At 37.9% G+C, this 66,545-nt stretch overlaps 2 protein-coding genes across 2 annotated transcripts in view; one reads left to right on the top strand and one right to left on the bottom strand.

Annotated features, from left to right (window-relative positions):
• The window catches only part of ANKRD33B (ankyrin repeat domain 33B), a 29,779-nt gene extending 27,841 nt beyond the window's left edge, over positions 1-1,938 (top strand). The window contains exon 3 of the mRNA XM_015823907.2: positions 1,094-1,938. Within this exon, the coding sequence (XP_015679393.2) occupies positions 1,094-1,938 (845 nt within the window). The remainder of the gene's footprint in view (positions 1-1,093) is intronic.
• A 23,597-nt stretch (positions 1,939-25,535) lies between these two features.
• On the bottom strand, positions 25,536-62,287 carry DAP (death associated protein). Its single transcript, XM_015823909.2, has 4 exons — positions 62,086-62,287; positions 53,992-54,085; positions 29,534-29,576; positions 25,536-27,178 (listed from the first exon to the last, which is right to left on the bottom strand). Exons 1-4 carry the CDS (start codon positions 62,138-62,140, stop codon positions 27,059-27,061), a joined length of 312 nt encoding a protein of 103 aa, XP_015679395.1. The 5' UTR covers positions 62,141-62,287; the 3' UTR covers positions 25,536-27,058.
• Positions 62,288-66,545: the final 4,258 nt, after the last annotated feature.

The following is a 66,545-nucleotide window of genomic DNA, read 5'->3' as shown; positions in this document are numbered from 1 at the left end:
AATATGTAAGCTTAAATGTTGAAGGTGGATAGATTATATTAGATGTATGGAGTGATTAAATGATATATAGTTTTTGAGTAGATGTATTGGTTTTTAATTAATTTTAATTAATTTAATTGCCTTATTAGAGTTAAAGTAGGTATATACTGTTAGTATTATATTTGTTTAGCTAAATTGTAAGTTAGATTTGGAATGATTTATTTTAGTCCTGTATTTGATTCCGGGAAGCTCAGGGGGGGAAGGGGGTTAGGAGTATTAAAATAAAAATTGATGTATTCATATGTTATAATTGTATTGATAAGAGGAAGCGCTCGGTTGGTATCCCGGCTTGCACTCGATGAGGTGGTCAGGAAGAGGGGGGATGTAGAAAGGGGAAGGAGGAAGGAGGAGAGGTTGTGGGTTAGAGGTAGGAAGGAAAGGCAAGTGGATGAGGGCGGAGGCAGGTCGGGAACTGCTGAGTGTTTCTGATAATGTATTGAATTGGATTGTTTTTTTTTGTGTATGTGTTATAAATGCATCATATTACTTATTGTTTAATTATAAAAATTAATAAAATTTTCTTAAAAAAAAAAAAAAAAAAAGTGAGCAACGACTGCAGGAACTGCTAGTGGAAAGCATGAATCCCTTTTCAGGTCAGCCTGGAATTATCCATTGATTAGGAGATGTTGTTTTCTTGATAGATTTAACTTTTTTTAATGCACAGAATTTCTATTTCTGTATTAGTGCATGTATGGACTTGTATGTTTTTGTGTGTAAGAGAATGGTTGGTATATGCAGATGAGGTAGTCAATGTAATTTGAATTCCTTATTTAAGGAAATTAATTTTAATCAGTGATTGTTTCATTCTACTTTGATTATACTGATTCTTGGAGGACTACAGTATTAATGCAATATTATGCAGAACATTAGGTACCATTGTACTTCAAACCTCTGAACAATTTAGCATAGCTCAGAACCTTACTACTGGACTGTCAACCATGATAGCTAAGAATAGCAATCAAGAACTACAACTTTTACAACTTCTCAGTTCAGAACACATACAGCATGACCTTAATTTCTTTCTCTTTCCCCCCCCCCTCTCATTTCTTTAAAGGAGCAAATATTAATGCAACAGATCCAGGTCGTGGATTCACACCTCTAGAATGGGCATGTTTCACAGGAAGAATAGAATCTGCATATCTAATACAGAGACTTATGGATAAGCCATGCGCTGAGCAATTTTGTGATCAATATTTGCTTGAATGGCCAAAGTTGAAGGAACTTCTTGCCAAGGCTACAGATTCAAAAACTTGCTTGCAGAAGATCTCAGCAACTTTGAGATCCATTGTCAATTTCAGAACTGTCCATGGTCCTGAAGAAGATGGGGTCCTGGATCACATGGTTAGAACAACAACAAGTTTAAGAAGCTCCTTTGTTGCCATAGCTTGTAGGACTGTGTGCCCTGAAAGTCCTCCTGCTGTAGGAAAACGTAGGCCAGCTGTGCAAGAAATTCTTAGGAAACAAAGAGCTAAAGAACTTCAAATTTTGGAGAACAGGGAACATTTTAACAGCTATAGGAAGTTGTTTCAGAATTCCAGAATTACTCTACTGTCCAAAAAGAAGGAAAGGAGAGCCAGCCTGCAGCATTTTAACGTGCCCCAGGTCAAGGTTGTGGTTCCAAGGAAAGCCAGTCTCTTACCACTGCACTTGTTAAGAAGAAGCAGTGTTCGACCTGGGCTTGTCATCCCCAGAGTCCGTATAAGTAAGGCACCTCGGCCTACATTCCAGCCAGAGAAAGTGCGACGGAAAAGTAATGCCAGTGATGGGACCTACTTGGAGATTCCCAAATGGAGATATAAGGAGCTGAAGGAACAAAGGAAGAAGGCTGAAGAAGAAAAGAAAAGAGCTGAAGCTTTACAGAAAACCACATCACCATCTCTGCAGAGAAAAAGGACTTAAGCCAAATTGCTGTTGGTATCAATAAATAGGTTGACGTGGTATATTATATAAATTTAAGAAAAGGGAAGATCAAACTGAAGATCACATTTGTTTTAAGAGACTTAAGAAATGCAAGGCATCTGTATGAACAATGTTAATATATGGGAAAGATTATTCTTCTACAATTTTAACAATTACCCTCCCAAAAGTAAAAAGTAATAGGATTAAACTTGAAATAGAGGGGCCATGTCCTCAAATTTACAGTTTACAGCAGCACTGCAGTAGCATGTCCTAAATACCAGTCTTCTCCCTGGGGTGCAGGAGCGAATCCTCATCTTGCCCCAGCCCACGGGTGAAGAAGCAGTCTTAAGTTGTCACAAAGTGTATTCATACAAAAGTAGTTTTCCCCTTTAAGCCAATACTATCTCCCTTTGTTTCAAGGTATATAAAACCTGTGCTACTTTCTTATTTTGAGAGGTGAAGTCAAATAACCTGTTGTGGGGGTGATCAGGGGCCCTTTTTCAGAGCATTAAGAATTACGAGTGGGGCCTCTCTAGTCACTTGCTAGCCTCTGATGCAGCAAATGCTCTCTGAGGATTTGCACTTCCTATCAGCAGTTCTGTTTAGAATTCTTTTCATATTGTTTTTCCCCTCTCTGTTTTTTGAAAACAACTTCTTTCCAAGCTTCCAACAAGGTAGAGAGAGAACAGATCTCTGCTATTTTATCTGGGGAAAGTAAGGGGCTTTGCACAATGTCATATTATTGTATTCTGAAGTAGCATTAAAGAGAATCTGATTTTTTTAGATGTAGGAGCTCTGCAGAGTTTACAAAATGAGAGATGCTAAATTAGCCTTTGTCCTTTTCCCCCCATGGATATCATATTGTCACTCCCTCCCCACTTTCATACCACAAATAAGAAAAGTGGTTGCCCAGCAGCTACTCATTTCCTGTTCTCTTCCACACAACCTGGATGGTTGTACATTCATGGTAAGGTTTATCTACCTCCTACCTCTTGGGCTATTTCTGTCCTGGTTTCTTTCCTTATTTCAGTTTTACCTTTGAACATGGCCAAATGGGAAGTGAGAGAAAGGGCAGACATATCAGTCTAGACCTCAAGCAGAATCGTTCAAACAGATCCACCCTGTTCATGCTGCTGTGCTCTAATGGAAATAATCCTGCATGATTAGTATAATACTAAAGGGGGAGCAAAGCCAGAAGAGGAAAACCAAAATTCTCCAGCACAGGAGATGGAGAATTCACCAATGGGTTTTTTCTGCCTGCTTGCTCTTGAGACCAAATTAGCCAAACTTGACACGCCCCCTGTTGCTAGGGGAACCCAGTCTTGACTTGGTCTCAAGCTCTTGCAGATGTGTCAGGTTTGGCTCTCAAGTTTCAGAGTAGATTTAGCAGGTTAGAGATCCATTGGTGAATTCTCCTTTCCTCACTTTCCTCAAAATTCAGGTCAGTAAATTCAGCTTGGAATTTCTCCTAGCTGCTCCCCTGGAGCGCTGGACTCAGCGCTGCCTCAAATCGGACGATTTGAGGCTTGAGAGGTGGGGGTGTGGAATAGCTGCATCCTCCCCGTTCTCCTTCCCCAGGGCTCTGGGGAAATTCCCCCCCCAACATCCTTCCCTCTTCAGGACCCTTGAGCAGCTTCCAACCTTACCTTTGCGGTTAGCAAATTGCTCTCCGAGGCTCCAGAGACTGTTTTTTGACGGGAGAAAGTTGCGGGTGCCATTTTGGTTGCCGCCAAAGGCAACAAACCTCAAATTTTAAACAGAACGTTTTTTCCTGCTGACAGGAGGCATCCATAGTCAGCCTTCCCCGCGCAGCGCTTGACGCTTTTGAGGCGATCCTTCTGATCGTTTAAAACTTGCCCTCGAGGTCTCCGGAGTAGGCTGAGGGCCACAGCCGCCATTTTGGTTGCCTCCGAAGGCAACGAAGTTTAAATGATCTCCTCTCTTCACTCCTGGTGGATCCCTCTCAGTTAAACTAGTTCCATTCTTCACCCTTTTAGGGCAAGGGCTCCTGGCTCTTCGGCACAGCCCCAGACATCCAAAAGAATTTTTCACGGAGTTTTGCTGCGGCCGCCATTTTAGAGGTGACACACTGTTCTCCCTTCAGGCCTCGCATTAGGCCTGTGCCTCCAGCTACAGATATCAAACTCCTACAAGGCCTTTTTTCCTTGATCTCTGGCTTCAATACCTACACTTTGGCAGTACTGCCTACCAGGCCCTCTGAGCCCATAACTGAGCATTCTGGTGCAACTTGCCTGACCACCTAAGGCCGCCGGGCGGAGCCTCACGGTGAGCCCCAACCGTCACAAGGTTGCCTTCCTGGTAGCTATCACGTCAGCCAGACGTATTTCTGAGCTGGCTGCTCTCTTGATTAGGAGCGATCTTTGTATCTTCCACCGGGACCGGGTGGTGATCCCACCTTCGTGCCCAAGGTCAACTCACTCTTCCATAGGGCAGAGGAAGTCATTTTGTCTAACTTTTGTCCCAATCCTTCCCATGACTTGGAGCGGCAGTGGCACACACGGGCTCTGCGGCGTTACATCAAGCGCATGGCGCCTTTTTGCAGGTCTGAGGCCCTCTTTGTTTCCTTCCTTCCGGCTTCCCTGGGGCAGAAGGTTTCAGCTTCCACCATAGGCAGGTGGATCAGGTCTTGTATTGCGGAGGCGTACCAGTCTTCTTCCCTCTCAGCTCCAAGTCATATCACAGCCCACTCCACTCGTAGCGCTGCGACCTCTGCGGCATGGACCACTCAGGCGTCCATAGAGGAGATTTGCAGGGCTGTGACATGGTCTCCGCCCTCCCCATTCGTACGGCATTATGGGATTGACCACTTTGCTTCCGTGGACGCCTCCTTTGGTCGGAGGGTCCTCCAGCAGGTGGTTTCCGGGGACGTCGAGCCGGCCTTATCTGTTTCCCACCCATTGGGACAATGAGGCTTTGGTATGTCCCATTGGTGGATTCTCCATCTCCTGTGCTGGAGAACGGGCGTTGTCTTACCTGAACGCCTTTTCTCAGCACGGAGATGGAGAATCCACACCCACCCTTAAGGTCTGTTAGGCCGGAATTAGGGGTGTGAGAGCCACAACCTCGCCTTATCATCAAAAACTTTCGCTCTTGTCAAGACTGGGTTCCCCTAGCAACAGGGGGTGTGTCAAGTTTGGCTAACTTGGTCTCAAGAGCAAGCAGGCAGAGAAAACCCATTGGTGGATTCTCCATCTCCGTGCTGAGAAAAGGTGTTCAGGTAAGACAACGCCCCATCTTGCCCACAATGAATGGTGCAGTTTCAGATCAGAACAAGACTATTTGGTAGCAGTGGGAGATGCAATAGAAAGATTGGCAATAGAACCAGCATGTTTTATGCCTAGAAGGATAGTTAATTCAGTAGTAGGGAAAGGCCCAAAGAGTTTAAGAAATATCCCTGATAAATAACCACAAAGCAATAATTAAGAAAAAGAGTAGGCTTTTTCAAGGGAGTATCTAGAGAATTAGAAAAGAAGGAATAGATGACATAAATTTCTTATTCAGGATATGTGAGCGATTTAAATATGCTTTAAGGTTTTTTTTCCTCCTACATACAGAGCTTCAGTTTATTGCTTACCTATAGAAAATATGCCAGCCCGAAACATTTTTAAAGTAAATAAAATCTCAGGGGAAATTGGCAAAACAAAAACTACCATATATAATTTATGTTTTAATTTTGAGAACTAGAAATAAGGTAAGCAGATGACACCTGATGTGTTGCCTACTGGTGAAAGATGTTTTATTGCTTTGTTGCTAATCTGAAAAACAAATCTTTTTTTAAAAGTTAATATAAATTCAGCTTATTTTACAGTAACTTGTTCCATTTCTACAAAACCCTCCCCAATTACTTTTCATTATGATGTTCAATTTAAAATTTGATCAACTTCTATTATAAAACTGAGTCCCAAAATAATTGTGACAATTGCATTTATTACGAAAGAGATGGAATAAAATGTATATTTTTCAGACTTTTTTTAAACATGTATATTTAACACATAACCACCTGTTCTGGTTACATTGCTAAGCATTTAAAATCTCCGATTATTCTTCAAATTGACTGTGGGTGACTTCACTTGCATACGCTTATGGCTTTTCTGGCTGATAGGAGTGGTTTGATCTTGCCTGTAGGATTTTATTTTCTAAGGATTTCTTGGTAGTTTCCATCAAAATATTAACCAGGCCTGCTTAGCCTTTTTAAATCACACAGTCCGGTGCTGTGTCACCTAGCTAGGTGAAACTATTACAGTAATTGCACTGCACTTACGTACATTTCCTAGGGTGTTACTCCTCAAAAGTAAAGAATTAGCTTTAAGAACTAGAATGATAAATACCTCATTCCTCAAACTGCACAAGCTGTACCAATCCTTTTTCCCAGTTAAAAAATTCACTTTTCAGGTAAATACCCCTTAGGGTTAACAACAAAAAATTAAGGGTAATATCTCTCAGAAGGGAGTTTTCATTGTGCATTGAACTGAAAATACTTCACATTGCAATCCAATTCGTCCTAGCTCAGAAATAAAATCTACTGGCTTCAGAGGGGATTATTTCTGACAGGATTACAGCCATAGTTAATACATGGTTGTTCCATGTATGCAAGGCTATCACAAAGTGCCTGCTTGCACTCCTTTGTCAATTCTGTGCCAGCTGAAACTACGACTCATATAACAAGCAAGCAACATATATTAATTTTTAATGGCATGCTATAATATAAGGAGATGGATAAAATTTTGAAATGGGGATTATTTTGTAATTGGTAGATGAAATTTTAGATGCCGGTAGCAAAGTGGTTCTCAGATGAGAAAGTGTATTTTCTTCAGAGCCAATATAACATACTTCTATATACAGTAACACCACAAAGTCATCTTCCTCCAAATTAATCTACTCCAATAAGCAGGTACATGAATTTTCAATTTAATTATTTTATAAAGGACAAATGTGCTTAAAATGTACCATTATATTCACTCAGGGATGAAGTTCAGTAGTAATATTGAAGGGTATTACCCATTTATGTCAGCATATTATATATTGATAATAAATTATGCTTTCATTATGCAGTATCTTAGTTCTTGACTTTTGTTTGGGACTGTTGTGTTAATTTGTCCTGATCTCTCAATTTCAGTTTAGCCCTAATCTCGGTTCTAATTTCCACGTCAAATGCACCTGTTGCATTTAGTGGAGCTGCTAAAGGTAAGAGAGAACAGCTCAAAACTTGGAACACATGGAAGGAACTCATAGCAGCTGTTTGGGACTCCCATTGAAGAATGTGGATTTGTTTGTATTTCTGATTAGGCAGTAAATGGCATGCTGGGTCTTCTGGTATAAAGTATTAACACCTGTTTGGCTGATGACTAGATATTTCTCTATTTCTGAATTATTCTACCAATCTGAATTTCATTTTCTTACTTACTAAGACATATAGGATGTTCCAGTTCCATTCATCCCTGAGCAGCTTACCCTCTATACCCAATAACAAGATTAAAACAAAAACAAAATAAGGCAAGGGCATAATCTCTGACAGCATCAAAGCACAGAACATTAATCACAGTCCTTCTCATGGCAGAGAGATCAGAGACAAATCACTCCTACTATAGCTAGAGACCTTAATAGCTTTCCAAAAAACCTTGCAGAATTGGGATCAAGCTAATCTCAAGAGGAGAACCTTTCCAGAAAAGAGGGATATTAAAAGAGAAAACCAGTCACCGTGGTCCTGGCTCTGACAATTTTTTAAAAAAATTTGGTTGCATATTTTATTCAGATGTTTCTAAAATGCAAGTTGATCAGAATTATAGTTACACATTTTTATTATTTAACAGTTGTAATGACATCATCTTCTCAAATACAATCATCTTTATTGATCAGAATTTATAGCAGTATTCTACATCTATTATTAATATGGGTAGTTCTTGACTTACGACCACAATTGAGTCCAAAATTTCTGATGCTAAGCAAAGACAGTTGTTAAGTGAATTTTGCCCCATTTTACAACCTTGCCCCAGTTGTTGAGTGAATCACTGCAGTTAATAACATGGCTGTTAAGTGAATCTGGCTTCCCCATTGATTTTGTGTCAACATTGCTAACATCGTATGTTTTTGCATTGACAACAAATGGAAATGTAGCCATCTTTTACCTTTTGCTTTTAGAGTTAGATGATGCTGGGAGGGGAGATGTGAACGAGAGTTCAGCTAGACATAACAACACCAAACCTAGTGTGAGAAACAGGGTTATTGTAACCAGAGCTGATAAGGAATTGGCGGGCTGGAGAACTGGAGAGGAAGCCCGCTCTTCAAGCTAATTGGGGAATGTGATTTATGATATTAATTGGAGGAGGGAATTGTGTTTTGATACTATGAGCTCAAGGGAGGGGAATTCAGTTTTTGGCTTCGATTTTGCAGTGCCAATGTTATGCTACTCAAATAAAAGATTCTTTGAGGTAAACAATGCCTTGAAGTTCTTTTGAAGAGTTTCATCTGTCGGAACCATGACACTTTGCTTGTCAGAAGGTCACAAAAGGTGATCACGTGATCCCAGGACACTGCAGCCATCAGTGCCAAGTATCTGAATTTTGATCACATGAGCATAGGGGATGCTGCAGTGGTTGTGTGAAAAATGGTCATGTCACTTTTTTCACACAACCATTGCGGCATCCCTATGCTCGTGTGATTTTTTTCAGTGCCATTGTAACTTTGAATGTTCACTAAATGAACTTCTGTAAGTTGAGGACTACCTGTACAGCATGTATCTCTAAGCAAGCAACCAAATTTTGTTTTATTGGGCCAATTTCATTGCACGTAGAAATCTGACATTTCCACTCATTAAACTAAATGGGTATGCCAGTGGTAAATGACCCAAAAGATTAATAAAATGCCTTCTTATAATTTAAAATTGAGGGTTTTTTTTCCAATTACAAAGGTAAACCTTGTAGAGTAGGAAAGGCGAGTTGTATGACATGTGTGAGTTCCGGCATCTTTTTTTTTTTTTTTTTACAAAAAAAGCACTGCTCCACAGCAATTCTTAACTGGCAAAGCAGCCTATTAAATATTATTTGGAAGTTTAGGTAATTTTCACGCCGTTAAACAAAAGATGATTTCTATAGTTTGATGCTGTATAATGTTTGAACGTTTGCAAATCGCTGCTATGCATATTTTATATATCTGCAATATTTGAAAAAAATCTGTCACAATGGGTATATAGTTGCCTGGTTCTATCTAATCAATATCTGGGCAGGAAATCAAGACTAGGAATTACTGTCTGGATGCCAGAAAGTTCCTGTCTGAATACAGACAGGCAATTTCTGTCCTTGGATCTTCAAAGCCAGCCTACTGACAATTTAAACACAGAATTATTCAGAACCTTCAAATAAAGAAATATAAAGATATAAATTTACAAAAAAAGATTTGAAAATGAACACTACTTTTTTATTTTTAATAGGAAAAGTACAAATTCAGTTTCTTGTAATGCAAAAATCAATTTTAAAAACCCCAAGCCCATAAACTCATTGTCCAGTAAATGTTTTAGGATTCTAGTGGGGAAAAAAAAAGAAATAAAAAATAATAGTGAGTTAAAACACGAATGAACATACTAGACCCTTGCCAGGGGACTTTAGTTAGTAGGGGTTGTAGACAAATGTCCATGAAGAGGTGTTTGCAATCTCAACACAATTGTTAAGGTATATCAGTTTATATTTCCTATTTTTTCTGTTGATATTTTTCCCTTCTGACACTCTGGACACTTTTGCCTACGTGTCTCCAGATTGTCTTGGTAGGGATATTTTCCTATTAGACAACTCATCTCCATGCATTATTAAGAAAATTTAAGTGATGAAACAGGAACAGAATGTACCTCCTGTTTCAATGACTATAATAATAAGAGTCCATGTGCTTGTTAAAAAGGAGGACCATTAGAGTCAATGATTCTTGCTAAGGTGCACAGTAAGAAATTCTTGAACTATATTAAGGTCCTTTTGCTACTGAGTTGACAAGCGAAAGTACAAACAGAATTGTTGCCACATAAACCATTTGTTTCTCTCCCCCCCCCCTTAGGTTTGGCTCTTGTATTTGAAATTTTGATAAACGTACTTTGCTAAATCTGTAAAGCAAATATAAGCAAATAAATTATTATATACTCTTTCTGGTTATGTTCCCGTGCTTGGAGCACTGAATGTGTTAAGGGCCCCAATTCCTTGCCAAATATTTGCTCTTGTGTATGTTGAATTTGGAAGCTTTTCATGTTTTTACTATTTTACCATTTTTGTTGTTTTAATATATTTTTTAAATTTTTAACCGTAATGTATTTTCTGAACTGTAAGCCACCCAGAATCACTGACTGAGATAAGAACAAACAAACAAACAAGATGGTTACAGTCTCAGGAGATCCTGGCACTATACCCAAGCATTTTCAATTTTTTAAAAAAAGGACCTGCTTTTGATGTTCTGGTTTTGGTGCCATCTACTGCATATGTACTAAACTTCATAATACCAGATTAAATATACAGTGCATGTAGGAATCTATAATATTTAGTTTATATAATTACAAACTTCCAGCTTGCCCAGCATGCTGTTTCATAATGCAATTTAGTCAAATTGTTGCAGATTCAAAATGCAAATGTTGCGTAAACAGATATGCGTCTTGAAGTGGTTCATTATAAATATCTGCACTTCCTCAGTTGAAGGCATCTCACTCACTGGCAGCCTCAGATTACGGTACCACCTCTGAAGTCAAGGAAGCATTGGGCTACCTTTGCTTTGGCATCAAGACTGAATTACAGTAAAGAGGTAAGATGAGATCTTTGCTGGAATATCAAAGTATCCTTTTCCTGACTCATGAAGTAGTGCTTTTTCTCCTCTTTTTCTTTATGGTCAACAAGTCATTGTGTGCTAGAATTACAGTAATGGAGAGAGGTTTTGTGTAGTTTCATTGGTGGGCAGGTAATAACTGAGGATATTTTAAGTCACTCATGGAGAAATGTTAGGTGCTGTTAGCCATCCAGGGTTGCTATGATGAGACGGGCAGACATATCTATCAAATAAATAAATAAATAAACACATAAGCAAGCAAGTCTTAAGATGTGAGGAGAAAGTCTTTCTGAATACCAGTATTTAATAAGAAGAGGCTTCTTGGATTAAAAAATGTTTATCTGGAAAATCAGCTAATATATTAATGTAACTGCTGGCCAGGATTTATGTAGAATTTTATTTCCTCCAGATGTTACATTTATTCACAATAGTGATATTTTAAAAGCTTTTGTAGCATCCAATGATATAGGTGCATGTTTGACCTTCTCTAAGCTTATTTAAAACAATCAGTTGTACTATGGGCCAAATGTTATCTGATCCATGTTAGTTTTCAGAGGCATCAAAGATTTAAGATACTAGACTAAGTATGAGAAAACCTGAGTTTTTGTTCTTAATTAAGCATGAAGCCATTTAGGTAACTTTGGGCCAGACACCTCTTTCAATCCAACGAAGAAGATACTGGCAAGCCGTCTCTAAAAATGTTGCAAAGAAAACAGTATAGATCTGTCCATTTAATCACCAAAAAGGTCAGGGTTGACTCCTCACTCTGATATTGCTCTGGTCCTGCCCATTTCCTGTTGTCTGTGGAGATCTGCACAGGGAAATTGGAATCAAAAGGCATATGCAATCAAAACACTATCCATCACATGGACGTGTGAATACATGTACCATGCACCAGGTTCAAAATCTCAGGTGAAAGAAGAATATAATTCTTAAAATGAATTCACGGTTTTAGCATGCTGGAAAAAAGGAGAATTGAAGTCAGACTCCATTGTTAATCAGAGAAGAATCAAGTTAGCCCAGGGGTAGGCAACCTTGGCTCTTTTATGACTCGTGGACTTCAGAGATGAAATGATAGAAGGTGTTGAAGCAATAGGAACCTTGGGAGGAAGTGATCATGCAATATTGGAATTCAAGATTATGGAAGCACAAGCAATAGAACACAGTCAAACTAGAGTCTTGGACTTCAAGAGAGCTAATTTCAATAAACTTAGAGAGGGTTTGGGAAGGATTCCATGGATGAGAATCCTCCAGGGGAAAACAACTCAAGAGGCTTGGGAAATTTTGAAAAGTGAGATAATAAAGGCCCAGTCTAGCACAATTCCAACAAAGAGGAAAAATAACAGCTCTCAAAAGAAACCAGCATGGCTGCATAAAGAGCTCTCTGATCAATTGAAAGATAAAAAGGACAAGTATAGAAAGTGGAAAGAGGGACACATAACTAAGTTAGAATATCAGCAAAAAGCCCGAGCCTGCAAAGACGAAGTGAGGAAAGCTAAGGCTCAAAATGAACTAAGGCTTGCAACCAAAGTCAAAAATAACAAAAAAAAGCTTCTTTCAACATGTAAAAAACAAGAAAAAAGTAAAGGAAACAATTGGTCCATTAGTGGGTGAAAGTGGCAAGAAGGTGACAAGCAACAGGGAGAAAGCAGAACTATTTAACTCGTTTTTCGCATCTGTCTTTACACAAAGGGAAAAAACAGACCAACCTATCAAAAATAGTGCCATAAAAAACAAAATAGAAATACAAGTTAAGATAGGCAAGAAAATGGTAAGTGAACACCTGTCCAGCCTAGACAAGTTCAAATCACCAGGACCAGATGGATTACACCCCAAGGTTCTTAAGGAACTGGCAGATGTGATCTCAGAACCACTGAACTATATTTTTCAAAGATCCTGGAGCACTGGGGAACTACCAGAGGACTGGAAAAGAGCTGATGTAGTTCCCATCTTCAAAAAAGGGGAAAAAAAGGACCCAGGAAATTACAGACCTATCAGCCTTACCTCAATACCTGGGAAGATTCTGGAAAAGATAATCAAACAACGAATCACCGAACACCTAGAGGCAAACAAAGTCATTACTAAAAGCCAACACAGGTTTGTCAAAAACAGATCATGCCAGACAAATCTTATTGCATTCTTTGACCAAGTGACAAAATTAGTGGACCAGAGGAATGCTGTGGATATAATTTACTTGGACTTCAGTAAGGCATTTGACAAAGTGTGGATCCTATGCTAAGCAGAAGCTCAGAATAAATGACCTTTTAGGATCCTTTCAACTCTATGTTTCTATGAAGAATAAAAGTCGGTATCTATGTCCAGTGACAAAGCTGAAAATCGGGAAAATTAAACCTCTGTGATCATATGAAAGCCATATTTGGAATAATAAAAAATACAACTTCTTCCCATAACCGTTTTCTTTATTCACCAATCCTGCTTGAAATACTTTTAATTAATTAACATGAAGAGCCCTTTGCATACACACATGAATCTTGAGGTAATACTAATTTCTGCAACAAAAACATCTTTCTACCAAAGTTCATTGGTAATTTTAACTATTTACATGTAGTCCTTGACTTACAACCATTCGTTTAGCGACAGTCCAAAGTTACAAGAGCACTGAAAAAAGTGACTTGTGACCATTTTTCACACTTACCATCATTGATCAGCATCCCCATGATCACGTGATCAAAATTTGCAGACTTTGAACTGGCATATATTTACGACGGTTGCAGTGTGATCGTCTTTTACAAGCAAAGTCCATGAGGAACGCAGATTCATTTAACAATTGTGTTACTAATTTAACAACTGCAGTGATTCACTTAACTGGTGGCAAGAAAGGTCATAAAATGGAGCAGAACTCACTTAACAACTATCTTAATAATAATAATTAATAATAATAATAATAATAATAATAATAATAATAATAATAATAATAATAATAATAAAAAAGTTGGAAGGGACCTTGGAGGTCATCGAGTCCAACCCCCTGCTCAGGCAGGAACCCTACATTATTTCAGACAAATGGCTGTCCAGTCTCTTCTTAAAACTTCCAGTGTTGGAGCATTCACCGCTTCTGGAGATAGGTTGTTCCATTGGTTAATTCAGTGGTTCTCAACCTTTTTAATGCCGCAACCCCAACTGGTCGTAAGTCGAGGACTAAACTGGTCGTAAGTCGAGGACTAAACCGGTCATAAGTCGAGGACTAAACAGGTCGTAAGTCGAGGACTACCCAACCGGTTGTAAGTCAAGGACTTTCCCTGCCCGGGAGCGCCGCGCATGCGTGGTTACGCCCCCTGTGCCGGCCGAGGCGTAGCTGGCAAGTGGCAGAGACGGAGCAGGCCGACCACCAGCTGGCCCAGCTCAAGGGAGGTAAGGCACCCGCCGGAAAAGGGGAAAAAATGGCGGACAGCCTTGCTTGGCGACCCCCGTGAGATGGTCGATCGACCCCAAATGGGGTCGCGACCCATAGGTTGAGAACCGCTGGGTTAATTGTTCTAACTCTCAGGAAGTTTCTCCTTAGTTCTAAGTTGCTTCTCTCCTTGATCAGTTTCCATCTGTTGCTTCTTGTCCTGCCTTCAGGCGCCTTGGAGAATAGCTCAACTCTCTCTTCTTTGTGGCAGCCCCTGAGATATTGGAACACTGCTATCATGTCCCCCCTCGTCCTTCTCTTCGTTAAACTAGACATACCCAATTCCAGCAACCGTTCCTTATATATTTTAGCCTCCAGTCCCCTAATCATCTTTGTTGTTCTTCTCTGTACTCTTTCTAGAGTCTCAGCATCTTTTTTACATCGTGGTGACCAAAACTGGATGCAGTATTCCAAGTGTGGCTTTACTAAGGCATTGTAAAGTGGTATTAATACTTCACGTGATCTTGATTCTATTCCTCTGTTAATGCAGCCTAGCACTGTGTTGGCTTTTTTGGCAGCTGCAGCACACTGCTGGCTCATATTTAAATGATTGTCCACTAGGACTTCAAGATCCCTCTCACAGTTACTTCTATTTAGCAAGGTACCCCCTATACTATACCTGTACATTTGGTTTTTCTTGCCTAAATGTAGAACCTTACTTTTTTCACCATTGAATTTCATTTTGTTAGATAGCGCCCAGTGTTCAAGCCTGTCCAGGTCCTCCTGTATCTTAAGCCTGTCTTCTGGAGTGTTGGCTATTCCTGCCAGCTTGGTGTCATCTGCTTAACAACAGAAACTTTAGGCTCGGCTGTAGTCACGAGTCTAGGACTATCTGTATAGGAATGCTTATTTGCAATAAACAATTTGATATATGTACATCTACAAAGACATTTTTCTTAGGATAATTATTCTGAGATATTTTTAAAAAGTTAAATAAAAGTAAAATCACATTTGCAAATTTCTACAGATGCATTAGACCTTATGGGAAATTTATGTGACAGTATATACCATAATTACATGCATAAACTCAATTGCCAAACTGCTGCAACATGAATACATTTTGATCATAATTATTGATCATAATTATTTACACATATATATTAGTAGTAGTAGTACATTTACTTGCAGCCATAGGTTTTAGTAAAATGCATTAAAATTACAACAGTCCATATAGGTTCAATTTAATTCCCCCCCAAATAACAGCCTATAAACATCTGCATTTGTATCTTTCTTGCAGCTATTAAACAATGCAACTTGTTTTGATACATGCTTGTCTACATCAATCAGCACAAAATAGATTTTCTTTAATGCTAAACTTATTCATGTTATTTAAACTTATTAAACTTTATTCAGTTGGTTAGGAACGGCATAATAAATCTAACTCTGGATTCCTGATATAATTTGCAATGTAATAAGTAATGGATCAGATCTTCCTCCATGAATTATTAAAAATGCATAAGCAGTCTATGATTGGTATAATCCTTTATAACTTCCATCCAAGTAAGCTAGGATCCATCTCTATGGCTATGACCTTCTAGCAAATACTATTTTCAAATACTTTATTTGTAGATATTCTTTCCTGGAACAAATGCCAAATTCTATAACAGAGTCTTCTCATTCCAGCTAATATTGTTGATATAAGTACTACATCATCAGCATATAATAATATAGGAACCTTTCTACTTCCAGCTGATGGAGCATAAAAGAAAGATTATTAAGCCCTCCTACAATGTTGTTTCTCCTTCGTGGATTACTGCCTTGTCGTGAAGGGGCTTGCGTAACTCAATGAAGCTATGAGTTATGCCATGCAGGGCCACCCAAGACGGACAGGTCATAGCAGAGAGTTCTGACAAAATGTGATCCACTGGAGAAGGAAATGGCAACCCACTCCAGTATCTTTGCCATGAAAACCCCATGGACAGTACCAAAAGGCAAAAAGATATGACGCTGGAAGATGAGCCCCTCAGGTCGGAAGGTATCCAATATGCTATTGTGGAAGAGCAGAGGGCTAGTACTAGTAGCGCCAGAAAGAGTGAAGCGACTGGGCCAAAGTCGAAAGGACGCTCAGCTATGGATGCATCTGGTGGTGAAAGGAAAGTCCGATGCTGTAAAGATCCTTTCTCCATAGGAACCGGGAATGTAAGATCCATGAATCAAGGCAAGCTAGACATGGTCAAACAAGAGATGACAAGACTGAACATCGACATCTTAGGAATCAGCAAACTAAAATGGACAGGAATGGGTGAATTTAACTCAGATGACCATCAGGTATACTACTGCGGGCAAGAATCCCTCAGAAGAAATGGAATAGCCTTCATAGTCAATAAAAGAGTAGGAAAAGCAATACTGGGATACAACCCCCAAAATGACAGAATGATCTCAGTTCGAATCCAAGTCAAACCATTCAATATCACAGTAGACCAAGTCTATGCCCCAACCATTGGTGCTGAAGAGGATGAAATTGACCGGTTTATGAAGCCCTACAGCACCTAATAGAATTAACACCAACAAATGAAGCCAAAAGATAACTGGAATAACAGGCAAGTTTGGCCTTGGAGTACAAAATGAAGCAGGGCACAGGCTGATAGAATTTTGTCAAGAGAATACATAGCAAACACTCTTTTCCAACAACCCAAGAGACGGCTCTAGACATGGACATGACCAGACGGTCAACACATAAATCAGATTGACTATGTGCTCTGCAGCCAAAGATGGAGAAGCTCTATATAGTCAGTAAAAACAAGACCAGGAGCTGACTGTGGCTCAGATCATGAGCTTCTCATTGCAAAATTTAGGCTTAAATTGAAGAGAGAAAAGCACTAGGCCACTCGGGTATGAACTAAATCATATCTCTGATGTATATACAGTAGAGGTGACAAATAGATTTAAGGAATTAGATCTGATGACAGAGTGCCTGAAGAACTATGGACGGAGGTTTGCAACATTGTACAAGAGGTAGCAACTAAAACCATCCCAAAGAAAAAGAAATGCAAGAAAGCAAAATGGCTGTCTGAGGAAGCTTTGCAAATAGCTGAGGAAAGAAGGGAAGCGAAAGGCAAGGGAGAAAGAGATACACCCAATTGAATGCAGAATTCCAGAGAATAGCTAGAAGAGATAAGAATGCCTTCTTAAATGAACAGTGCAAAGAAATAGAAGAAATTAATAGAATAGGGAGGACCAGAGATCTCTTCAAGAAGATTGGAGATAAGAAGGGAACATTTCATGCAAAGATGGGCATGATAAAGGACCAAAATGGCAGGGACCTAACAGAGGCAGAAGAGATTAAGAAGAGGTGGCAAAACTACACAGAAGAACGATACAAGAATGAGCTTACCGTCCCAGATAACCACGATGGAGTGATCACTAATCTCGAGCCAGACATCCTAGAATGTGAAGTGAAATGGCCCTAGGAAATTTGAGCAACAACAAAGCTAGTAGAGGTGACAGTATTCCAGCTGAGCTATTCAAAATCTTAAAAGACGATGCAGTAAAAGTGCTACACTTAATTTGCCAGCAAATTTGGAAAACTCAACAGTGGCCACAGGATTGGAAAAGGTCAGTTTACATTCGAATTCCAAAAAAAGGCAATGCCAAAGAGTGTTCAAACTATCGCACCATTGCACTCATTTCACATGCTAGTAAAGTTATGCTTAAAATCCTACAAGCTAGATTTCAGCAGTATGTGGATCGAGAACTACCAGAAGTACAGGGAGGATTTTGAAGAGGCAGAGGAACTAGAGATCAAATTGCCAACATATGCTGGATCATGGAGAAAGCTAGGGAATTCCAGAAAAACGTCTACTTCTGCTTTATTGACTATGCTAAAGCCTTTGATTGTGTGGATCACAACAAATTGTGGCACGTTCTTAAAGAGATGGGAGTACCAGACCATCTTATTTGTCTCTTGAGAAACCTATATGCGGGTCAAGAAGCAACAGTGAGAACTGGACACGGAACCACTGATTAGTTCAAAATTGGGAAAGGAGTCCGTCAAGGCTGTATACTGTCACCGTGCCTGTTTAACTTATATGCAGAGCACATCATGAGAAAGGCAGGGCTAGATGAATCAAAAGTTGGAATTAAGATTGCCGGGAGAAATATCAACAACCTAAAATATGCAGATGATACCACTCTAATGGCAAAAAATGAAGAAGAACTAAAGAGCCTCTTGATGCAAGTGAAGAAGGAGAGTGCAAAAGTTGGTTTGAAACTCAACATTAAGAAAACCAAGATCATGGTTTTCTTCATCATTTGTTGGTGTTAATTCTATAAGGTGCTGTAGGGCTTCATAGAACTGGTCAATTTCATCCACTTCGGCACCAGTGGTTGGGGCATAGACTTGAACTACTGTGATATTGAATGGTTTACCTTGGATTCAAACAGATCATTCTGTCATTTTGGGGATTGTATCCCAGTATTGCTTTTCCTATTCTTTTATTGACTATGAAGGCTACTCCATTTCTTCTGAGGGATTCTTGCCCGCAGTAGTATACCTGATGGTCATCTGAGTTAAATTCACCCATTCCTGTCCATTTTAGTTTGCTGATTCCTAAGATGTCGATGTTCAGTCTTGTCATCTCNGTCATATCTTTTTGCCTTTTGGTACTGTCCATGGGTTTTCATGGCAAAGATACTGGAGTGGGTTGCCATTTCCTTCTCCAATGGATCACATTTTGTCAGAACTCTCTGCTATGACCTGTCCATCTTGGGTGGCCCTGCATGGCATAGCTCATAGCTTCATTGAGTTACGCAAGCCCCTTCGCCACGACAAGGTAATCCATGAAGGAGTCTAATATAATAAAGTAATTAGTAATCTATGATAGTGGATGTGCACCCAGCCTTTCTCTAAATATTCAATCAAATGATTTATCAGATTAAAGACCTAGCAGACAATAGGCCTCCTGATTAAAACAGAAAAAAATAATATTTGTACTATTATGGATGCTTAAGGAAAACTATATAATGACTGTGATATAATAAGTAAGGATTTATTTTTTATACTTTATAAAATTGAGTTAAAATGAGAAACACTCATTATTTTTAAAATGCAGTAACTTTTCTGAGTGTTAGGTGGTCTGAATAGATAAATGTGCTAACAATTTTGATGTTGATTTCAAAATTATTTTGATATGTTTAAATGTTGATAGAGAGCTGCTGAGAGTTTGAAATGAGATGAGTGGCTATATAAATGTTTTAAATAAATTAATAAGTCACACATGCCTAAGCTATTTATCAGTGGCATCTCTATCTCTTCAGGGGCATAATAGATATTATTAAACACATGTAAACAGGAAATGCTACTGGTCATAGTGACTATACTGTTCGGTAGTATAACACATATAAAAATTATTTGCTCCTCTATTGTTGAAGACGCTTTTTGAAATAAACTTTTCATCTTCCTCCAATGAGGCTTCAATTACCAATTTTGAAGGCTGATGAAGATTCTCTGATTGTACAGCTTGCCTAACCTTCTGTTTAAATATTGAGAATCTGCCAGAATGTTGAGCATGTAGATTACAAATAGTATTATTTTTGTTAATGTGCAATTTGGCATTATAAAAGGGTGACAAGCCTTGGATAATACTATATTGCGAACTTACATATTAGATACACATTCAGTAAAACTGGGATCAGGACTGTTAGTATCACTAGATGTAAAAAAGCCCTTTAAAATTATTTTTTATTTTATTTATTTATTATTTATTAATTTAATTTATATCCCGCCCTTCTCCTTACGGACTCAGGGCGGCTAACAACCAGATAAAACACTAATCCCCAAAAACTACAAATTTAAAAACTCAAAATACAAGGTTTAGAAAAAAGGAAGTTTTTATAAAGGTTCACAAATTAAGATAAAATTCCTTGTGTGTCCAATCACACTTGGCCAATAAAAAATTCTATTCTATTCTATTCTTAAAATTAACTAGAACAAGATATATTAAAGAAACCAGGAGACTGTGAGTTCTAGTCATGCTTTAGGCATGAAAGCTGGCTAACTTTGGGCCAGTCACTCTCAGCCCAATACACAGGATTGTTGTTGTGGGGAAATAGGAGGAGGAAGGAGTATTAGATATGTTTGTTGAGTAATTTATATAAAAAAATAAAGGCGGGATAGAAAATAAAAATTAAAATGCTAAAGAAAGTCTAAAACTAATCAAAGCTACATTACCTAATTGCACCTACATAAACATATATATAATACTAACATATGCCGGTAGGATATTGAATGCTAAACAGGTTACACAAGTTAACTATAACTGGAGGAAAATATAATATAAATGTAATTGATTGCATGGTCGTGACCATCACCTTGATTTCTCTTTACTAATTTTGCAATTGCTGCCAAATAGCATATAAAGCAAAAACTAATAGAAAGGCAAGGGTGTAAAGCTAAATTACTAATTAGTTTTACTAACTAAAATACTAATTTCCAAAAGTGTTGGATGTCTGGACATTCTCAACAAATGTGCCAGAAAATTCTACTATTTTCACATCTCCTCTAATAAGTATAGATTTTGACATTTTTATTGAAAATGTGATTTTTCTGGAAATGCATCTTAAAAGGTTTCTGCCTTCATAGAGCATTTCTATTTTATATAATATTTTTCCCAAGCTCTTATTCCCATACATGGTTTAAACTCCAGATTTGCATTCCAGAAATCTTTATAAGATACTATTCATATTAATATTTGAGAAGCATAGACAGTTTGCATGTGGTATCTTATGTAATTTTAAATTGTTAATGAGAATGAATGAGTGAAAATTATGCTTTTAAATCTGTATAGATTTTTCTCTTTCCAACTGTAAAGAGCTTGGATATGGCTTTGAAGAATGAATTCAACAGCTGCTAGCTAAAAACCAGTATAGTCCTGAAGAGAGGAGAGTGAGAAAAAGCTCAAGATTGCTCCATCTTGATTTGATTTGCTATAAAAGAAGGAAGAAGGAAACAGTCGGGCTTTCAAGATTCTGTTATTATGCCCTGTATCAATAAAATAGAGTTACAGTAGTGTCACAGCCAGATCACCCTCACATTCTTCCAGTAGTGTGTGTGGAGTCTGCTTCCTGATTTTACATAACTCAAACGGCCGACACCACCTCTTAATTCACTGAGAAAGACTGGTGCCCTCTTAGGGTAGGACATGATGCTAATTTTGGGCACCATTTTCATCTCATTTGAATAAAACACTTCAAAAAAGGATTTTGTATGTTCTCCTCCTGGCAGTTTAATATCATTTTCTCATTAAACAGGATTACACTCAGAACATAACTATGTAAATGTGATTATTGTATCCATTTTTAAATAGGACTTTCAACATAATAAAGGCAATATGTTTTAATTGAAAGGCTATGAAATGTAGTGTTATATTAAACTGCTCTTTTGAGGTACTACAATATAATTTTCAATTTATACATGACATTTCCTTGCTAAATACACATTTTATAAATTACAATTTCCTTTGTCAAGGAAACCGACAGTCTAAAAGCTATGTAGTAATTTAGGAAATTGAATCTTTTTATTGATGTAATTTTATTCAATACAGTGGTGGTACCTTGGTACTCATCAATAATTGGTTCCGGGAGGCGCAATGAGTACTAAAAATGATAAGTACCAAATAAAGCATATGACTTACCATGTGACCTTTTGTTTAGGCTGGGAAGGACTTCGTCTGTCCCTTTGCCTATGTCAGCAACCTTTTCAGCATGGCCAACTTCCTGTCTGTCCTCTGTGGCAGTCCCTGTTCTTATCGCAGCATGTTGAGTATCAAAGGACGAGTACCAGAATGACATTTTTGCATCAAAATGCATTGAGTACCAAATTTGATGAGTTTTGAAGCAGTGGAATACTAAGGTACCATTATATATGTTGGTTCAATAAGTGCCACGATTTTTGTTGTCTATTTTTTTTTTTTTGGTGAATAGCAATTAGACCTTTTATATAATTCTATAGACCAGTATTTCTCTTCAGTTCTGGACCTAAAGAAGCTTCTTGGATGAGAAGCAAAATATTTTCAAAGGAAAAAAACCCAAGAAAGTCTAGTTGCCTTTTGGAAAAAGCAAAGTTCTGTCAATGCAACTTTACAATAAAGTAGAATCACTCATCTGATTGTGATTTCTATCTGATTTATTAAATTTATATGTTGCCCATTTCCCCGATAAGGGAGTTTAGTTTACTCCACAAGGCCGCTATCAGGATTGCCAAATCTCATTAAGTATATTGCCCATAAGCTGCACCAGATTGTGTGGAATTTTCTTGGGCTAGAAGCCTACATCAGCCCCTTTGTCACCTATTGCTACACAACTACCTAAAGAGACTGTTTTTTTATGAGTATGAAAGGACGGTCCTTCCAATGGGGGGGTGTCCTTCAGTCAGTCACTCTTGCCCTACTCACCTTGCAGCTTGATTACTGCAATATACTTTACATGGGACTGCCCTTAAAAGAGCATCCAGAAGCTTCAACAGGTCCAGAATGCGAGCAGTAATGGATATGCTTTGATATGCCCAGGTAATACTTCTGCTTCATGAACTTCACTGGTTATGGTTTGCTTCTCGACACGATTCAAGGAGTGCCCTCAATCACCTTGGGCTGAGTCTGTTTCTCCTAGCAATTGCTTGACTGATTTGATCTGCAGGGTTGGCACCATCCAATTTAAACAATGTCATCAATCAGGATTGAAAAAGCACACTTCTCTGTTAACAGTACCTGCCCTCTGGAATAAGATACTGATAAACCCCACTTTGCTATTCTTCAGAGCTCTGAATACTTGGCTCTTCACACAAACATTTGATGAGGAAATGAGACACTTTGCTTCATTCCATTTGCCATCTATTATTTCTAATTATTTTATTGTAATTTCCTTTGAATTTTGTGAGCCACCAAGAATCAGAACCAGGCTGTCAGAATTAGAATGTGACTGCATATGAGATGAGACAGTAATCAACTATGTGTTTCCTTGAATCTTGAGTCCTATTTCTGGCATGGATTTCTCCTTAGCTTGTCCAGGCATGTCAACTTTACCCTAGAATAGTGTGATTGGCACATTAGTATATTTGGGAAGCCATGCTACAGAACATTACATTCATAATTATTTGAATCAGAGAGGAGCCAGAAGATGGACTTAACTCATATTTGGATTGACTTAGTAACACTTGCCATCTGGTATGTTTCCTGTCTCCACCAACAAACATTCTAACCAAGTTATGTTTTCCAGGTAGATTGAAAAATGCAGTAAGCCCTCAAAGTACTCTGAAAACTCCACGTCAACAGGACCCAAAAAGATGCATAGCATGAAGTAGACACTGTTGCAAAGCAAGTCAAAAATGGTTCTGTCTAGACTACTTTGGATTGATAAGTTGACCTGTGCCTATCAAAGTGTTTTCAGAATGTATGTAAAATACCATATTGGTTTGCTGAGTTACTTGTGTGGTCTTGGCCCGATGTTTCAGTGGTACAATTAAGAAACTGAAATACTATCTTTATTCCTTGTTTGTTAATTATATGTAGAATACTGGCTCTCATTCCTCTGTTGGGCTGTAAATGCTGGCATTTATAGAGCCCAATACAATATTTCTAATGGAATTTTTAGTTGTTTTTTTTAAAATTGGATACTGTGGCATTAACACTCCTATGCAATGAAACAGAAGCAGATGCTCCCTTTTTTCAGTCAACACACTAGCAACTATTGCAGTGATTGTCACAACTTTCCCAACGTTGAAGAAAGATATCACCCTGCTTGGGATGGAATGCTCAAACCAAGAGAGATAACTCACTGAAAAGTGTGCAAAGAGTAGATTTTTCTCCTATCTGCTAAACCCATTACCTCAAAGTAAGTACAGAATTATCTGTCCTATAAGAGTTGTCTGGGAATTTTGTTTAATTGCCCTACCTGAAATTGGTTGGCTAATTTTTTTGAAGATTGGTTCACTGGCAGCAATCAAAATGGATAGCCATTCCAATACCCATTATGAAGCTATTTTTGTATTACAGGTAGTAACAGATTAAAGGGTTTTAAGTGTTGATTACTATAAAGGTTACATGTATTTTAATTCTAACTGCTGCTACCTTACCTATTTGAATCAACTTACATTGGAGTTTTTTTTCTTTTTCTTTTACAGGATATTGAAAATCTCAACTCCTTGCAGCAGGGAGAAATGTCTAATAGAATATCCATCTAACTTTCATTTTTTTAATTTTTAAAGCAAAGTCCAAACATTACTAAACAATTTATAATTTTAATGCAGTAATTGTATTATCGTGTTTTAAACCCCCAAAGCATTCAATGTTCTCTAAAGAGAAGACTATTTATTCTTAACATAATATGGTTATGTCAATGATTACATTGCACAGAAGGTTCTAATAGTCAACTGGGTAAATTAGGCTTTTCTTGACAGTAATTCAATTGTAGTCCAGTTAGTTTAATGCAATCTTACATCCACTTATATAGAGGAAGACATTTAAGTAAATAGGACTGTTTCCAAGGAGAAGTGTAAAGAATTGCACTGCCAGGCTTTTATAAATCCACATGACTTTGTTAACTTTCATTAGAATTTTGGGGAGTAATTAAGCACTTCTGCAATCTTTAATTCACATGGAATTTACTAGCCATATAGAATGGCCTGCAGGCAAGCAGTTAAACCAGATTTATAAAAATCTCTAAAGAGCTACGCTACATGGTTGATAAACTACATTTGGCTAGGTGGAGTTTATAGTCTTTTTGATTGCAGGCACAAACAGTTGTGTATTTCTTGTACATCTATCACAATGTTTAACAATAGGGCTATGTTTTGGAGGACTGATACAAAAAAGTCCCTCACGAGCTGAGATTCTGCCCCTAGGGACAAGAGGTTACTGAAACTATAGCTCATGTCCAAACCTACTGTACCCTCTACAAGGATTTGCCTTATAACTCATTATCTGGTAAAATATCCAGGAAATGCTGCTCTTTCTTATCTGCAATTCTTGTTATCAGAGCAGTATGATTCAGTCTCTTTGAATATAGCTACATTTGGTTATATTATAAAATTAGGCAGACTTTGATTATCCATTAAATCCACTAAATATTTTATCTTGTTTTATTTTAATTTTATTTTTTAATATATTTTTGTTTGCAATTCTGGTCAGTAACTATAATAAAAATATTCATTCATGTGTGAAAGAGGGATTTATCTGGGATCCTTATCTGGTTAATGGCAAAGTGAGAAGCATCTGAGATGGAGAAACCAAGTAGTGTATAAGATGCCCTGAAAAAATAAACTATTATTTTTGAAGTTTCTATGTGTAGTGTCTTACCTACTACTACTGATGTGGAAGAAAATCAAGATGATCCTGTGTGATTTTCTATGTGGTTCAAAATAACTTAATTACAGATTCTTATTTACCAACATTTTCAGAAAAGTTTATTATGAAAATTTCTTCTTCTTACCATTTTCTCATGTAGTCCTTAAAAGTAAATGGTTTTCTTAAGCCCAAGAGGAGTAAAAACACTTACAACAATGATACATTAACAGGTAACTTTTCTGAAAATCATTAAAATGGTTTGTTTGAAAATTGAAATGGCTCGTAGTGTACTTTAAACAATTAAAAATTAAAGTGCCTACAAAAAAGCAAGGGGAATTTGATGATATAGAACTGAATGATTTTAAAATTATGCAGCTGCAATACAGTTGTGTATGCATGACCAGCTTTCACTAAGTAGCTTACATTGTTTACTTCTTTCTCCAATTCAGCGAAGATATTCTCCACATATACTGTAGCTACTGCAAGTTTGCATTCAGATGTGTGTCTTACTCTGTTCACCTAGTTCCCACTGAACATAACAGAGACATCTGACAAACAAAGAGACACAGATTTTTCAGTAGCAATCTGAAATCTGAGATTGCTTATCACATGAGAACTGGCCTTGGTTCTGTTTGCTATGAAAAAGAAGAAAGTACACTGCTTGCTCATGAACATACATTACTTCAGCTTTCACCAGATTCACCTAGCACAAAACTTTAGTTGTCAGTGTATATCAAACTTGCAATAATTAAATATGATCCATAGCATTTTAGGTTATATGTTTCAAACCTGAATATTCATTCATTCATGGTTCATTGAAGAAATACTTGCGCATACAGATTCCCAGGAAAAAAAACATTTCAGCCAACTTTCCATGTACCGTAATCTACAGTTTTTATTTGTACGAAAGACTGCATATCTGATTCCTGCATATGTAAAAACCGTTTTGAAAAGATGAAAAATTGCCAAAACCTCAGGAATTATTTAAAAATTAAGCCACAAGCAGATCTATACAATCTTTTAATTTTTTGCTCATTCTTCTATTGATCAGGAAAGAAATGCAGAGAACCAGGCTATAATCAGAATGTTTGGCTGTGTTGCCAGAGCCGCAAGATCATTCTCCTAAAAGGCCACATATTGCAAGAGAAATTTCATCATTTCAGACTATCCATTTTTTAAAAAAGCAGCTAGTTCTTCCTGCAACATATTTAAGAACAGAACAAGAACAATCCAAATGAAATCTGAGTCATACATACTTTTTAAAAAATTCATTAGAAAAGAGCAAGAAAAAGTTATAAGCCATTACGACTTTCTTAACATGTTCCTGGAATGCCAATATCCAAGAATAGAAAAAGCTTAAAATAATTATTCCAAGAAATTACTAACCTAAACTATCCGCAGTATGTTGCATTGCTATGAACATAACATTTTTCACTGGCTTTTCAGCTGGGACAAATGAAGTGATTTCCCCCTTTCTATTCTCCCCTCCCCTTCATTAAACCATTTAAACCATAGGAATTAAGGCAAAAGCAGGAGATATCCATTTTTAAAAAATATCTGGTAGTAGGAATCGCTTAATCTTTCCATTTGCAAAACACCACGGCTAATCTGGACAGGCAATTCATTTACGGGGCTGGTGGATATATTGGTTGACATGTTGCGGGGGAGGAAGTTTTTCCACAGAGGGATGTGGTTTCTGATGGGCCACTTGTGCTGCAGCTGGAGGGAAGTCTTTATCACCCTGATTAAAGAACAAACACATCAGCATTAAAAACAACATACAGACACATCAACAATTAGTCTCTCTCCCTGTTTAAGGATAGGAAAGTATTGCTGAAATGACCTTTAGATTCCTGATTTCAGGTTGGTGAAAATTAGTTCTCCATCATCATGCTGAGAAAAGGCGTTCAGGTAAGACAACGCCCCTTTTCTGTCAGACGTTTAGACTCTTGGAATCTGGAGTTAAGAACTTTTGAATCTGCACATATAGCTTCGAACAGGCTACACCAGTGGTTCTCAACCTTTTTAATGCCGCGACCCCCAACCGGTCGTAAGTCGAGGACTAAATTGGTCATAAGTCGAGGACTACCCAACCGGTCGTAAGTCGAGGACTTTCCCTGCCCGGGAGTGCTGCGCATGCATGGTTCCGCCCCCTGCGCCGGCCGAGGCGTAACTGGCAAGCGGCAGAGACGGAGCAGGCAGACCACCAGCTGGCCCAGCCCAAGGGAGGTAAGGCACCCACCAGAAAAGGGGGAAAAAAATGGCGGACAGCCTTGCTTGGCGACCCCCGTGAAATGGTCGATCGACCCCAAATGGGGTCCCGACCCATAGGTTGAGAACCACTGGGCTACACCATCCTTCATATCTTGTTGCAGATTTTTAGAAGGCCACAGTGGCACCCTTCTACATTAAACATAAAAAGTATTTGGGTAGCAGACTACTTGTTAATGACTGAATTTGGGAATGGGAAATGAACATTTATATTTGAGGTCACTTAAATTTCTGTTAACTACTGAAAGCACTTTAATAAAAATCTCTCTCATACATCCACTCACTGCTGTTCAGAGCACTGTTGAGCTTAGATTAAGCTTACCTTTACATGTTTCCTTCAACAGTAATGAGATCAAGAAACTTAAGATGTGGTACTGATGAAGGCTATCTCATTTCACTCATCGGTAGTGAATCTGAGCATAATTCTTCTAGTTTCTAGGCAGTCTCACAATTCCTGGGGGGGGGGAATCTGCCAAGTTTGACTTTTCTAATTATGTAAGTAGCGTTTATCAATCCTTCTAAGCAGATCTTAATACTTTTGTCAGTTTTAGTCAGCTTTGCAAACCCTGTAAAAGTTTGATTTTTCTTGCTCACTAAGCAGTATGTATCAAATTCTTGTCCCACATTATCTCCCAAGCACTTACGCTTCAAAAAGCTAGTATATATCAGCATGTGTCCATCAGAAATCCATAAGGTGTGTTTATTTGTGAATAGATTTTTGGACTTGCTCAATTTCAGCCTCCATAAATACTATAGTATTGTAGTGGGAACTGTTTAGAATAGGAATTATGCCTGTATGAATCAGTTAAGTACTGCAAATTCTAAATCCATTAAAGTCTATAATGTTCAGCAAAGTCTTTTCAGCTATTGGGCACTGAACTTCCAGTGTGCTGGGCTTTTGAAACACAAATAGAAATTGAAGTGTGCTTAATATTTGCATTCGGAACTGAAGTTTTACTTTAAAAAAAATGAAATTATGGCTCTTATAGTGGTTACGCATCTGACTGCATTTGAAGTAAATATATTGAAGTAAATGAAGCGTAACTTAAAAAGCTAATATATGATTTTGTAGCCATGCCTGGGTATATTGTAAACAAGAAAAATCTTTCTTTCAGAATTTTTATTTGCTGAGTAGTTATGTGAATAAGTTATATTTGTACAATCTAATGCAATTTGTCTCCTCCTGGTATGTTTCAGATGTTTGGGGTGTTTTTCACAAGCCTAAGCATTTTCAGTCAACATCTTTATGCTATAAGGATGTAATAGATTTAGGGGCCCAGAAGATGCTACAAGACTGTTTGCGCTTGTTTTTGAAAGAGAGGTTCTCCTATTATTCACTTTGTTATATTTTCAGTGCCTGGGAAAGAACTCCCTATTTTACAAAATATACCTCTAGGCATTATTTCTATTAGTTTCACAACCCAGGGTAGAAATTTTCCAGCCCTCCAGGATACCAAGCTAAGTTTTGAAGAACATAAACTATTTTCCTTCATATTCCAATATACATATTTTTACTTTTCATTTTCCACATTTAACTGTAAAACTGACAGGGGAGATAGAAATTGTAAAAAAACCCCTGAGTTACAGTTCACCTGATAGTATTTTTAAATATGTAACTCATGAGGGTAATTCACATCCTATTAAAAAACCCACAAAACTATTTTTCTTTCCCAAGATAATGGGAATTACACAACTGAATTATGTAATCTAGTATAGCAAAAACAATTTCCTTGGTAAGGAAAATCATTGACGAAAAATGTAGCAGATGTTTGCAATTCATATTTTCATAGTGAAAAACTGAAAAGTATTGAAAACTAGGACTTACCCTTGCAATTACACCAGAAATAAACACCGTTGGTTTGGGTGGACTGAAAAATAAAAGGGGAATATTTAGTGACATACTCAAATTGATTTGATAGAAGTCATAAAGCAAAATTAAGATATTTGAAAGGTATAATCAAACTTTCAAAATAGCCATTCTTAGAATTTGCTCAAAACTGCAATATGCAACCTACTTAACCTTAATTAATTAGTGCATGAGAGATGAACTGATTTATTCTAAGCAGTGGTGGGATTCAAATATGTGAACAACAAGTTCTCTGTGTGGATGCTGCTTCCAGAAGTCCATTCTGGGCCTGGGCAACAAAAAATTAGCTACGGATTCTGCTGAACTGGTGCAAACTGGCTGAATCCCACCACTGTTTCTAAGGTATTTTTGATTTAAAAAAATTAATGAAAGAATAAAAGTGGAAGTACCATTGCAAACCACAGAAGTTTTCTTGTTTAAAATAGAAGCTATTAGAGTTTATCACTATACAAATATGAATAAAAACATCTGTGGAAATTAAAATGTTGAAGAGCATGACTGTTACAACAGTAACAGTTGAAGCTGGCAGTTACAGCAGCAATCCATTTATTTTGTTATTCTTCTTCTACTGTTTTTTTGTTTTACAAGAACTGCAAAATTTAGTAACTGGAGCCAAATTCAAAAAATATAAATCCCTAATACTAAGAATGAGCTAGGTTTATATTTGTCACATATCCATGCACTGTTTTTCTCAGGAGTTCAACACTATGTTTTTATTGTTGCTGTTTCTAAAGAAATGGAAATGACCATTTTCTGCTCCCAAACCCACTATTATATATATTACTGAAGGACATGTCTATCCACAGCTATTAAAAGATGGTTAAACCAAGTTTCTTGCATAGAGAAAGTGTGGGTTGGAACACTACTTAACAGTACGGCCTTTTACTACTTGCGTCTAACTTAACTGAAATAAATATGTGAGCTAGTTCCAGTCACTAATACAAGAGCAGTAGCCATCACTCTTATGAACTCAGTGTCAAACAGAAAATTCACATTATCAGTGAGAAGGATTAACAGGCAATTGAAGTAGCTGAGAGGGACTTTTCTCTCTCTTTCCACTCCTTCTACAATATTCATCCCTCTCCTTCTCCTTTTTCTTCACTCCACCCCTCCTTTTTAAGTTGTCCAGAGGGCTTCACTCCAGTAATATAAAAAACAGAATCTTCATGGCAGGTTTGGTAGCTAATATTGGTAGCTTCAGATTTCTGGAAAATCAAAGGGAAATGTAGCTATGCATCTCCTGTTTCCCACCTTGTGTTAATCAGGTTAGAATAATCAAAGAACAGAAAAAAGTAACATACTTAACAAGATAATGTGTTTAATTTGTGTTTAGGCATGCGATTCTCTAATCCCCCCCCCCCCTATTCCATTTTTCCACTGCACAAATACATGAGGTCCTTAAAGCCACCTGTTAGAAAGGACACCTGGGAACTGTGTATGAGCTGCTCTGACCTCTTCACCAGGCTACAATGTACTTGTAGTAAATAAGCTCTTCTAATTCTATTTATCTTCATTTCCAAACACAGCCAGACCTAGCAAACTGCAGGATAAACAATATGCTTCAAGCACCATGGGGAAAGAGAAGCAGATGAATGAACAAACTCAGGCTTGGCTGGGTAGTAAGTCACTTCTATTATGTAGAAAGACTTCAAAGGTGTTAGCCACAGGCTGTCCTTCAAGTAGCAAAATAACCTGCATTTGCATTTTTCCAGTCTCTTCTCAAATATCTGGTGGGGAGGGGTGGCATCTTCTCAAAAGGTAGATTTATTCTAATTAGCTACAACACAAAAATTAAGGGAACTGAATTATGACATATCTGGATCACATTTTTGCTTTACAAACTTCTTGAATGAATATCTATTAAGCATTTAATGCACATGAAGAAAATAAAGAATAACAAGTAGCAGACAGTGTATTAATAAAACATGAAATTTAGTTTTCACACACGATTTGTCTGCTCTGCCATTTTCTGAGAGGCTTTATAATGGCAAATCTGAATTTGAATGATTTCCTCACATATTTTCCCCGACCTTTCAGTTTTCATTGTTTTCCAATGAACCATGAAAGTTGAGTACAACATTTTCTGACAATCACTCCCAAATACATTTATCTACCAATATCGCCAAGAATAATTATCGCTATGTTACCTATAGCAGGAAAGACACTAGTCTGGATATTGTTTCTCTCTGACTCTGCAAGAATTTTTGTAAGCTATTTCAACCTAAAAGCTAACTACACAAAAATCAGGAGGCAGCAACATGGCAAAGTGCTCATAATTTGGGCTGAGGAATAAATGGATAAATTGGCTTAATCAGAAGGCTAAGGCCTAGGCAGTTATGGGCTTGCAATTGTAGCATATGACTGAGCGCATGTAAGAGTCTTCAATGAACTGGCCCTCACAGATGTTGACAATAACTTCTATGGTCCTTGGCAAGTATAGCCAACACTTTATTAATTGGAATGTATGCCAGGTATCAATTTATACAACTAAAGAGTACCAGACAGGAAACACACTGACATTTTGCCCTCAGCTAAAACAGATTTGGAAACTGATACTTGCCTGGTTACATATGACCTGAAAAAGGCAAATACACAACTCTGTCCAGGCAACCAGGCTATGTACTAATATCAAAAGAGTAAGCAAACAACAATTAGATTAGTACTTGGACAGGAGACTACTTGTAAATATCAGACTGTAAATTAATCTGGGGACGACAACAAAAACATATGGGAAGATGACAATACTGCTTCTAATAAAACTAAAGGGACATGTCCATGAAATTTGATTCATGGGTACCTCTTTTTCTTTAGCTCTTTTTAAAGTTCATTGAGCCCATCAGCCTGCTACAGAGAACACTTAAGGTATCAGACTAGGAAAATGGTTTCCAATTCAGACTCAGATATAAACTCCACTGGGCAGAGCCTGGACTCCTTCACAGGCCATTATGAGATTGAAAATAGCAGTGGGATGAAGAGGCCCATAGCCCATTAAGAGTTTTTTTTTTAAAGAAAGCTGGAATATAAACATTTTTTTTAAAAAAAAAAGAGTTTTGGGACGGCAGGTAAATCAAAGCCTTGAAGAAATTAAAATGATCTCTGATCAGCTGAGAGGAAAAACATACTTTCAAAAGACATCTCATTCTTCCCAAATGCCAAAGCTTCTCTGGAGCTCTGACTGCTTGTCCCTAAATAATTATGATAACTAAAGATCCCCGAGATACATTACTAGAAATGGCAGCAAACTGAAAGCTTATTAAAAGAAGGCTCTTAGAATTTATGCCAGACTGCTCCAATTCAATGCTAATCACAAGAGCCTGCATTCTGTCTTCCTACTTCCTTTTTTTAAGAGGGGCTCCAAAATCCTATATCCGCAACATCTATCACAAATAACAGCTAAAAATAAAAAGGATAGAGAAAACCTGGCAGTGATCTTCTCTCTCACTTGTCCAATGCTAAGGGACATAATTAGAAGGAGGAGGAAGTAAAGTTTTGGTTTTAAATGCTTTTCCGCTCTGCTTTTGCTGCATCCAAAGTGTAACTTACACTCCCAGTATTTTGCAAGCTATAATGGCTGCTTTGACATATGTTGGCTTGAAGATGTTGTCAAGGCTTTAGAAAATAAAACATGTTCTTTTAGAAACATCATATGGAATTGTAACAGGTTCAATTTTTAAAACACTAATAATTTGTTACATTTCAGAGAGAGTATTTTTATCTAAGATAAGCAAAGAGATTTATTTCTAGCAATTAACATATGGAGGAGAAAATAGCACTTGTTTTATACTGCTTTTTTCAAGTACTAACTCCGATGTCACTCATACGCTGTTATAAAACAAAGACTCTGCTGAACACTGATCGCTTTGAGGGTTTCATTTATTTTTCATCCCTTATAACTGAATTCTAATATATTATAACACAAGGGATTAAATATGCCATTTCCTGATGCTACAAATAAATCTTCGAAAAAACTGATTAGTTGAGAAATCCATTTAAACTAAAGAAGAGATCTGACAGTCTTGGTCTCTATGCAGTCACTCTTAATTATTGTTAGATCACATCTATAATATTTAATATAGCCCTTTAGTGTTTTTAAAGTACTTTGTGTGTATTTGGGCGATAAGCCTCATAAAAACCAAAGCTCTGGGACAATGATCTGCCTTACCAGCTTTAGCGCGATTTTCAGTCATAGATAGGGCTGCATGTGCTGGCCTGCTTCTGATCTTTGTACCACGTGTGTCTTGACAAACAACTGGGCTCATTGATACAACACTCTCTATTACTACTTAGCTTCACTGTGCTCAGTGAATCCCTAAAGAAGGCCTGGGTTTCTATCTCTGCAGCAACACTTTGCAGTGTTGTTGCTGCAAGGGAAATACTGACATAACTACTATTGAACCTGGGACATGACTACTACTGTTGCTTGGTCACAGGAAAGCCTCTTTCTGATCTTGGATATTCTAAAGATATAATGATAGTAACTGAAATGCAGCCACCTGAGAATGCTTGTTGCGCTTACCCTCTAGTAAAAATGTGGGTGATGGGTAAGGACAAGCCACAATCCCCATCTTATATGTGTGCAGAAATGATATGGTAAAGTAATCAACACTGGTATCTTCTGCTACATAAACACAAAAGAATTGCAAATTAATATTTTAAAAATACATAATCTTGTCTTGATGCAGCTATGAAGAATCTCAATAGGGTGTTCTCAACAGGGTAATTCTACTTACTTTTCCTCTTTAAATTTTGATATTTCATATGGGAAGTACAATTTTTCTAGCAGGCAGCTGTCCTAAAATTACAACAGTTTGGTTTTTCTGACTATTATTTAATTATTGTTTGCTTCTCACAGTGCTCTGATTTTGTTAGCAGACTGACACAATGTCAGACTTTTTATTAACGCGCAATATTGTTTTTCTAACAGCTTAAGCTAAGCTGCACATTTACAAAGCTTTCCACAGGATGGCACTGATGAACCTCCAAGATTTTGAAACAGAATAAAAGCAAGCAGTTTTTTTTTTCCTAAATAAAGTTGCACAGTTGCAAATAATGTGCCCCCAAGCCTTCTGAAGAATTAATGTATACTTATAGATACACCCCTGCGGCCCTTTAAAAAAAAGACCATGCCTATTATTTTTTGCACCATTCTAAAGTAAAAAACAAAAAGCAGATAGACAAAATGCTAGCATACAAGAGAAAGAAAGATTTAACACATTGGTTTAAGGGACTTAGCATGCACTCATGTACACTGAATTATAATTCTCATCACCTCAGAGAGCAAGTAGTCTAAAGGTCCAGGTTTAATAGCAATGAAATTTTCCCTTGTTCCCTGTTGCAAGCAATCCAACAGTTTGATGGCAGGTTTCACATAGCTATAACATACTAAACATTCCCCAATCATCATTCTTTTATTCAGCCCAGTGGAGGATATGATAAATGCTGCACTATTTGCAATCCCCACTGAGCCAATTTCTCTTTATTTACATGCAATGTTGAAAACTTGCAGCATATTTCAATAATGTCAGTGTTTTCAAGTAAAGTTTCATTTTGAGGGGAGAGGAGGACTCCATTTGTCATCCCTGGATAATCAATCTTCTCAGTAGGGTATATAATTAAGGTCCCTAGTATGTTAGCCTGTATTTAGGAAGATGTTCTAGCACTAGTAAATAATCTTATTAAATGAATGAGCAAAATTTACTAAATTCAGTTTTGCTTATTTATAGTTTTCCAAATCTTAAGTGCATGTATTTTCATCCACGTTTCTCCTAATATATACTTTTAAGCAATTGTTTCTAATACAGCATGGACTTTATACATGTATAAGTCCTGTATACATGCTTTTTGGTTTCTATATTTTAAACTGCATAACAACATTTGGAAAAGTGTAAATGTTGGCTTGCATGTATTTGTTCTATAGATTTTAAAAGTATTAATAAATAATGGATGACTTAGATTTCTTTTTAATCCATAGATTTCATTTTTAAAACAAAAGGTTATCAAAGTGTCTTTTTTATATAAAAAAATCTCCATTACAATATAAAATCCCCTTCATCTCTAGGAAATGAAAAATCTCAATCAAATTCCAGTTTGCATAATAAAACGTTTTATTATGCAAAAAACAACATCAAATGTATTAAATTTGATACAATGTTGACTATGTTTCAAGAATCGATGTCTTGCTATAGATTATTCTACTATAAAAGGCTTTATATAGTTTTGCCCTAAATTTCCTTAAGAAATCTAAAATGCAAGATTGCATCAATTTAGGTTTTCAACAATAAGGGGTGAAAAACATCCTTTGTATTGAAAACCTTGATGCATTCTTTTTAGCTCTGTCAATGTGTTCAAACAATGTGGTCAAGCCAATGTTTCACTGCTACTTGGAAAGCATTTGATTATTCACAATATTCCTTTACTATAATAATAAGGTATTTATTTCATTCAATTTAATCACTCCTGACAAATTCAAATAGCTTTGTATAACTCCCTTTTTAGGCGACTGGATGGAGCTGAGCAATTATTGGCTGGATGCCCACACAGAGTTCACAGCAGGTATTTTTTTTTCTTAGCGCTCTAGGAAAGAAACATCTGCCACTACCTACAACTGAACTCTCAACCTTCCAAGTGGAAGGTGTGTCTTCACCACTAGGCCATCACACCACTCTCTAATAGCTTTTGTAATTAATCCTGTTAAAAAGTATTGTGCTTCATGTTCAGCCTGCAGTGACAGTTGACTATGTAGGCTACTCATTATTTACTGATGTAATGATGCGAGCATGTGACAGCGATACATACAAGAATCATCCCTGAGAAATCAAGATTTAGTTTTATGAGTTACATGATACTAGGTTTAGGTATTTTCAGACACAAAGGTGACTAGCAAGTACACTTTGGTCTTTAAAAAATGTGGGAATGTCTTTAGAACAAAGGACCTCACTGTGAGATTTAAAAATGGAAGAAGCGTGAGTTCAAGAATAACAGAATATTTCCATTTGTGTAAAGTATTCTGCATTCAAAGGGTAAGGGTACTGCGTTCCACTGCAGCAACAAAGTTGACCTATTTTCACATACATCTGATAACTGAAGATTGGTTTGGCTTGTTTCAAGCTTTTAGTGATATATACGCTATATAAATGTCATACAAATAACACACAAGCCTCCAAGGTTTTCTTAGATTTCAATTTAAAGTCACTGTATTAAAACTATCCTAAAGATAGTGCTGAAAGAATTCATGGGAGTGAGAAATAAGATGACAATTCTATGTCTTAGCTTTAAACTATATTAGTTATCAGACTGCTGGCACAGTGCCACTAGTTTTTAAAGGTAACAATTCATTTCAGCTCTACTTGAATTTACAATATAAGGCACCTGTAAGGCATTAGCAAGAGCCATGCATTATCTCACATTTGCAAACATCTTGAGTTTTTTTTTATCATAGCCACAGTATTTATCATGATAATAATTCTATTTATATAATGTTATGTTTAGATTCTTCTCTCTCTCTGCTGTACTTATTGCAGTATGACATAAACAATTGTTTTACTGCTGGGTAGTCCTCCTGATCTCCATCACCCAAGATTATTTATTTATTTATTAAAACAAATAATATTTGTTTTCTCTTTGTTTTCTCACTAAAAGAGAGAGAGAGAGAGAGAGAGAGAGAGAAAATACAAGGGACTCATGTGCTCCAGGATTGAGAAGTTATGCAAAAAAAGAAGGGCAATATAATTCTTAGAATCTGGCAACCATCTAATCATCTCATAGGCCAGTGGTTCTCAACCTGTGGGTCGGGACCCCATTTGGGGTCGATTGACCATTTCATGGGGGTCGCCAAGCAAGGCTGTCCGCCATTTTTTTTGTCTGCCATTTTTTCCCCTTTTCCGGCGGGTGCCTTACCTCCCTTGGGCTGGGCCAGCTGGTGGTTGGCCTGCTCCGTCTCTGCCGCTTGCCAACTACGCCTCAGCCGGCGCAGGGGGCGGAACCTCGCATGCGCAGTGCTCCCAGGCAGGGAAAGTCCTCGACTTACGACCGGTTTAGTCCTCGACTTATGACCAGTTTAGTCCTCGACTTACGACTGGTTGGGGTCGCGGCATTAAAAAGGTTGAGAACCACTGTCATAGGCCATAAGAATTTTCAGGTTAGATGTTCAAATAAACAGTTTTGTGGCAATGGTTTGCTGAACCCAAATATAAATATGCTGAGTGCATCTTCCGGATGAAAGATTTGAAGTCTGTGAATCAAATGAAAGGCCTCCTAATACTTATAGTAGAGGCAGACCATTTCTTGTTATTTGCCAGTGGCAAGGGTTTCATTTGGACTCATTATATATTCCTTGATGTGGGAATAGTTTCACAATTAAATACAAAATCCACAGTAGCTCTCTCAATCAGACCATGTTCTAAATTCAAACTTGCAGGACCAATAGACTTAATTGGATTTGTGATCCAATATTACATTTCCACTCAAAATATTTAATATAAGTCATTTAGTGTGGAAAAAGTCATTCTTTCAAATCTGGCTTTTGAAGTATTTACATATTTTTTTAACCTAATCAGAACAGCATAATGTTAATCCTACGGGATTATTAGAATCTTCCCCAAAGTAGAAACTTCCAGTGGTTTTGGACTTTACCTCATGTAATTCACCAAACCAATCAATCTACTGTATTTTGTAGGGATTTAACCGGCATCATGGAATGAATAAAATTGGTAATATAACTTAAGATACACACATGCACAATTTTATGTCCTGTCTTTTTCTTTGAGATTTCAAAGCAATCTTCACTGTAGTCCTCTTTGTTTTGTCTCAAGAATAATCATCTTCTGAATGGATGGAATGAGAGAGTGATTGGTTCAAAGTCATGCAGTGAACTCTATGGTCCACTGGCAATTTAAATCTGTATCACTCCAACCACAATAACATAACCTGTGTACCACTTTGGCTCTTTATTTTCATATAATAAATATGCCTATATTTACCTTATTACTCATTTTACCTCTAATATGCATTTGTACAAACTACCCAGCATACATTGTGTAAAATGCAACTCTACCAGAAGGAAACAAATTGTTGCACCTTTTTAAATGTTCTTACTATACAAAGACATAGCCTCATTTAAGTTGCTTGCTCAGAAAATTGTAAATGCTAGAAAGAGATGACTTGTTCTCAACCATAATAATTGACTTTCTATGACACTTGTTTTAGCTAGTAAAAATAGCAGTTCATTGAAATGCTCCCTTAATATGCCAACATCTTACTGAATCACTCTCAAAAGTATCAAGGAAATAGATTACTTATAAACTTTTTAAACCCTCATAAACATTAATGATATATATAGCTACTGTTTGTGCATCTTATGATTTGTTCAGTCATTTACAGTGTACACACTCACATGCCTGTGGAGTTGAAAAGGAAGCTACACATTTCCACATAACTAATGCTTAATCCCCAATCCTACCACCATCACTGTGTTATTAAGTTAGTACATCAAAAAGTAGGAAAGGATACACACTACAGAATTTTTGCACGTGAAGTATTCCTTTCCCTTGTATACATGAAGCAGTAGACTCTCATCCCTTACATCCGTGGTGGCAAATCTATGGCATGCGTGCCACAGGTGGCACCCATAGCCCTCTCTGCGGGCACACGTGCCGTCACCCCAGTCCTAGGCCTTCAGTTGGGTTTTATAAAACCTTTTTGCTTTAGGCCTCCGCCGCTGTGTGCAAAAAAAAAAAAAGATTCAATCAATCAATTTCAACTTCTCGCAGGGAAAAAAAAAAGATCTCGCAAAGTTGGAATTGATTGATTGAACTTTTTAATTCCCATCCCAGTCTGCCGTTACCACGGCAGCCACGCCTACCCAATGGGCCACATCCACCCAATGGGCTATGCCCACCTGGTACCTGACGATACATATGTGGGTTTTGCGTTGCAGTTTGGGCACTCGGTCTCTGAAAGGTTCGCCATTACTGCCTTACATCCTTAATAGCAGTATATTCAGGAATATTTCTCAACTGAATATTGTTTTATCCAGACCTTCCACCCTTTAATTAAACGTGAAAAAAATGCTTCCTGTTTATGAGCTTGTGCTGTTTTTACTGTTTCTCTCCCCCCCCCTAAAAATAGTCTCCCCATCATCCCAAAACATATACAGACTCATACATACACACTGTATTTGCAAATCAGGCCCTATGGATAGACATAGCACCTTGATTTAACATCTAAGAGGATCAAATGGAAGCTCATCAATTTGGAAGGGGCTATTCTCAACCACAACTATGGTAACTTCTACAGAGAATTATTGACAGAGATCAGCAGCATCTCTTTTTAATATTTTGTGACTACTCAATTATATCACATTTGTCTGCTAATTTAATACTTAAAAAGATTAAGTTTGTTACTTTTCTCATATGGTACAACACTCTTATTAGCACAAAGATTCTACAAATGATAAGTCAAGTGAGGGAAAGCTATTTCTTTTGCTATTCTTGAATTCCTGTCTGAGCACCATTTAAATAAATTTGAGGTGGGAAACACAGAAAGTACAGTATACGCCATTATTAAGATTTTTTTTTAAAAATAAAAATTATCTCTTTCCCAAAACAGGCTCTGTTCCCCAGATCTTTGTCTTCTCTCATTTATGACACAATCTTGCATCATTATTGCCAATTCCAAAGGATTATGCTGCTCCAGGGCATCAAAAGGTTGTCTATGACTAAATCATTTCAATGCATAATATTTATTCTACCTAGTTATTGCTATATACTCTCAGAATTGAATTTGAGCTAGAGTATTTTCTTGAAAAATGGAGAGAAAGCTATCATAGCTATTGTAATAAAAGGATGGTACAAAGCATTTAAGGGCATCAAATATTGGTTAAGCTAGCTTCAACACAAAAAATGCTTTGAAGCTCACAGGTAAGTGAAAGCAATCCAGCTCTTTGTTTTAGACATTTCTAAATAATAAAATATATAGAAGTAAACTTTTTTTTTCAGGCTGGCCTCTGTGTCACACTGATGAAATTTTTCCAGACTCTACTTTCTTCAGGGGCTAGACATCTTTTACAGATCAGGAGCTTACTTTTCAGGAGGAGGGTTACATCACATAATTGGATAGAGTTGTAAGTTTTTGCTTTTTTTCTGGTTCTCTTGAACAATGGATTAAAGAAATTAAATATTATTGGCTACTGAAGTACCAATCCTTCCCCCCCCCCCAAAAAAGGAGAGAGAATGCAAGGGCTGCCTGCCTATGGCTTACAGAGTCCCAACACTCTTTCTAACATCTGAGTCACTGAAAGGGATCTCAGCCTTCTGCAACTGAAACATTATACTGCCAGCTCTGAATTTTCTCACACACTATCCTAACATTTAACCTTATTCCAAACTCTGCCAGGTTTTAGCTTCATTGACACCTTGTCAAAAACTACCTTTAGTTGCTTTAATACAATATGACAGAACTTTTTTCATTAGCTTGACTTTAGATTAATAGATACTGTTAAGTGTCAACTTTCAAACGAACTTGGCTGCAGCCATCTTCATTTCGTTTTCGGTTGCCACAGTAATGGGAGGAGGGAGATGTATTCTTTAGTTTAGACATAATAACTGTTCTGTGGGAACCAAGGTCAAGCTACCTAAGTTTTGGCAGGCTGAGGCCTCCATTAGAAACCCCACCAAAATAGTTAATTGGAGATTGTGATTTATGATATATTGCAGGGATGGGAAGTTCAACTTGTTACTTTGTAAGCTTGGGGGGGGGATTTCAGTCTTGGTTTCACCTTTGTTCGTACTGATACTATGTAACCAGCAGTATGCTGCAGCTTCCAAAAAAGCCAACACAGTGCTAGGCTGCATTAACAGAGGGATAGAATCAAGATCACGTGAAGTGTTAATACCACTTTACAATGCCTTGGTAAGGCCAGACCTGAAATACTGCATCCAGTTTTGGTCACCCCGATGTAAAAAAGATGTTGAGACTCTAGAAAGAGTACAGAGAAGAGCAACAAAGATGATCAGGGGACTGGAGGCTGAAACATATAAGGAATGGTTACTGGAATTTTGGTATGCCTAGTTTAATGAAGAGAAGGATGAGGCATGACATGATAGCAGTGCTCCAATATCTCAGGGGTTGCCACAAAGAAGAGGGAGCCAAGCTATTCTCCAAAGCACCTGAAGGCAGGACAAGAAGCAACGGATGGAAACTAACCAAAGAGAGAAGCAACCTAGAACTAAGCAGAAATTTTCTGACAGTTAGAACAATTAATTAGTGGAACAACTTGCCTCCAGAAGCTGTGAATGCTCCAACACTGGAAGTTTTAAAGAAGAAACTGGACAGCCATTTGTCTGAAATGGTATAGGGTTTCCTGCCTGAGCAGGGGATTGGACTAGATGACCTCCAAGGTCCCTTCCAAATAATAATAATAATAATAATAATAATAATAATAATAATAATAATAATAATAATAATAATAATAATAATAATAATAATAATAATAATAATATGTTCTTTGAGGAAAGCAAATGCCTTGGAGTTCTTATTTCTACTGGTCTATTGGAACCATGACATTAGGGTCACCATAATATAAAGGAGAAAGTTCTCACTTGCTTTCTCCCCCAGTTTATTACTCATGGTTTCCTCCTATTTAATGGAATTGAAAAAGAGTCTTGTTTTACTCTAGAGCAGGGGGACTGGAAACAAAACGATAAAGAACAAGGACAGGCAAAATTATAATGGGTTCAGTATCTGTAAAAAGACAAGATTATTTTCCAGGCTGCATCCTTGCAGCTCTATTATGTACAGAAGTTAACAGGCTTGTGGGATTCTTATCAAAAGTGGAAGTGCAGATAATACACTAATAAAAACTAATATGCCGAACTCTGTGAGAGGACAGATAAACTCTGCAATTCAAGAGGAAGCACAGAATAGTTCCAGTCTTCTTCCATACTAGTTACAAATGTCATCAAGAGAAATGACTTACTCAAAAATTATCTACATTAAACTTGATGTGGTTTACATTTTTAAACCACGTACGGTTCTCTTTTCAACCATTCTTCCACTCATGATTCATTATCTGCAACACCATCACATTATTCTACATGATAGATAATAAGAAAACTTTAATAGAGAATTCAGTTAAAATCAGTAGACAAATCTGAATCCAATACATTCAGCTGAAACCAATTAACCATGGGCATTTCACCTGCCAATTCTTTAGCAAAACTTGTTCAAATAACTTTAATACAATCCATTTTCCATCTGAACCATGATGGATGCAGAGTTAAAAATTATCTTCCTCTTCCTTCTTTGACAACAGAGTCCTAATGATTATTTTGGAATTAGTATTTGGAAGAAAATGGAAGGACACTTTGATTCCAACAACAAATGAATGGCTGCAAAAGTTGATGGAATAGCAGAAATGGCTAAATTGACTGCTTTGATTAAAGAAAAGAATACAATTAACTTTATCTGGATTTGGAAATTGCTTTTGGACTTAGTGCTTGAGGTGGAAAAAAATGAAACTTTCATTTTTGGTTTTGCTAATTAGATAGGTTTGTTGTTGCTAGTAAATATTATTATGTAAAAGTAAAAAGTTGAGGTTGTATGTTACAACCTTATTGTACTGCACAAAAAGAGTCAGAAGTCAATGCTTTCCCCTTTCTTTTCCTGTTTACCCTACATCTCTTTCCCTTCCCCACCCCTATTTTCCCATAATAAAAAAATTGAAATAAAAAAGTATTTGGAATGGAAGTCAATTTCCTCCTTTCTTTTTATACCCAGCATCTAGTGACCTAATACTTCACATCAGAAAATATTAAGTGGGTGTGAGAATATTGGAGAGGCTTTTAAGAAGAGACTGGACATCTACTTGTCTGAAATAGTTTAGGATCAACTGTTTGAGCAGGACCTCCAAGATCCCTTCCAACTTTATTATTTTATATTTTGTATACTGTATTAACAAAACATTACGCATTTACCGAAGCATTCCCCAATTGTAGCACACAGACTGTTGTATAGCTTCCCCTATATATAGCCAACCAGGGATATTCTAAAATATGGATAAAACAGTCCTATTTTCTTTTCATAATTCAACCAATACAGTAATCTTAGATTTCTGCATCTAATGTAGTTTTCCTCAACTTGCATACCAGGACATTCTCTGGAAATATGGACTTCAATCTCCAGAATTCTAGCTGGGGAATTCTGGGAGTTGAAATCCACTCACTGGGGGCAAGTGGACCTATTGGCCATTTTAGTTCAGTATTTTTATAATTATAATACACATCATCCAATAATCTTTGTTACTTTCAGAAAGAAATTAAAAATTATCAAATAAAATCATATTGACCTTTTCAGGATTTCAAAAGATAAAGTTCAGTCTCTTGATTGAAAAAGGGTTTAGCCTAATTAAAAAGAACCAAAATGATCAAACAAGAGAGATTTGTGCTGATTACTAATTCTTTGTTTTTAATAGTATGTAATGGTATCTCACTTATAAACTTGTATAGCAAATCTGGAAAACATGAAGCAAAGCATTTCTAATATGCTGTATCAATTTTTTTCATTTCATCTCAGAGTTAATGTAAATCATATTTAATCTACTCAAGCAAGGCATGTGTATGCTTAAAGAATGACACACTAAACTGCGTCTACCTGAAATTCCAGAGTATATTGTACTTATCCCACATGAACTTTCTACCCAAACATTTTATATTGGGAGGAGGAAAGATGGAAAATGAGGGTTGATCCTCCTTTTTGAAACCTGAGGCAAGCTCAGCTACTACATTAATTATAAACTAATCCTGCAAAGTGGAATGCATATAAATGTGGCCATAATGTGAAACTAACAATATAATTTGGGCATAATACAAGTTGTGACATTAAGAATAATTATCTAGATATAATTTCGGAGAAATATTTTCTGTGATGTGAACATGCTGCTGAAGCAAAGTAGACTTTTACTAATTTTCAAATGAATCCTACTGAAAGCCTCTTCGCACTTCTTTAATTTAGGAAAACATCAACAATAGGGCCATCAGGCAGAATGTCTGCTTCTTTGACCTAAGTTCCTGTTCTGGAAAAAAATAAATATATATTTATATATTTAGAATGCTGTGGGGTCCTTGGTGCTCTCTCAGCTTGGTTGTTTTCTTGCAGACGTTTCATTACCAAATTAGGTAACAGCATCCATCCTTGTAGGAAGTGGGGTTTGCTCTCATTTTATGTATTAATGGTTTGCCCTGTCACTGTTGGTGGGAAAACTGAAGAGTTTAACCTATTTAATTAGATGTCCATTCAGTTGCCCAGCATGTTGCTTAGGGGTATTTAGCAAACACGAAGAACTTAGTTTTAGAATAATTGATCTCCAATGCTTCATCTTTATAGTACATATTCAGCTAAAGTTCACAAAGCTCATTTTAAAACAATTATTATTATTATTATTATTATTATTATTATTGTTGTTGTTGTTGTTTTGTTGTTGTTGTTGTTGTTATTAATAATAATAATAATAATAAAGTTGGAAGGGACCTTGGAGGTCATCTAGTCCAATCCCCTGCTCAGGCAGGAAACCCTATACTATTTCGGGCAAATGGCTGTCCAGTCTCTTCTTAAAAACTTCCAGTATTGGAGCATTTCTGGAGGCAGGTTGTTTGTCCATTGGTTAATTGTTCTGTCAGGAAGTTTCTCCTTAGTTCTAAGTTGCTTCTCTCCTTGATTAGTTTCCATCCGTTGCTTCTTGTCCTGCCTTCAGGCCCTTTGGAGAATAGCTTGACTCCCTCTTCTTTGTGGCAGCCCCTGAGATATTGGAACACTGCTATCATGTCCCCCCTTGTCCTTCTCTTCATTAAACTGGTTTGGTTTATAAGATAGCATCATCCACATACAAAGTATCACTATGTATTTATTAGCTAATTTTGTATGCAATACTGTTTAAATGAATCAGTACACAATATATAAATTAAATAACAAAGAATGCAGCCTGCCTAATTTTTCTTCTGTCTAATTTCTCTGGTGTTGGTAAAGGTCTAGACCTATCTGTTTTGTTCCAAAAGAAAATATTAGTAAAATAGATAAAACACAAATATGATGAAAAACTTTTTGGGGAATGGAAAACAATGAAAAAGTTTGATTTCTCTATTCTTAATCATAAATGGAGTTTCCAAATGGAGGAATTTGATTTGGCAACATTTAATTTCTGAGTGCAAACTAAGTAAAATGAGTGGATCAAGGAAGCAAAAGAAATTACAGAGAAGAATCTCAGTTACTGTGAATTGTCTTTCTATCCTTTAATTTATCCATCCTAAATATGCAAGCTGATTTTAAATATATATTCTCTATAAAACAACTGCATATGTACCAAACACATTCTATGCATCTTTATTCAGAAGCACATCCTAACAAATTCAACAGTAATTAGCAGAGTTTTACAACTGTATGTTTTTTTTTAAAAATTAAAGCAGTTTTCTTGGAGAGACAGCTGAAAAATGTTCCAATATTTCAAGAGCACTGATAGTTTACCTTTTATAACGTAAGGCTTAAAATGTAAGAAACAATAAATAATTTGAAAATATTGAATCACTTTTAACCATGAAAAAAAACAGATTACAAATTAAGATCTACAAAGTAGGCACATAATGAAATATTTTCAACATCTGTACTGTCAGCTGAATAACAGCAAACAGATCACATTGGATATATTAAATATAAGAGCCCTTTTCTTGCTATGCTCCATGTCCCTACCTTAAGCCCAAAGTACAGAGCTAAGAAATAGTTGCCCATATCTTATTTAGGGTGTTGCCAACAAGATATTTCTGCTATAAATTAAGATCAGAACAGCTTCAGATATTTAGATATATCTGAAGACTTTTCCCCCTAATTCAAATACAATTGGATATATTAGATATATTCTTTCTATTTCAAATGTATTTGGATATATTTAGGAAGCATATCTAAAATATGCTAGGCATTTCAGTAAAATGGATTGTGTGGTAATTTCATCATACATTATTTTGAATATGCATTATTGGTCTTCTTTAAAATAACTTTCCCAGCCCACAAAGCCAGGGTAGTATCACACATGAATTTATCACTGCATTTCACAAAGAAGAAAATAAGAAGCAAATCCATTTTTTTGACTGTTCAAAGACACAACTAATCAGATATTTATGCAAGAACTTTTGTCATATTATTGTTATAGTTGATTTGTTATTTTTTCTCAAGTGTATTTATATTTATATTTTATTCTTTTAATTAATTTCTCTTTTGGATGCTTCTGGGTTGTCCAAATTCTTGTGCCATACTTACAAAATCTTTGAAAGAATGATACAAAATTTCCTCTGTGTAGCTGTAGAACCCCTTTTCATAACACAGCAGGCTGGATTTTGCCCCCCAAAAAGTTGCACTGCACAGCTCCTGAATTTGATCCAGTACAATAGAAATGGACTCCAAAAGGGCAATGTAACAGGAACTCTTCATAGATCTCACGCATATGATACCATTGATCTTAGAAGACTGAAGCAGAAAGTTTATGATATGACTGAAGATTTTAAACTTACAAATATCATCAGGAATCTGCTTCAGAACCATGTTTTTTGTGGAGTTCCAGGGAAGACAAAGTAGATGGAAGAACCAAAGGAATGGCTTACCACAAGGTTGTGTATTGACCCCAACTCTTTTTAACATTTACACCAATGATCAGCTACTCCCTGAAGGTACTATATGTATGCTGATGATTGAGTAATGGCGGTACAGGGAAAAACATTTGAGGAAGTTGAACAACGTTTAACTAAAGCCCTGGCAGAACTGGATCAGTGCTATTGTGATAACCAGTTAAGACCAAATCCAACAAAACTCAGGTATGTGCCTTCCATCTTTGCAATAAGCAGGCTGTTAGGAAGCTGCATATTATATGGAAAGGGACGTTATGGGAGCATTGCCACAGCCCTAAATATTTAGAAGTCACTCTAGATAGGGCCCTAGCATATAAGCAGCTCTGTACCAACACTAAATTGAAGGTCAGTACGCAAAATAACATCCTCAGGAAATTAATGAGCTCTACCTGGGGTGCCAAACTAAGGGTCCTTTAAGACAACAGCTCTTTGCTATTCAGCAGGCAAATACGCCTGCCCATTCTGGCATAAACCAGCACATGCTGGGAAAGTAGATGTTGCTCTGAATGAAGCTAGCAGAATTATTACTGGATGCTTAAACCTACCCCTCTAGCTAAGATGTACCAACTAGCCGGCATTGTCCCGCCTGCTGTTCGCCGAAAAGCAGCAGCATACAGAGACCCAAATCATCAGTATCTAGACAACACCCTCTCTACGGCCTATAATCAGCTCAGCAGAGACTAAAATCCAGGAAAAGCTTCCTTAGGCTGACCAAAGACTTTGGAGAATTTTAAAGCAGAGTTGATCTATGGCAAGCTACAAAGCACCAACACTGGATAGAACCAATGGAAGAGCTGGCAGCTGGGTCTGATGAAAGCTGGAAAGCCTGGAAATCATTGTATCAACTGCATATAGCTACAACAAGATCCAGAGACATTCTGAACAAATGGGGCTATCGGGTTGCTTCTGCTCTTTGCGATTGTGGTTATATATGTATACCTGTCCTTTGTGCCCTGATCAGTGTACATTTGAGGACTTCATGGCAGCGTGACAGAACACAATTAATGTTGCTATTTCTGGGCAAGATCTGTTTAATTTATACATATTTTAATCCTGTATTTTATATTTTAAATTTTATGCCATATAATATGCCTTATTTTAATTGTGATGCTTCTGACGCAAATAAGCATTAACTTCTGTTGATGTTTTAATTATTTGTAGTACATATGTTTTGTGGTCAGTTGTAAGCCGCCATGAGTTGTTGGCAGATTTGATAGTACAGAAATAGAACATAATTAAGTGATTTGTTTTGGATTTGACGTGGGTACATAATCTCTTGTTAGTTGCTCTCCAAACTACCCTGCAGGCAGATTTTCAATCATTCCCAAACAAGCTGTTTTCCACTAGTGCTACCCAGGGCAGGGCCAATAAGCATACTTGGTAAGAAGCCATCTAATGGCTTATTGTGCTGTTTGTGTATATTACTACTGCAAAGAATTCTCAAAAACAATTGAATGTTGAAATTTGGGAAAAGATAGAATTTCAGGCATGCAGAAGCACCAAAAGCAGTTTTCTTGCATTTGCAAAAATATTTTTGAAATACTGGACATTTTGTAAAAAATAACAGGGTTATTAAAATGTTTAGATAAAAATGACTGCTTAATGCATCAACTATTGTGTTGAATCAGAAGTTTCTAGAATGGAATAAAAAAAAACCCCTGGATTTTCCTGTAGAAAGACTGTTTTCAACAGATAATTTGGAAAACACCAAAAGTGGAAAGTGATACACTTCATTTGTCTTCTTGTAGCCCCTGTAGCTGCAAAATCTTTGAACTGGTGAACATATTGGCACCTCAAAATCTCAATTTGGGCAAATGGGAGGACCTGGGATTGCCTACTTGTGCTCCATACAAAGACTCCCTGCAAGAAGACTGAAAAACAATACTCTCTGGTGGGTTTTAGAACCCTGCAGCTGATAGAAAGTCAGCTTTCCCCAAGCCACAGTTCAGGGTCTTCAAATGGACACTGTGTTCACCCACTTCCCATTTTAATCACTTCAGGAAATTGCTTCTTAACTTTTCTTTGGCTATTAAGAACCTTCAGCATGACAAGTTACATCACAGTGGATGATTTTTACTTCAATCCTCAGCAAAAGAAGTAAGTTTCAGTACTTAAAAAATATTTTTATTCTGAAATAAAACACCAAAAGGGTGATTAGAACATTGATATTAGAAATGAACTAAGGGGCTAGATGGATTGAAAACAACACTTTGAAATTAATTACAATAATCCTTCCAGTGGATTGTTTAAAATCCTGTTAAAAATATATGAAACTCTTGAATCTAAGAAATGTTCTGCTAGGAAAATTATGCAGATTACAGAAAACCATGATAATAGCAGATTTTGAAAGCTGGACACTAGAGGACACCACAAAGTATTTAAGATTATAGTTAAAAGAGAACAGACCCACTAATACAGAATGAATAGAAGTATTTTAACTTTTGAAAAATTCAAGGGTATTTGAGAAAAACAGACATTTCTATTAAGACTGACTGTTATAAAAATTGATTTAAAAGAGAAGGTAGTAGAAAAACAACTAAGAATCTGGCCATTTTGGATTTGGATTTAAAAATGAAAAGTTACAAGAATGGTATGAAAAAATTTGTTACACTGGATTTACAAATGAAACTGACTGATATATTAATAATTAAAAGGGACACACAAATAATAAATCAGAATAATGACTTGGACAACTTTTGAGAACAGGGAACAGAATTTCATTGTTAATGAGTGCCATTGGTGCCCACAGTAAAAAAAAAAGACAAGGTTATCTATCTATCTATCTATCTATCTATCTATCTATCTATCTATCTATCTATCTATCTATCTATCTATCTATCTATCATCTATCTATCTCTTACAAAAGTGATGTGTTACATTTATAATGGAATTCCTGAGAAAAGTCAAAGAGAAAATGTAAAGAAATCAGCTTTTGAGACACTATATAAAGGGAGAAAATATCAAGATTTTTAAAAGTCAAAAGGAGTATGAAGTTGGCTTTTTTGATCAAGGTAAAAATATATGGGTTTTTTTCCTATTAGCTCTTAATATTTTTTTTGTTGTTATTTGTTGTTTGTTAATGTTTTTTTGTTGAATGAAAAGGCTTTATATATTTATTTATATAACTAGGTTTGAATGATGACATTTTAAAGATTTCTTTAAAATAGATATGGGAAGACATAGATAAGAAATAAGCTATGGGAAGATATTATACACACACACAAGTGTGTGTGTGTGTGTGTGTGTTAATATATAATATTAAGAGACCACCCATCTACCTCATAGAATGAATTCGGGTGGTATACATAAAGGCTATATATATTATAATAAAACAATTAAAATAATAAAATAAAAATTCTGAATTAAAAAAGGTGGGAAGTGGCTATGATAAATTATTGTGTTAAAAGGAAAGGAAGAGTCTGAAAATGATTTAAGGTTAAAATATTTATGTTATTTGTGGTCCCTCTTAATGGACTTTTGCTGATTAGGACAATGTCAAGTCTTTAAAATTTGTTTATAGATAAAAACAAGAGATACGGAAAGGAGATCTGTTGTTGAAATGTTAAGAGAAGGTGATAAATTACTGAAATTGTCTGTACTTGTCTTGAAGGGGGAAGTCATGTCTTTATACAGAATACCTTGTTTCCTTATATATATATAAAATTTCCAATTTCTTTTACAGTTTTCTTTTTACTTTTTTATATTTTATTATTAAAAATTATTAAAAAATTAAGTAATACAAAAAGCCTGGGATTGTCTACTTCAGAGTCCTGGGATCAAACAATGGACTGCCTTGTTTTCAGTTAAAATAAGCAGAAAGGATGCATAGCATTATGGTGAAGCAGCAACAGAATTTTATTTCATCTAGTTGCTTGAGATATTGCAATTATTTTTGATACTAACACCAATATAATCTACTTACCTTTTTCTGAATCTTTACAAAAGCATTAGACAAAATAATTACAGTACAATAACCATTTCATTCTGTTGTTCACAATATCTGCTTTTATATCGGTAGTCCTCGATTTATAATCGATCACTTAGCAACTGATCATTTAGTTTCAAGTTATGATGGACTTCTTTTGGGAAAAAAAATTAAATAATCTCAATAAAATGGACAGAGCATGTTGTAACAGAGTAACAGATCAAGAATAAACTGCAATGTAATTTTGAAATTACTTTGAAGGGATTTAGCTGTGAAAAGGGGGGTTGAAACTAGGATCCTCTGCAATTGAGAATTCTGATAATGAAGTGCAGGTGGCTTGAACCTGTCAACAGGGCGTCCTAGAACTAAATATAGGTGAGTGAGGCTCAGCCGCTGTGGTGAGGCATTAAAATGGCGCCCACAATGAGCGGGAAGGAGGAACAGTTGGGTGAGGGAATCCCAAATAGTGCTAGCAACTGAGAAGCGAGGAAACAGGCAAGCTCTGACTGACCGACATGGCTAGCGGCCGTTTGATGGGCGCTGCGTGTAACGAACTAATCCTCCTCAAAAGGTGAAGCCTTCCAGGGTAAGGATTGTCAACGCCAGCAAAAATGGTCACCTTGCGGTGCGCCAAAATGGCGACCGCGCAGCCGAAAAAGGGAAAAGGGCAAACCCTTGAAGCTTGAGGAGCCAGAGCTTGAGAGAGCCAACGCTGCTCCAAAAACGCTAGGAGACACGCAAAGAGCAGTCTCCCTCTCCTCCTGATCTCTGTAAATTGCTCAGGAGAATTTGAAGATCTGCGCCGAACAGCTGAGAGGCGCAGCAGCCGCGATGCCTCCCAGCAGCGGCGGAAAGTCCAGAGCCGAAAGCAGCTGAATCTGTCAAATTCGATGAATACTGGGGTAAACAGCAGCGAGATATTAATGCTCGCGCTGAAACTAGTTCTCCTAGCTGTGGCCGAGGTGCTGTTAATGGCCCCTAAAGCGTTTGACAGATTAACGGCCACCAAAATGGCGGCCGCAGCTCAAATCTACGGAGCTGACAGCTCAGGGAGGCTTCAGGGGAAAAAAGCCTGGATGATCCTAGAGGAGAGCCGAACAGAAGCTAAATAGCTTCTGGCTTGTCAAAGAGCAATCCCTAATAGATTCCTAAAGCTTTAAAAACTCTGTCAGAACAGCGTTCCCAAAATGGAAGCTGCAGTCCACTGTGGAGCTGACAGTTAAGGGAGGGGGTGTCAGATGGCAGAAGCCTGAAATTTTGAGAGGAAAGTTGAACAGGAGCCGTGTGGCTTCTGTTTTTCCCTGAAAGAATCCACTAATGGGTTAGAAGGAAAAATTCCCACAAGAATCAAACCTGTCAGAAGTAAGAATTTGGGAGTCAAAACTGTCACGTCCTGCTGGGCGAACAGACTAAGTTGAAACTGGGAGGTACCAGGCAAGGACGGGCATGACAACTTTGACAACTTAGTCTGATTGGGCAGGAGGACTGAAATAACCCATTGGTGGATTCTTCATCCATCATGCTGGAGAATGTTAGAAATCTCATTGAAGAAATGCAATTGGTTGAACTTTGCCTTACCCAAGAAGGTGTCAAGAAAAGTATGCTGTTTTGCCAGGTTTTTGACAATTTAACCACTATCAGGAAAAGAATAACTTACTATAAAAGCTTCTGCCTCCTTAATGTACTGCCATTTGCCTCCTAAAAGATTTTCTCCTTTTTTTTTATCAGCTTCTAGGTTGCCCCATTCATAGTTTTATTCTATAAAACCTTTAGCAACTAAACATTTACTGACAGAATGAAGGCATGTTGGAAGTCATATTTTCCATTTGTACATATTTTTCCTACTTTATTACAGTGGGCATTTGATTAATATGGCTGTAGGACAGTGAAATATAAGAAAAGAAATGAATCTAGTCAAATTTCCTACCAAACATCTTGCAGTGGGGTTCTTTAGGCAAATATTCATATTCAATCTCTTAGACAAAATAATTAGAAGATAATACACTATTCCAGATCTTATTTCTTCACTTTATATGTATTTTCTGACAAAGCAAGTTTGGGAGAATCTATGGCTTTCCAAAAGTTGAAGAAGTACAACCCAGCATCTTTCACTCTTAGCCATCCTGGGTGCGGTTGTTGAGGAGTACAGATTCATAACTTCTAGAAAGCTGCAAGTTCTCCAGCCATACTTTATAACCTAATTTGTAAAGCCTTTCACTATCTCTGTGCTTTACCAGATTGAGTGCATTGAGTATAGTGACTATTTACATTGCTTCAAGCTTTTTCTGTATCTCCTGATGCTTTACCTCTATTCATGCTTTTTTTTCTTCCAATGATGGATACAATGTCTCCCATTAGTAAATCTTTCAGAGGGTTGTACTCAACTCAAATTTGGGGAGCTATCTGATTTGATTGCAGCTATGCAAGGGAAAGATTTTGATCATGCTTTCACTGCCCACATCGTAATTCTTCCATAATCTCTGTTTACTGTGGACAGGTAAATTATGAGGCCAAAATACTTTAAATAGCAATAGCACTTAGACTTATATACCACTTCAAAGTGCTTTACAGCCCTCTCTAAACAGTTTACAGAGTCAGCATATTGCCCCCAACAATCTGGGTCCTCATTTTATTGACCTTGGAAGGATGGAAGGCTTGAGCCAGTGAGGATCGAATTCTTGGCAGTGAACTGAATTAGCCTGCAATATTGCATTCTAACCACTGTGTCACCACATTAAAGAAATAGAGAAACTCACTGATACTGCCGCGGCAACATTTTAGATATCTTATGTCTTTATAATTCATGTGTCTTATTTGTAATACTTCACCTGGTGCCACTTTCCCATTCCGTTTCCTCTTTGTCTTCTTTGGTTTCTGGAACATGTGGATGCTTTTGCACAATTCTCATTCCACCAGCTTTGACTACAAGAAAAATAAGTTGAGGTAAAGAATCTACCAGATAAGCTAAGTAAAGATCTAATGAACATATTAAGGTTAACAGTTTTATAAATTAGAATTATTACGTCATTTGATAACTGAATCCAAGAAGACATGCAGAAAACAACCATTACTGTTGTGATAAAATTCATTCAGCACTTATTGATTCAACGTTTACTGTATGCCTACATCTTTACACATTTTTAACAGAGATCTTTGTGGAAGGCCTTTAATTCAATTACAGCATCCCAATTAAAATGATAGCTAGGGATAGGGTCAACAAAAGAATCCTGTCTGAGAACTTTCATAACCATTGCATTATTTAATTGATAAAAATATTATATACGTTGAGATATGAATTTATATTCCCATTTAGACTTCTGATCCATTTATACCATAAAGAAATACATTTATGTTTTAAATTTCACATTATCTGGGATATGGGAAAGTTACTACTGTGGATGATTACTTGAAAGTGAATTTATGTATATATTTCGTTGGGTTCAAATGCATCTGGTATGGCAATGACAAAAATGTTTATTGTTGTAGAACTATGTAAAAATGGTATAACAAATTATGCTAAATTATTTTCATAATAATTTCTTAGGGGAACATATGTTAGAAATCTACCCAAGGAATTGTGGCTGATGGGATCTTTGGAAAGGAAACAAAACAAACCATAAATCAATAAAAGCATCACTTTATAGGTACTTTTCACTTTAAAAATTACATTACAATAGCAGAGGAATTTAGTGTACCTCTTTCAGGATGTACCTACTTAACTTCACACCATGCAGAGGCTAAATATCATGCCTTCTGCACAAAAGATTTCTTTGTACCACAACAGTATTATTTCACTATATTTCTTCTTGGTTCCAAACCCTGAATTTATAGCCTTTCAGCTATTTTCAACCTCACTCCTACTGAGTCAAATTGCTAAACTGAGTTTAACAAATAAGTGTCCTGGCAAGCCAATTAGGGAAAATAAGATTCTTAAAGCTATTTACAAAGAAATGCTTTCTCCTGAAACAAGTTGTGATACTTTAAAATCTATGCTGGAACTTCCCCCCCCAAAAAAAGCATCAATTGTATTTTGCTGGTTGTGACATTGCCTGGATTTAAGATGAAAAGCATGTAACATTTTAATTCCAGAAATTAACTCTTAGTGAATGACCAGAATAGTTTGAAATGGAAATTGACATTGGCTATATCCACACATCCTGAAATAAAATTGCACAATATTTTTTTTTGTCAGAAGGCATTGGAAATATACCTCATATACTGATTCCTGAATTCAGCGGTAAAGCCTTTCTAGTTCTGAATAGCAATGCTATTTCTGAAAAAAAGTTTAGGAATTACCTTACACAATCACTATCTTTTGAGAAACTCCTGGCCAGAAAGATAGAAAGATTATTTTGCTCATAAATTCAGAAAAATGCACATCCTGTCTCAGTATGTATAACAAGACTGAGAACTGTAGAGAGTTAAAAAGCAGAGAAAGATTTTGACAGATCATTCAACTTTCAATTGTCCATTTATTAAATGGTAATAATAATCTTGCATCTTGCAGGGCTGGCCGAAAGGCTTTGCGGGGGCCTGGCTGGAGAGGGGGAAATGGAAAGCTCGGACAGCTGCAGCCGGTTTTGGGCACGGTGGGCGTGGATCGGGCAGAAGGAAAGAAAAGAGGAAGGAGAAAGGGGGGTAGGTGGGTATTGTTGTTGTCGGGGAGAGACCAGGTGAAGCCGAAGAGGAGTTTGGATTTTTTAAGTGATTCCTTTCCTCTGAAGGAGAGGAAGGAGAGAGTGAGAAAGTGGAGTTTTATTGCTTTCTTTCGCAGGAGGATATCCTGAACAAAGGGAAGAGTGAGAATGAGAAGAGGGAAACCTTTCTGGGGTTTTAAATCCAGGTTTTAACTGGAAAAGAAAAAAGGGGGGGATTTGGCATAGAGAGACCTGGGACTACGAGTGCTGACAGAAGAAAAAGGGAGGCTGGTCGTTGCTGCTTCAGAGACCAGCGGCCGTCCAAATTTTGATCATCATCACCTGTGCAAGCTGTAGGCATTGTGGGGAGCTGCCCACACGGGGCGAGCTGTTGCTGCGGAGCGCTGACTATCCTCGCTCGTGCTTCCGTTGCTGCCTGGAGCCAGAGGGCCTCCTCCCCCAGCGGCCATCTGAACTTTGATCATTATCATCTGTGCAAGCTGCAGACATTGTGGGTAGCTGCCCTCGCGGAGTGAGCTGTTGCTGCGGAGTGCTGACTATCTTTGTTTGTGCTTTCTGTTGCTGCCTGGAGCCGGAGGGCCGCCTCCCCCGTTTTTCTCAAGCGGCTACCACAAGCTATTGATTGCCGGGGGTTGATGACTGCCGTGGCTAGGGGTTGGTCGTCTCTGTTACTGTAAATCCCTTTGACGAGAGCCTGCCACCTCTTCACTTCCGCTAAAAAGGACATTCTATCAATGCCCTGAGAGCACGGCTGCTGAGCGTAACTAGAAAGGAAGGGGGGCGGGCTAGGAGGGTCTGGCCTCAGGCGGCCCGAGGGGGTTACGCTACACGTGGGGGCTTGTCCTGGATAGCCTGCCTGCCCCCCCCCCGCTTTAGCAAGGGAGGGTTGGTCTCACATAGAGACATAAGACAGGGGAACAAAATGGACTCTAATGTGGTTATTAGGTGGTGCGAAGAGCAGAATAGTGAAGTAAGGACGAGCGTAGTAATCAATGTTCCTGGCAATGTTTGGTCAGAAGAGTGAATTTTACAGATATTGAGGGTCCTTGTCCCAGATCAGAGGGTGTATGTGATAGATACGAGGATCGGGATTCCCCCCATATTTTTGTACTGCTGGAATGGAAGAAGAGTATTCCGGAGTGCTTTCAGGTTGAAAATCTGCAACTGACAGAAGATATTAGAGTAGGGATGACTTTCCTGACTATATGGGGTACACCCTTGACCAAACCATTTGGCCAGAAGAAAGAGAAACGTGCTTCCTTACCCACGGGGACAACAGAAGTAGGGTTCACACAGGCTGGGGGAAGTTTGACTTCCCTCCAAAACCTGACAGGGGGCTATTGCATAGGGGCTGGATATAGGAAATTATGTACTTTCTCGGGGATGCAACCGGTGCCAGAAGGGGAAAAGGAGTATGAAGCCTGGATGGAGCAGGCAATACAAGCTGTTGAGGAACAGGATATACTGGACACCCAAAAAAGGCAATGACTTAGAGAAAGTTTAAAGGACCCAGCTAAAGAAGCCATTAGAAGTCTAACATTGAATTGGGGACACTTTACTGTGCATGACTATCTCTCTTTACTGCATGATGAATTTGGATTTGCTGAGACGGTCTCTAGTTTATTGTTTCGGTTGGAACATATGTATCAGAAGAGGGATGAGAAGCTGTCTGAATATATAAGGCGCCTGAATAGATTATTATATCAGGTTGTGGAAAGGGGGGATTAGACCCAACTGAGGTGGAACAAGCCAGGATAGAGCAACTCTCCTGGGGTGCTTTAGTTTCGGACCCTGTTTGGAACCAAATAAAAGGTCGAAGCTAGAGGGAGTGTGTTTGGGGGTATCACGAGCTTATAAGGAGAGTTTGGGTGACCGAGGTAGTAGAGGAGGCTAAGGAGGCGACGGTTGAGTTACCGGCAGGACAGCCCTTAGGCCCAGGAGTGGGAAAGGTTAGGGAGGATGACGATCAGTTAAAAACGATGCAAGCTCAGATACTGGACTTAACTAAAATAATGGCTTCCTGGACAGTAATGGATGGCCCGCCCCCGAACAGAGGTTGGGTTTGGCAGACTGATGGGGGGATGGGCCCGTCCGCTCTAGCTAATAATTCAGTGAGACCAGTGGTTACAATTGTGGGGGTGTGGGGCATTATAGGCGTGCGTGTACGAAACCGTACAGAAGATCAGGGAATCCAATTCAGTCGGGAAACTGTCAAGGGCCCCAGTGAGGGAGCTAGCTGGGTGCCCGGTGATATCAGTCAGCCCCGACAAGAGAGGATTCCCTTGGAAACCCTCACCGAAGATGGGAGTGATGGGAGTACCTCCTTTAGCGAGAAATCTCCGTCCCTTTGAACTGCCAGAAACTAGAGCAACAGGGCTCCAGCGACAGCCTTTGAGGAATCAAGTGCGGGTCGTTAAACCAGACACTGTGTTTCCCACTATTGGAGTTCCCCAGCAGTTGGTGGGCCCTTCTCCAATGGTGTCAGTGCAAGTGGAAGGTATTTACACTAAGGTCCTTTTGGATTTGGGTGCGCAAGTTACATTACTATATAGGGATTTTTATGATAGATATCTGACATATATGCCTATACAGGAATTGGGTGACCTGAAGATCTGTGGTATCGGGACTGAAAAATTCCCATATGATGGATATTTGCCCATACAGTTGACGTTTGGGCTTTCTATTGCTGGGTATACGGAGACTTTTGATACTCTGGCTGTTGTGTGCGCCCGCCCCTCAGGAGTTAGTCAGGGTTCGTTGATTGTGCGGATGAACAGAAGCTTGGTTAGGTGTTTGCTCACCCCAGTTGTCCCCTTTGGGGATGACCCAATCACAAGGGATGTTCACCCTGCGCTACAGACAGTATGTCGGCATCTGGCCCAGGAGCATCAAGCCCTGGCAGAGGGGGTGGGGTGATTATGGAAGTTGGACAGAAAGAAGAGGATAATACAACCAGGGGAAATGGTGTGTTTGAGGGCTTCCGTTAGATTAGATTGGGAACAGCCTGGCCCGTATCTTATTCTTGAACCCGGCCCCAAGGGGCGGAGTGATGGAGTGGAACTAATTCCAAAGGTAGTTTCCACGCGGGTTTTATGGCAGGCAAAAGGGTGGATCTTGGTTGGGGTCCAGAATATCACGAGCCTCCCTGTACGGCTGAGGGATCGGATGTTGTTGGGGCAAGTGAGCCCAGCTACCCCGATTGGGTCTCTGGATGATAGGGGAAAGAGTGAGGGGGAGTTTTCGATGGATCAATTCTATCTCAAGAATACACAACTTTCTCCTGAGTGGCGAGAGAGGACGAGAGATCAGCTTTGGAAGTGGAAATATCTATTTCCGAGAGATGAGTTTGATGTGGGCTGTGCTAGGAGTGCCCAGCATGTAATCCGACTGAAGGAGAATAAGCCCTTCAGGAGAGATCTCAGCGGATTCCTTAAGCAATCTGGATGATCTTAGAGAGCGTCTAGCAGAGCTGAAAAAGACTGGGGTCATTAGGTAATCCCGAAGTCCTTATGCTTCCCCTGTAGTGGTGGTCCGGAAGAAGAACGGGTCTCTGAGAATGTGTATAGACTACCGCACTCTTAACCGGAGGACTATCTTCGATCAGTATACAACTCCTCGGCTAGAGGATGCTCTGCAGTGTTTGTCAGGGGCAAAGTGGTTTAGTGTACTGGATGTAAGGAGTGGCTACCACCAGATCCCCATGCACCCAGAGGATAGGGAGAAAACTGCTTTCATCTGCCCAGTGGGGTTTTAAGAGTTTAATCGAATGCCTCAAGGGCTGTCAGGGGCTCCGGCGACTTTTCAAAGGCTCATGGAAAGGACAGTGGGGGACATGAACCTGATAGAGGTGTTGGTCTACTTAGATGATATGATTGTGTTTGGCAAGACTCTTGAACAGCATGAGGAGCGTTTAGAGAAGGTATTGACAAGGCTCCATGAGGAAGGGCTGAAATTGTCACTGGAGAAATGCCAATTCTATCAACCATCTGTCACTTATTTAGGTCATGTTGTCTTGGCCAAGGGGGTGGCAACGGACCCCGCCAAGCTTGAGGTAGTTGTTTCTTGGCCCAGGCCCCAGAATGTAGCAGAATTGCGATCATTTTGGGGATTTTGTTCATATTATCAGAGGTTTGTGGAAGGATTTGCAAAGATAGCTCGCCTGCTCAATGAGTTGTTAAAGAATGAAGAAGTAGAGGAAGTGGTGGGTTGTTTGAATCCGGTCCATCAAACTAAGGGACCCAGGAGGTCTCGGGAGTCTATTCAGGCAGGTTGGACTGAACGGAATGAGCAAGCTTTTGACCAGTGGAAGTGGAGGCTTACGAACACCCCAGTCCTGGCTTATGCAGATCCTAATCAACCGTATGAGTTACATGTGGACGCTAGTCGGGTTGGCCTTGGGGGGGTGTTATATCAGGAACACGATCAACAGCTGAAGCCCATAGCATACATCAGCAGGGGCTTAACTCCAGCGGAAAAGAATTATCCCACTCATAAGTTGGAATTTTTGGCACTCAAGTGGGCGGTTGTAGATAAGTGCCAGGGGGTTGATGACCATTGTCACACACTGACTGCCATGGCTAGGGGTTGGTCTCTGTTCCTGTAAAACCCTTTGATGACAAGAGCTTGCCACCTCTTCACTCCTGCTAAAAAGGACATTCTATCAATGCCCCGAGAGCGCAGCTAAGCGTAACTAGAAAGGAAGGGGGGAGGGCTAGGAGGGTCTGGGCTTAGGCGGCCCCTGAGCGGGTTACGCTACACATGTAACAGAGCTAAGATTCCATCTGAATTCATTATTGAGTGCATTAATGTGATTTGGATTTGAACTGTCTAACAGAATCAATTAAGAGATTCAATCTGATGCATATGTGTGTACATGCTGAAAAGTCTATCAGATCTTCAAACTGACAGAAACACCTGATATTATTCCAAAATTCAATTTGAAGACTTGATCCAAACTAATTATCTTGTAATTGAACTTATGAAGTGAAACATTACACTGCTTTATGGTTTCTCAGACCCAAGAAGCATCAACTCTTCTTAAACCTATTGCAAATGACCAAAACCTATTGCACAGACTTTTTCTGGAAAGGCAGCCATTTGTAAAGTTTTCTTTCCTCTCTCAAACTGGAGGGGTTTCTAATTATTCATTCTCAGCAAAGTTGGGCCCACCTATACTCTCTACATGTTGATAAATGACAGGTTTCAGCACCCTCATCTGTGATTTGATTCTCATCTTTTTGTTCTGATTTTATTTCATTACTGACATTAAAATTATCTTTAAAAAGGACTAACAAGGAATAATCACTTCATTGCATTTGATGTATTGTTTTTAAAATGATTTTTCTCCCTGAAGTGTTATTTTAAAAACGATTGTTTGCACTTTTGTTTCTGGGTGTTTGGAGTAAGCAATTACCTCCTTCACACAATTCCAATTATTATGCATGCTACCTTAAATCAGAGCGACAAATTTGCAAGAAAAAAACAGGAAGACTATCCCAGCATACACTCATTTACACACTTATACACACACACACACACACACTTATATATATAATCAGCATTCATTTCAAGAATTCTCAATTATGTGGCTGCGTTATCATAATTTCTGCACGAGGAAACAGTTCTCTGTATAAGAGGAAATAAGAGGGTTGAACTATTGGCCTTCCATAAGGAGCCCCAATTCAGGATCTGTCTCGTGGCTCCGACAGACACGGCCTGCCTCGATTCGCAACACGTGCCCTATGTTAACACGTCAACCTGAAGGGGGATGGGCAGCCCGGTTCTTAGGAGACTTGCAACACATTCTCCTCCCCCCCCCCTCCGGGCTTCCAATATTTCGAACGAAGGCGGCTGGCAGTTACCAGCGACCGTTTAAAAACTGAGCCGTTAATGCTTTTCTGCAGCACGTCGAGTGAATCCCCTCCTTAGGAATAAGCGCTGATATAGGATCGCGCAGCCCTGTTTACTCAAAACTAAGCTACCTTCCCGTTCCAAGAACAAGATTAAACTCCCAAAGAAAACGCCGCCTTCCTCTTGAAACAACTAACGCGGGAAGGGGTCGTATCCAGACTGTAAAAAGCTCCCAAAGACCCAAGCTCGGTTTGCAAGCGTCCGCAGAGGCAAGGAGGTGGGCTCTCTTCCCCGTATCAGCTTCCCTTCTTCCCCAGCGCGCCCTCCCGCCATAAACTTCCCTCAGGAGACAGCACAAGCAGAAGTGGCGGAAGGAGAGCGGAGTGAAAGGACAGCGGGGAGTAGCAGCTGTACCGGCGGGAGGATGTCCAGCGCGGGTTTCTGCTTTGACTTTGGGCGGCGAAGACATTGTTTGCTCTGGAGCCGCCGCCGTCGTCGCCGCCGCCGCCAACAGGGCAATCGCGAGTCCAGTACGGAAGACAGACTGGTTTGCTGACTCCAAGGCAAGACACTCCTCCTCCGTGTAGCTTCACTTGTCAACGTGGCTACTCCCCGTCGCTGCGCTGCGCACGGCTCTGTCGTCAGAGCTTGGGGTAAAGCAAGAGGAGGTGGAGGAACTTTTACTCCTTCCTCTTCCTGCGCTTCTCGCAGCCAATGCGTGAGGTTGCCAGTGGAGTTTCCTTTAAAAACAAAAACAAAAAACATCGCGTTCAAATAAACCCAGATTCTACACAAAATCTCAGATCACAAAAAGCACAATGTCAAGTTTTAAGCTAAATTATTTTTACCTAGTGTCAGAGTTGCTCAGTGGACTTCCTAGGAAGATTTCGCCCTCAAATAAACATTCTTCACAAAACCCACAGATTACAAAAAAAAAAGTTTTAAGCTAAATCATTTTACCCATGGAATACATATGTTTTAATATAGTGTATCAAAAACCTTAGATTTCATTGGATTTTAAAATTAAAAACTAGAAATCAGACAGGAACTCCAAAAACCCAATTCTGTTTTTTTTTTTATAACTCAATTCTATTGTTTTTTTGCAACTGCAAATATATAGGAGGCTTGGGAGATTGCGTGTCTTTTACTAGACTGGCTGAATTGTGAAAGAAAGAGTACGTAAAAAATGGGAGTGGAGAATCTCGGGCAATTAAAATAATCAACAGCTGTTAGTAGTAGGCGCTTCTACGGTATGTAAGAGCCTCCCAGTTCGACGAAAGAGTATCTCATGCTGAGAAGAGAGAAGGCTGCTGAGTTTATATCCCAGTATTTACCTCTTCCTTGAAGTGTTTTCCGGAATAGAAAGGTGGACTGGACAGGCTATTTCTTTAAGGGAGCTTTTCTTTGTATTTAATGCAATTCCTACCTCTAAAAGGAAAAATAACATTCCAACGTAAGTTGTTCACCGACTTCATGGAAAGCACCTTCAGTTCTGAAGAGCCTTGTGACGTTTAAATTGTGTGAAGAGTTCCTGCATCTTGCTTTGAAAGTACAGGTAATCCTCAATTTACAAAAGTTCATTTAGTGACTGTTCAAAGTTACAGTGGCACTGAAAAAGTGACTTATGACCGTTTTTTACACTTGGCAACTGGTTGATATTTATGATAGTTGCCGTGTCCTGGGGTCATCTGATCAGCTTTTGTCACCTTCTGACAAACCATAGGAAAGCCAGATTCACTTAACCATGTTGCTAACTGGCAAGAAAGGTCATCAAATGGGGCAAAACTCAGTTTAAAATGTCTCACTTAGCAACATAAATTTTGGGCTCAATTGTCATATGTTGAGGACTACCTATATTTACCATTTTGATAATAAAACCGCTTTGTAGTTGGTTTTGCTTTGGTAGGGCTTATGAGCCACAATGAATTCCTCTCAATATCCCTAGCAAATGTTAACACAACCAGCATGGTGCTAGAAACATTTATCTTTGCTGGCCAAACCCTGAATGGTGCAGATACCTGGAAGGCAGTAGCTGGGATTTTTCAAACTTGCACAACAAATAAAACCTAGAATTCATAAAAGACACTATGCCTACCTATCAGAAATGTAGGAAACTGTTTAGTAATAGCATCCATCTCCGCTGGTCAGCTGCTTTCTTTCTCCAATATTCTTTCTATTGGCATAAAGAGGATATCTAGGAAAAACAAACTGGATCTGTTTAATTGTTATCCCTTTTAATGCCTGCATTTATAATATCTGCTTTGTTAAGTTTTTGTTTGAAAAATGGGATTTACTGAAGAAAAATAATTTAAAGTTTTTAGAAAACATACATAAGGACAAGAAGCTTCTTTCTAGTCTCATATACTAGTAAACTAAAATATTGTTTTTTTTATTAAGTTATTTAAAAAACTGAACCATAAAAAGAAAATTCAGAAACACTTTAACATTTGTAGGTATAACTATATACATCTTTAAGAGAAGGTATTGGGCAAGAAAAGATGAATTATTTTATTTACCCAGTATTTTTAACAGTGATAGATGCAAGAATACTTAGTGGTACTAGTTTAGTTGTTCCTGTTCTCACTACTGGTAGGTACAATCTATATAATAGATAAGAACAAAGGTACTGTCCCTCATCACTTCAGAAGATCTTTATAAATACTTTGGTATCTTTAAAAACACACATTAAAAGGCTGCTTAAGAGTAAGTACTTTTAACAAGAACATTAATATCAGTTTTGCTAGCCACCCAGTTTTTGGTTAAGATGGACTGGCATGTAAATTCTTTAAAATAAAAAATGAAATAAAAGATTGGTTTTGGGGGGAACTATTTGCTGGTTTTTGCTTGTTTGTAGTCTGTAAATAATTACTGTAGAAGGCAGTGTAATTGGTAACTCTTTGTTTAACCTACTATTGCATCTTAAACTGCTAATGTGATCGGAGCTACAAAACTGTATTGGGCAAAAATAAAATGAAGCCAAGATGTCACAGTAACCTGAACTTCAATATTATTATCGGTAGTTGTGCAACACTTTTACACTGAAATCATCCTCTTTACATTTCTAAATCAGATATAATATGCCATGATGCTATACAATTCTGTGACAAAGTATACCACTCTTTGGGATTTTCTGAATTTCTATATATGAATTGTGCTTTATATCAAAGTATTCTGAAGAGAATAATAGGCCGTTTATCAATCAGCTGATGCATGAGTGGGTAATGCAACAACATAAGGATTGCAGACATGTTAGCAAGTTTAGAAAAGGATATGTAAAGCTGTAAAGCATGGATTTCCAAACTTTTGGCTTGCCTAGGCCTCACTGAGTGAAGAGGAATTGTCTTGGGCTGCATATACAATATATAATATTGTTAATGTATATAAATAACCAACCTTTTAAAAATATTTTTATTATGATCTTGTGGGGCCACGTTAATAGCTGTCCAGGGCTGCATGCAGCCTGTTGTAAACATTTTTAAATGGCCAAGTCAAAACCTAGACCCAAATGCCACCAAAATATTGTGACAGGACCTGAAACAATCAGTTCATTTTGCCACAAAGAAATAAGCTGAAATTCCTATATAGTGATATAAAAATCTGATAATAAATTACAGAAGCATTTAGTGATAGTTACTGCACGTAATGATGATGCTACATTATTGACTATAAGGGAGTAATTTTTCATATTTGTGTGTTGCATTTTTATTTATAAAATGAAACTAGCACCTAATTTGGGTCTTAACTGTTTATTCCATGTCTCACAGATAAGATTTAGTAGCAAAGTTAATCAGAAATCCAGAAAAATCTTAAAGAGATTAATCTTTTTGGACAGATACTATGCTGCTATATAATAAAGTATAGAAGTTACCTTCCAAGATCTTAGTTTGCAGAATGCAAGAATAGATGAAAGGAGAAAGCATCATCAGATGAAAGAGGATAGAGTTGATTTGTGATCCCACCTGGTTAATGATTATTTTTTTTGTTTCTCCAGTGTGCTAGCAATTCTATATTTGGTCTTCTATTTTTATTATATTTTTAATTCTGTATACTGCCTTGAATCTTTTTGATTTGGCACCCTTAACAAAAATGATTTTTAGAGGATTTGAAAATATTTAAACTTACAAGCAATGAGATAGTTCTTAACAAATATTCTGTTAAAACCTCAAAGATCTTCAAATGTGCTTAAAAACAGGCAAAAAGCATTTCTAAAATAGAGATTTGAGGTTAAGAAGCCCTAAATATCTTGAAGGCAGCATAGTGTCATGGCTGGGTGGGATTAAGATCAAGTTCATGTACACATTCAACAATAAAAGATTCTGACACTTTGGAACAATCAGTCTAACCTTTTTCACAGATCAAAGGAGGGTTATGCCAACTTGAGTTTCTGGAAGACGTGGTCTACAAATTATCAAATACATTTTCTTTGTAAGATTTATAAAGGCAATAAACCTGAATGATATATAGCAGGGATCTTCAAACTTGGCCCTTTTATGACTTGTGGACTTCAACTCCCAGAATTCCTCAGCCAGGCATGCTGGCTGAGGAATTCTGGGAGTTGAAGTCCACAAGTCATAAAAGGGCCAAGTTTGAAAACCCCTGATATATAGTTTAAACAGTAAAAGTTATTTTGTACAGTGGAATAAGAATGGCTAAGCGGGTACAACATTTTGAGTCTGAAATAGATGGTTTTGATCATTCTCAATGTTTCAGGTTTGAAACAGCTGTTTTGAGTTTGAAATAGGGACAACTATTTAGACATGGGGAATTTTTGAAATGCTTGGGACTAACCATTTTGAAATTTAAAACTGGTTTTGCATTGGGAACATTTTAAACTCTTATATTTAACTTAGCCTACAGGTGAAGGCTTAGTAGTG

This window comes from Protobothrops mucrosquamatus, unplaced genomic scaffold (assembly GCF_001527695.2).
Source record: "Protobothrops mucrosquamatus isolate PMUCROS unplaced genomic scaffold, P.Mucros_1.0 scaffold2042, whole genome shotgun sequence".
In the NCBI taxonomy this organism is placed as follows: domain Eukaryota; kingdom Metazoa; phylum Chordata; class Lepidosauria; order Squamata; family Viperidae; genus Protobothrops; species Protobothrops mucrosquamatus.
The sequence above is the reverse complement of the archived record's forward strand: the minus strand, read 5'-3'. Positions and strand labels throughout refer to the sequence as shown.

Excerpts from the sequence above, each read along its gene's own strand:
- DAP (XM_015823909.2), bottom strand. The coding sequence starts at position 62,140 with ATGTCTTCGCCGCCCAAAGTCAAAGCAGAAACCCGCGCTGGACATCCT. Across the intron at positions 54,086-62,085 it reads CGCTGGACATCCTCCCGCCG|TCAAAGCTGGTGGAATGAGA; the intron begins GTACAGCTGCTA and ends TTTTTCTTGTAG. Across the intron at positions 29,577-53,991 it reads GAATGGGAAAGTGGCACCAG|TCCACCCAAACCAACGGTGT; the intron begins GTGAAGTATTAC and ends TTTATTTTTCAG.